Source organism: Corapipo altera, unplaced genomic scaffold (assembly GCF_003945725.1).
Source record: "Corapipo altera isolate COAL_440 unplaced genomic scaffold, ASM394572v1 22b, whole genome shotgun sequence".
Taxonomy (NCBI): domain Eukaryota; kingdom Metazoa; phylum Chordata; class Aves; order Passeriformes; family Pipridae; genus Corapipo; species Corapipo altera.
The window spans coordinates 17,140,389-17,212,477 of record NW_020884876.1 but is presented as its reverse complement, the minus strand read 5'-3'; the positions used below and the strand labels follow the sequence as shown (position 1 = coordinate 17,212,477).

At 38.0% G+C, this 72,089-nt stretch overlaps 2 protein-coding genes across 11 annotated transcripts; one reads left to right on the top strand and one right to left on the bottom strand.

Annotated features, from left to right (window-relative positions):
• Positions 1-34,259: 34,259 nt before the first annotated feature.
• Positions 34,260-54,865, bottom strand: GASK1B (golgi associated kinase 1B). 3 transcript variants are annotated; one of them, XM_027636138.1, is made up of 5 exons: positions 54,770-54,865; positions 49,709-50,993; positions 42,512-42,726; positions 38,520-38,746; positions 34,260-38,229 (listed from the first exon to the last, which is right to left on the bottom strand). In XM_027636138.1, the coding sequence occupies exons 2-5, from the start codon at positions 50,703-50,705 to the stop codon at positions 38,022-38,024; spliced, it is 1,647 nt and encodes a 548-aa protein (XP_027491939.1). In that variant the 5' UTR covers positions 50,706-50,993; positions 54,770-54,865; the 3' UTR covers positions 34,260-38,021. The 3 variants fall into 3 exon arrangements, with proteins under 3 accessions (XP_027491939.1, XP_027491937.1, XP_027491938.1); XM_027636136.1 differs by lacking the exon at positions 54,770-54,865 and adding an exon at positions 51,582-53,164; XM_027636137.1 differs by lacking the exon at positions 54,770-54,865 and having other exon boundaries at positions 49,709-51,282.
• A 994-nt stretch (positions 54,866-55,859) lies between these two features.
• Positions 55,860-71,372, top strand: TMEM144 (transmembrane protein 144). 8 transcript variants are annotated; one of them, XM_027636019.1, is made up of 14 exons: positions 55,860-55,925; positions 58,240-58,325; positions 59,284-59,344; positions 59,433-59,629; positions 60,783-60,905; positions 61,298-61,397; positions 62,165-62,245; positions 63,970-64,051; positions 64,752-64,825; positions 65,712-65,830; positions 67,139-67,258; positions 67,960-68,057; positions 69,958-70,011; positions 71,129-71,372. In XM_027636019.1, the coding sequence occupies exons 4-14, from the start codon at positions 59,491-59,493 to the stop codon at positions 71,210-71,212; spliced, it is 1,074 nt and encodes a 357-aa protein (XP_027491820.1). In that variant the 5' UTR covers positions 55,860-55,925; positions 58,240-58,325; positions 59,284-59,344; positions 59,433-59,490; the 3' UTR covers positions 71,213-71,372. The 8 variants fall into 8 exon arrangements, with proteins under 8 accessions (XP_027491820.1, XP_027491825.1, XP_027491821.1 ...); XM_027636020.1 differs by lacking the exon at positions 55,860-55,925 and adding an exon at positions 55,979-56,084; XM_027636021.1 differs by lacking the exon at positions 55,860-55,925 and adding an exon at positions 56,389-56,407.
• Positions 71,373-72,089: the final 717 nt, after the last annotated feature.

Here is a 72,089-nt window from a genome sequence, read left to right as displayed (position 1 = left end):
ATTATTCAACAATAGAAAAGGACACAAGCTGAGGCTTATGCATTACAAGTTTTTCTGCTCTATTGACTTAATGAAAAGGCAAATTTACATGATTTTTAAATAGTTAATAAAATTTATCATTATTGAAATATTTTAATATTGATAAGAGCATTTTTAAGGAAGCAATTCTGTAGGTGATTCCCATGCTGTCCAGAGTTAACTTTTTCAGTGTGAACAAGGAACACATTCAAAATTAAAGACAAAGCCTTTTTCCTATTTTTTAATGAAAATATTGTTTAGCAAGAATTTTAAAGAGGTATCTCCTTTGGCACTCACTGCTTTCACAACAGCTTTTACAATACACTTGAGAAAATTAATACCAGATGCTCATATTTCTTTTGTGATTTTCAAGATAACTGTCTCTCTAGAGGGGTACTTTCATAAATAGAAGGGGTTTTCTGTTATTAATATTCTTAAATTAATCTTTCTTGGGACATTACTTTTATTATGAAAAGTGTGATTTCTGCTTGAAGACCTTTGTTTTTCTCCTTAATATTATCCAGTAAAAACATGGTTTAAATTCACATGAGCATTTTGACAGTCCATTGTTTTCTTGGGCAACACAGTTTTTAATAAAACAAGCTCCTTTACAGTTCTCCAACTTTCAGTACGCATTATAAAACATCGGTTTAAATTTAGATGTTAAAAATTCTTTTTTCTGACCTAATTCAGATTAGTTCTCAGCAATGAACTTGTTCTTTCTCCCACTTACTGCTATTTGCTCAGTGGGGGGACCACACACACAACAAATTTCCAACTAAATGGGATATACTAATAATATTCCTAACTGCAGTATCCTTCTGCCATCCTGCTGACAACAGGGTATACTTGAGATAAAGCTCAAGGATGAATGAAAGCCTGTATTGGCTCACAGATAACTTCTTTAACGTTTGGTTGCTCATGACACCTCTTCAGTATCATCAGTGTTTTCCAAGACCTGAAACCTTACATCAGAAAGAAAATACAATTTCAAGTGCCATTAGAACTTTAGGTTCATTTATTGGTACCAATGGGGTTTGGAGAATGAAGAGAATAGTTTGGTGAATTGTATATTACAGTTTCCTCCCAGGGCAACTGCAAGAAACCATCCAACAAAGGAGATTCCAACAATGTTTGAGAACTCTTGCAGACTACCTATATATTTGCTACCCCAAGAAAGGCTGATCTGAGAAATGTTTTTGACCATTAAATTCCTATGGATCACATCACATATTCCATTAGAGTTGAACTTCCTTATCTATTCATTCTGTATAGTGAATAGATAATGCAATGCATGATGATAGAAATGTGCACACACAAGTGCAAAACTTAGGCAAGTATTTAACACTTTTTAAATAGGACTTCATACTGGCTATTGGAAAAGATTAAAGCACCAGCAGGAAGTGCCTGTACCTACTCCACTCCAAAATAAGCACGAACAAGAGTATTTTACTGATAAGATGCACTTCAATTTATTTCAATTATGCTATCAATGTCCTTGCACATTTTTCCTATTAACCCACATTTAAATGTAGATATAAGTTAGCCATTCTTTAAAGCTTTGCCAAGAGCAAAACAAGAATAGACAAAAGGTCAAAAAATCCCATGGTTAAAGTTTACATTTTCAGTGCCCTGCTTTATGTGGCATTTAGAGCCTTTGTATGCTCAAGGGAAAAAGTGACACTGGTATCCACTTCCATTGTTAGTACTATTTTGAGCTTAACTCTAGTACAAACTGCAATTATAGCACAGCTTCCTCAGGAGGGATATGAATGATGAACATGGCTTCCTTTTCCTTAAGTTTAATATTCTCCTAAGTATCATGATATTTTTGTATATGTTAAGGACACAATATTTTTTTGCTATTAGAGAATTTCAGCATTTTTCCTCTTTAGCTCACAGACTTAATTCTATGAAAAAAATGGTTCTGTGTCACCACTGGTGACAGGAGTAAGGTCTTTGCTTTCTTAATAATTACTATCTATTGAACAAGGGTTTTGCTTACAATTTTTTGTTTTTATATGGCAAGCTGATTCCAATTCCTGCTCTACTAGATTGACAAATAAAAATTATAATTCAATTCATACTGTTCTAGTTCCAACAGCAGTTTCAAGATTAAGTCCTCAGTGATAATATGTAAAGCAGTTACGACTGCACAAGTTGTCCAAGTGACAACGACTAAAGATATCTTGCAACAGCCATGAGAAAAAACATTTTTCATCCTTTTTAGCAACATTCATGTCAGACCTGAAGCCTGGTTTCTAATAGTCAAATTCATCTAATAAGTATGGATAGTAAAATGATCAAATATGTTAATCCATTTTTCAGAGGAAAAACAAATATGATTTCTGCATCTCCTTCAGCTTCTGTTCCCAGTAAAAAATCCTGGGTAATAGAGCTCATGGAACAGTCATGTTTACTAAGAGATAAGTCTCTTCTTCTGGTAAATTCAAGGTGCAAAATTTTTTATCGAAAATGGCTTTTGTTTAGTTTAAAAAACGAATAAAACCAACCCACCTGAAGTTCTTTTTTTGTGCCAGTAAGCAGAAAATAGGGGAAAAAAATGAAACTGATTGAAAATTCCCTTGCCTTCAGGGGAAATTAATGCAAATTGATGGATTGCCACTGGAAATACAAATTAAACCAGTTTGGATAGAACAATAACTCTATTACAAATCCAGAACATCTCCTCGGATGGCTGTTCAGTGACTATTATCAATTTCTGTACATACATTTATGAAGAGTAAAGAACAGAAGCATTTGTCAAGTTGCTAAATCAATCTAAGAATTACCACAGTTAGTTTGTAAATTGCCTTCAATATGCAAGGGCTTGTGACACTTGTCATTCTGACCACTACTGAGTATAGGTTTTAATTGAAGGCTTAAATTGCCACCACCACACCAGAATACCTTTTTTAGAAGCTGATTCTGTGTTTCCAAGGGTAAGTTATTATTTCCAAATTTGTCTTCCCAGTCATCGTTCACAGTCAATGAATAAGTTCTGTGACAACAGCCATCATTCAGTGACTAAACATAGATGGTATTGGGATCTTGCAAAATTAAATCTGCTCTTCCCTGTGCATGCCTACATGGGCTACATCAGCCCACAGAGCTGAGATCTGAAAGCTGTGCCCTGTATTAAGGTTGTGCCACACCCTGGGAACTGGCTGACAGAAAAGTAGCACACTGTTGGCAGCTGTATAAATTTATGTGTGTCTGGGAAGCAGGGTCATGGATTCAGCTCAACGAGGCACATATGCTGAATGAAAAAAAATCTTTCTTCATCCATTCATTTTTAGCATTTCATTCTTGGTATAGTTTTTCCCAGAGTAGGACTCTGTCAAGATAGTTTTTCCCTTTTTGCGAAGTCATTGCTTTTTTGAATTCCTTGGACAAGAACTTTATCCATCAAAATACAAGCACTCCAAAATCTGGGATTCCCCAGCCTCATGATTTCCCATAACTTCAGGAAAGCAGAACAGCCAGAAAGGCTACAACGGCTAATTGCCCTGGGCAAAGGCTCAGTTTGTTGCTGCAAATACCGTGAGTAGAACCAAAGCAGTGCTCACATAGCACGACAGTTTCCCTATTCCTTCCTCACAGGTGCATTAGCAGGTTTTGAAGAGACCTCTAAAGGCAATTGCAATATAACTAGTAAGTATCAGGAATATCCTACATTTACTAACAACCTGTATGCAAGTTGGACATATGTAAATGCCTACATAATTTGGCCCATTATCCTTTGTTTCTTAGGCAGTGTGCTAACCCTACAAGGCAGTATTATCAAAACTTCATAAACACACTGATGGAACAAAGGTAGTTTTCAAAGGCGGGTATGCTTTTAAGATACAATTCATAAGGAGGGGTTATTTTTGCTTACGAATATTTATTACTTATATGTCAAAATTGGTTAATATTATAGATGCTCGATTCAGTAGTTAGTAGTTCCTGTTCTTTTGCTTTTTTCTTGTCTGGTCAGTCCATCAGCAGTTCTTTCTGTTAGTTAAAAGATGAATTACATCTAATAAGAAAAATGGTTGCTCAGCAACTCAGACTCCTGCTGAGCCTCACAATGGTACATGGAGGAAATTTCTCAAAGGTCTTATGTGGTAGCTGAAGGGAAAAGAACACTTACATTATTTTAAATATTCTTCTCTCGAGTGGCTAAAATGGACAATGAGACTTCTAAACAAAAGACAACTTTTTTTTTCTTCTTCTTCCCAAAACAGGTAAAAACTTAGGCAGCTCTGTTCTGGGGGCGGCAGTGAAGGGGACAGAGGAGTGAATGAAACTAGTTCAATTTCATATTAAATTTCTATATTTGCTTTCACAGGTGTCTGTTTCTATAATCTTAATGGATTTCAGAGTATTTTCTCATTGTCTATTAAATGATCAGTGATCATGGAACAGTAGTAATGAATAGAAAAGCCAGTGTGTGTGCATGTGTGTACTTGGCCCTGTTTTTTGTATGGATGTTAGTACCTGACCACGCTTCCTGTCTCCTCTCCATCTTACCAATCACACACAAGTAGGAAATGCTACTACAGTGCTCATAATCAGTGCAGCAGTTTGCATCTAAGTGGTCCCAATTAATTTACCAGTTGATTGGATATGCCTCAGAAAAAGTCCTTGCAAGATGTAGTTAGTTAGAGATTTCATATCATTATCTTCCTGCTAACTTTCCAAGCAGATCTACTAGTCTAGGACTGACAGAGTTCTGCTCTGCAGTAACACCACTTTGATCAAAGTCCTGATTTAACACAGATCTGATGTTGGCCACTTGCCTAATTTCTGCCAATTTCCAGACATACTGATGAGGAATCTAACCCCACCAATTTCCTATGAAGAGAGATGATAAAGCTCCCTTCTTATCTATTTTGCAGAACATAAATGTGAGATTAATTGCTCTTTTGCTCTAATAATGGAAATCACATGACTTGCCTTTTATTAAAGTTAATAGACATCTCTGTATTCTTATGTTCAAGATCTAGAAACCGTTGTTTCTATCATCACAATGTTAAAAATAAATTGAATCTTTCTAAGTATTAACAGTTTTCTCTGGAATGATTCTTGGTGTAAAAATTTGTAGTGCAAAGAAGTTTACAAATACTCAGTATCTGAATTAAAATTTAGTATAATCATGGTGTGAGCATTCTGCTTCCTTTTGAGCTGGAAAAAATTTCATAATCTATAATATTTTTTGTTCTATTATTTAACATGGGCAATTCAAAATGCAGCACATTAATAGTATGGACAGGTAGTAATTTTAATTTTCCATTCATTTCTAAACTAATTGGTGTCCAAGAGCTTACATTTGAGAATTCAATAAATGTGGTGTAGTTCTTTTCCTAAATTTGTCAAATGTTGTTACTGTACCTTCACTGCTGTCTTTAAAATAATAGAAGTTTCCATTCTCTGTTGTGTAGTCAGAAAGCTGAGAAACATTTTGTTTGACATATATTTGATTAAAGATGCCAACGACCATGAAGTAAAACATCTTTAGCTGCCAATTTTTCTTTCTTCAGCTGAGGGATAAACTAGTGTATTATTGGCATTACATGCATCTCAATCTCAAACTAGATGTATAAGTCATTTATGGAATCTTTGGAAATAAAAACATGTACTTTAAAATTACCTGTAAATTACCTGTTGATAACACCGGTATCCTTTGATTACTTCTTCAGAGGTCACCTTGTCATTTTCTGTATTTTCACATTTATCTAAAAAGAATGCATTAAAAAATTTTAGTTTTGAAGCAGTTGTAAAATGTTCTCCAATATCTACATCTTTTGAATGGTGTGTTGTGTTCACAGTTTACTGTTAGCAATTAGAGAACTTCCTCAGAAGTCAAAGAACTATCAGTAGCAACTAATATTGCTACTGAATGTAAATTCACTCATTTTCTGGAACACATCTCTGTCCTCCAGTCAAAGGCTGTACTTGGACTAGTTGATGACATGTTCAAAGTCCAGGCAGAGCTGATTCTGAGACAACACATCTTTTAAAAACATTTAGTTCAGGATCAAAATATGATTTTAAAAATCATCCTTACCTACCAAAAGATATGAAATATTGAACATAAACTTTACTGCATACTCCATAGGTAGACTGAAGTTATTGCTGTTTCAGTGATGACTTCTGATCTTTTTCAATCATGTCTGTCAAAGTATATTTTCCTTCAACATCCAAGTAAACTACAGAGGTCAAGTACATAGGACTAGTGTTGGAATGAGAAGATAGTTTAGGGAAATATTAAACAGCCTGCAGTAAATAGCTTGGTTTCACTCGCTTAAACACGAGCCTGGAAGAGCCAGGTTCTTGCTTGGTCCTTCTGTGTGCTCTGTGCCCATGTTCTTCAGCCTTTAAATACAGTGCTAACATTGCATGCGGGGGTAGTCTCTACCTCTGAGTGACTGGTTTGGAGTTTCATTGCCGGAAGAATGGGGAAGGGGGATGGGACTTAAATATACTAACTATATTGAATTCCTCCTAATTTCTTCTCCACCATTTTTATAACAGCCTTGTCCTAAGCACCTGTTTTGGTCACCAAGCTCTGAGACTTTCTTTTTACAAATCTCTTGACAGCGCTGATTGCACCAAAAATGTTATTTTTAGGTCCTCTGGGACTGGAGTACTACTCAGTATATGAACTGCTGAACCTGGATAAATGCAACCAGGTAATACCTCTACATTGATCTTACCATGGCTGAAATAAATGTGATTGCTTATAATATTTGAAGCCTACTCTGTGGGTCATATGCACAAAATTGTTATAATAAAACATAGAAATATCTCTATTCGGCCAGAATTTTGGATAATGAACTTTTCCAAATGTTTTCCTGATTGTCCATTGTTTCCTTAACAGAGCTATAGATATAAAGAAAGAGACTGATGTGTTTTTAGAAGCCACTTTAAAGCAAGGAGACACATCCAGGGTTTTTATTTCAGCACTATCTCAGTAAGTCAGTACTATCTCAGGATAAACAGACTGTTACAAGGTAGAGTTGTTTGTGAATTCTACGGCATGTCATGATTTAACCAAAAATTTCAGAGCTTTATGCTTCTGCACAATTATGGGATGCGTGAATGAAACACAGTTCTTTTAGAACTTTCTCTAATGCTAATTGAATGAATTGATGAAAAAGTGGGAAGACGAAATTCTCATTTTTAGATAGGCTTGGTTTCACAAAATGGATTTTGAGAATATTAGCAATGCTGTTTAAGGACACCACTTGTGGAGACCCTGTAGTGCTGACAGTAGTCTGACTAGATACAGAGCCTGATGGCCTGTGAAAACGCCAGACTTTTTTCACAGGCCAGGATACATTCTGCAGAATTGCTCATAGCAAGAGCAAGGGAAGATTTTGTGCGCCCTCCGTGGCCCTCATCAGCGCTTGTTGAATGCCTAACTCTTTCTGTTGACTGGTTTTCAAGATCTTCATGGAACAACTTTGTTTGTACCTAGGATTCATTGCAGAGAATTGATTTAATTATGTTCTGCCTGATCATACTGGTCTCGGTGCCTTAGAAATTGCTGCTACTCAGTATGACAGTGTGCTGCTGCAGCAAAATTTCCCATGTCACCCATATCATCTATGATACTGCTTATAAGCTATAGTAAACCAGAACTAGATTTCAGAAAGAGCTATGTTACCCTCAAAAATTTCAACCTGGCCCAGTAGTTTCTTCTAGCTGCTGGGAAAGATAGCCATAAGAACTGAGATAAGATAAAGAAGGGACCATAAGTAGCCCATGAATTGGAATAAACAGGGAGTTCACAGCTACCTTTAAGTATTTCATGTCAAGATGGTCACAAAAACTCTTCTCTAAGTAGTACACAAGATATGCATTGTAATAACCAAATTTTCAGTCTGTATAATTTCTATAAACTCAAGTATATATCTCAAGTTGTTGGGATATTTGTTTTCCACTTTTTAAAGTAAAAGGTATAAGCAGATGACAGCACATTACCAACATCAGAAAGACTCCCCTGTGTCATTTTTGTCTTATTCTTATCCTCCCCTCTTGTTTAATTTTTTCTACCAACTAACTGAGTACCAGGAGCTAAACAGAGATGTGAAAGCCACAAACACAAGGCACCACTATAGATTTTTGTATGGACCAATGCAGCAATAGAAACACTGAATTTTGAAAACTAACATCGTTCACTGAATGTAAAGAGATTAAATGCTTTTTTTGAGAGATCTGAGAATGTTCATTTTTTTTCCCATCTTCAGTGATTTACAAAACTTGTTATTCATAGCAGATGTGTCCAGCCACATACAGGAGAAGTTTGACTTGTGAAACACATTTGTAATTTGAGCTTTACTTAATGCTCTATACTTTTGCATATGGAATGTGACTTGTGTATGAAGAATTGCTCATATTTTTCTTTTAAATGCAATTCTGATTGGAGTTTTCAACACCACAAGCCATTATACATTTTGGTAGAACACAAGAACACAAAAGGAATTACTGAATTTGAGGCAGGCATTTCAAAGAAAAAAAAGTCTGTTTGGAGAGGGTACTCAGGGGTTACAAGTCACAAGTTTTACATTGTTTTCTGTTCTGCCCTGTTGGCTCTCTGACCTGCTGACCCAGTTGCAGCATTCATCCTTTGACATTTACGAAATGGTTGTAAACTAGCTAAGTATCTAAAAGGCTTCCAATTGGAAATCTTCAGAAGACCACTGATATAAATGATAGAGATACACTTGGGGAACATCACTCAAAGTTGAACTTATTCACCATCTGGAATGCAAAATATGTCAGATCAGGAAACTAATAAAACATTTCTGGTTTCTGTGTGATGTTTGCTCAGGTGAAGAGCTTGAAATTAAGGAATTAGCTAGTTTTGTAACTATAGGCTTGTACCTGCATAAGTCTTCCAACTAATCCATGACAGTGTTGGAATTAAAAAGCTCTGTGCATTTACACATGAGAAATGATCAAGATGAAACTGGCCCAAGGCAGCCCTCTAGCAAGATTATTCAGCACGACTGTAATGACTTTTCAGTCCCAAAACATTACCTGCAATAACAGTGGCGGGGTCAGAGAAGTGCATATATTTTATATGATGTCACCTTTTCAGAGTTATTCAATATACTCAGCCCAGTCTGACCTCAGTATAATTAGCAGCACACATAGCAGTTATTTCCAAATGTTGTAAATTTCTTTTCTCTGTTTTCCTTTAAATCAGCATTTTCAAGCTAGATATATAGAGAGCAAAAAACAGATGCTAGACTTTGACAACTGTTGAAACATAAGTAAAGCTCAAAGGCAAAATCACAAAAGCCTTCATCTTGTGTTAACGATGGCAACACACGGAAGCGACTAGACCAGAGACCCACACTGCATGAGACCTGAAATCCAGGGCATTTAATACATGAAGAAACCCTTCCAGCTATCATAGGGTCCCTGCAATTTTGCATGAATCTAATGATAGTTAGGAAAGAATCTCCCATCCTCAGCTCCTTTCCTGGGTGAGAAGAACAGGAACATTATGGAGCATGAACAAGCTACTGGTGTAGAAGTTGAATACCTAAGATATGATAGAAGCAATAAGAAGAAAGGATGGTACAAGAGCAAAAGTGATTCTACTCAAAAAATTTCATGGTCTTTACTGAACCCGTTTTAATAGAACAATGCACTGTGAACCATAACAGTATGTTCAAGGTACTAGATAGGTTTTTTTCAGCACGCAGTTTAATAATTTCATACTAATTCTAACAGTGAATGTGAATACTGGCCACCACTTTTTATTTTACATGGCATTATACTACCCTATGCCATTTATTCTTTAGACATAGGGTCTTAGATAATCAAATGGAGGGAACAAAAAGTAAAGCAGAGACACACTGTTTTCATGTCTCCTTGACAGAAGTTCTGGAGCATTCATGTGAGTCCAATAAAAATAGACCAGAGTATTTAGAACCTATTCAGACAAATATTAAACTTATAAAATATCAAAACCAATGAGACAATCTGATGGGCACATTCACAAGAAAAACTGAAATGAGAACAGAGTGAACTAATAATGTTTGTCTCTGATCTGTATTTTCAAGATGAACCTTTGATAGATGCTTGAAAAATTTCATTTTCACCAAACACAGGTCTGAAAATTACAACAATTTTATACTGCACAACTTATTTCAGGTGTTTGTTTATTTTTTCTGCATTGGAATCATCCGTTTTATCCTTCTATTGTGGCACATTCTATCATGGAAAATGGCCCATTCCTTAACTTTACCTCTGTCAAGTAGAGGAGTTTTTAACCTTCATGAGGGGACATATCTGCTGACAAATCCTATGCCAAATTGTCCACTCCTACATACCGAGTCTGTGACATTATGAAAATGACATAAGTACAACTAATTCACCAAAATTATTTCTAATTTTTATGAGTCAGAGACAATAATTTGGTGCCTTAATTTTTTCTGTTCCTTTCTTGACTTGATCTATCTTTAATTATGGAAATGCGAGCAAAGTAGTTCTACCTTAGTATGTGACCTGGTTGTCAGAGAAGTCTAGATACTCCTTGTCTTGGTGGAAGTGATCTTCAAAACTGTTATGGTAAATCAAGCAATGTAGCACATGTAGCAAATGAAATGCACAAACAGGGAAATAAAAACAACAAAAAAAGAAAGCTTCATTTAGCCAGTTCTCTGCAGCTGAGTACTGTACTTTGCAAGATGGAGAGAGAGAAGGATGAGAAGTGGTCAGTTCATACTAACCTCCAGGCTCACTTGAACAGGTATAACTCTTAAACTGAATTTCAGTACTCTTACTGAACTCAGTACGGATTTAACAAATACTAGGCAAATTCCTACCCCTGCCTTCATCTTCATTTTCTCATTGGTAGAAGTGATACTCCAAAGTGTGTTTTGTGCACCAGTCATTCCTTTCACATGCTGCAACTAATGCAATGCTTATATAAATATGTGATTTTAGCCTTATAAAGGCTAATGAAGAGCAACACCCAATCACCCTCTGAAAGCCTTACACATTTTTAACTCATACACTGAATTCTCTCTTACTATCAAAATCTAAAAGATTTTTTCAACTTGAAACTGGTACTCTGTAGTTATTCCTCAAAAATGGCATCATTTTGCCATTCTTCCTGCAGATTACCTGGGGGTTACATCAGGGTGATTTGATCATCATAAATGGTCTACTCTGGCCTCCAATAGGGAGGTCTGGAGACACACCATCTATAACACTGCTGATGCTTTTGAGAAGCACACAGGATCACTCTTGAGGAGAAAAGACAACACAGAAAGAATCGTGCCTTGCAGAATATACCACCTAAGGAGTCTTTCTGCTGTGCCTTTTGCAACCAGACATGACCATCTCATTGGTGGCCTTTTTAACCATCAATGCGCTTGCAGCAAACGTGGGTAGAGCCCTTCCCAAATCTTCGTTCGCGAAGCCCAGCCATGATCCTTGCCATGACAATCAGATAACAGAATGTCTAGGTGGTTTTTATAATGCAAGTAAGAAAAATAGGAAGCATGCTGCTCAAGCGGATCTAGATAAGGAACTACTAATAAATGCTTATAAAATCACTTAATTCTCACTTGACCTGCTCTAAAAATATTTGCTAACATTAAAAGGAATTTCCACTTTTGTAAATGGACAACTCAGGGTAATAAAAATAACTTGCTATTCATAGGAGCAGAGCAGGGGAAGTAGCTACTTTGTTGAGCTATATGCAGAACTGAATGGGGGAGGAATGCCTTTTCATAATAAAGGTAAGGGGTACTAAATCCCCTAAGATTTTGGAGAACCCTGTTAGTTCCATTTTCCCCCATCTCTCCAGCCTTTTTTCACTGATGGTTGTAGACACAGGTAAAAAACAAGTGGTTCTTCTCACTTTCTCCTGAGACTTCTCTGCCTAGGGCTGTTCCCACTGTAGCCAGAGCTGTCTGACAGACAAAACCCCACCTCCAGCATCTGCCATCCAATCCCACAGCAGATCTTTCAATTCATCTCACTTTATAACCTTCCTCAATCAAATGCAAGAAGATTTCATAGTTCAATATAGTTAAATTTCCAGAGGTCTTTCCTAGAATATGATAACACTTGGTTAACTTGGAAAGACTACCTTTTGTCCAGTGTTTACAGCAGTAAATTCAAAAATAAGTATTTAGAAAATGGAATTCTTATTTGCAGTTAGCTGATGAATTCAGCAAATACTAGCATTTTCCATGAAGGAATCAAAAGGGAATTGGCATGCTGACCTAATAGGGTCTCATTTCTGTGTGTGACAGAAGACTGCAGCAATCTTTTAGCTAATAGCTTTGAAAAAATACTGCTAAATACAAATGCTTCTATTGTAATACTCTAGCTATTTTAATTACAGCAACTAACAAAGCCGTTGTGTTTACTATGCAACCACTCGGTTCATAGTTTGAGCAGAAGACATTTCAGTTCTGAAAAGTTCACTTGATACCATGATTTTTGAAACTGTTCTGCAGTTGTGAAGATTCCCTATGATTTTTGCATATTTCTAGTATTTTTTAAGAAATTCTATGTCTTCATAGTTGCAAAGGGTTAATAGTATTTGACCTTGCTATCAAAAAATTATAAATCCCTTTCAATATAGTTTCAAATGCTTCTCTGCCATAATTGCTATATAATGTTTTCTTATGGATATGGATATGAAGTTGAGGCAGCTTTCCTCTTTTGTTAGTATTTAATGTCCAGTTATGACTGAAATAACAACTCTACATTTAATAATCTAATTTAATGTCAGATTTTTGAAACATTGAAATAAGTAGAAACTTTTAAATTCAAGTGAACAAATGAAAGAAGGGTCAGTGGGAGCTGTAGAGTGCTTAGAGAAAAGAAGACAGAAGCCATGTAGCTAGATGTTCGAAAAAAATGTAGGAGGCTAATTTAGACTCCTCTATTTTTGCAGTTTACTTTAGGTGCTTGTCATTGTTGCTTTAAACAACTTTTTGTGATACGCTTCCACCAGCCATCTCACTTCTAAGGCAATGGACTTTAAACTTCATAAAGATCCACTGCAGGATGTTATGCAACCTACCTAGTAAGAAGACTGCACTAGCCTGAGGTCTTGTGCATGTAGTAAAATAAATCATCAGCAAATAGATTCCAGCTCTGCTTTACACAGCAATGATTGGGAGTTATTTTACATATGTGGTATTCAGAACTTAGGGACTTATAAATCCAAGTATCTTAAAAATGGTAGTGGTAGAAAAAGCATTGAGAGATCTTTTCTCTATAGAGAATAAAGAAAACCCACATTTCTAACTCTGCAGCTTCCCAATATTCCAAGGGACTTTTTCTTTATTAGCACTGATATTAATTTTCCAGCAGCTGCAGTAGGATAGGCAAAATGCACATTTGCCTTCAAAACCTCATTGCTGCTGTTCTAGTGAAGCATTCTCTGATGGCCACTTTTTCGAACCTCTTGTAAATGATTGGTCATGACAAGAAGCTCTAAAATCAGAAGCAAATTACAACAATGACAACACTCAGCTCTTATGTGTCACTTCTGCCTCTTTCACCTCTTCCCCCAGCTACTAGTATTCCTGTAGTTTTCTTTGGCATACACAACAGGCCCTTCATTATTTTCTGTTCTTAGTTCCCAGCAGACTCTGGGAAAAGTTCTCATTTGCATTGCACGAGTACAAAACATTGTCAGCAGACAGGCAGGTGTCACCAGAAACCACCTACATCTACAGGTTGAAAGCTATACTTTTATATGAATTGTACAAGGTCAAAAGAGTATTCTTATGGAAGTTCTTACCATGAAGAAAAGGTTTGTATTCCAACTTCTCAGAGCAGCTCACAATGAATCCCCCAAAAAATTCTTTCACTAGATAAATTTGAAGTTGCTACAATGTTACATAACACACTTGCTACAAACACCATTTATTCAACATAAATTCATATCAGAGAAAATAAAAAAATATCCATCAGCCATATACAACACACGCAAAATGAGAAACAGATTTCTGAGGTGATGGTATACAGAAATATACGTTTGCCAAATTCAGCCCTATAATGATAATCCCTTAAAAACTTCTTTACAAGGTTGTTACATTTTTCCATCAACTATTCCAAGAAATTAAAGGGAGTTGCTACCATTTCAGAAGTTCTTTAAAATATATTCCCTTTAAAAACTGCCTTACTGCTCCATAAAATAGATCCACTTAATGCAATTCCATAAATTCACTTGCTTGTAGTTGATACTTAGGAGAAAAGATAGAAACCAGTTGTATCTAAAACAATCTTGGTATACCCTTCTGTTTTCCAAATGCCAGTGGTTGACAGGCTTCCTGAGTGAGAGATATCATCCTGAACACAGTTTCCCAAAGAGCCCACCCCGTATAAGTGCTTCTAATCTTTTAGCTGCTTGTGTTGACTAGTTGGGTACAGAAAAGGCAGAGGACGCTGAAAGGGAAGGTGAGTGCAGTAAAGGAGTGCTTCACAGCAAGACAGAGCTGAAGCTGGCAGGAGCTGCTGGAGCATGTCACTGATGTGAGAATTGGGAGCTACACAAAGTCTCATTAGCCTTTAGTCCCTGCCAGTTTGACTTCACAGCTGGTGTATCTCCTGCACATGTGCAGTGTGTGGTAGCCAGAGGGGAGCTATCAAAGGCCACTGAATCAAGGGTTATGCTGCTATAAACACAAAACCAGCAGGATTTAGGGCTCCCTGTTGAGGTGCACACAGGCCAGATGGAAGCATGCAGGAAGTAAAGTCCTAAAGGAATAGGATGCTTGTGCTAGTTAATTACCAAATCCTCGCATTACATTTTATTACCTGATTCTGTTCCATTACTTATCATTTTCAGGGCTGTGGCTTCTTCTACAAGTCTCATTTTCAGCCCCATAAACCTAAAAAAATTGAGACCTTTCCAGTGTCACAAGTAAGTCCAGTCAATGAATAATAGCACTGTTGTATCTGAGTCAACTGATCTAATTATTTCTCATGGCTTAGAAGGGATTACAGACATTCACAGCTGCTTACACAAAGCATCACCTTTTAGAACGAGAAAATACGCTGCTAAAATTTCACATGACTATTTCATCTCAGGTTGAAATGTTGCTGTTTTAAGACTGGTCACATAACTGCAATTTACTTAACTCTTGTGTATTCCTGTCCCCCTCATCCTAATCACTGCTTTTAAAATTTATGTTGTTGTTCTCACTAAGGCTCAAATCACATCTAACTCTATGTTCACTACATCCATCAGATGTCTCTAATTACAACCAGCTTTTCTTTTACTACTTGATGTAATCCTGAAACTTTAAATAATAACAAATATTGATGTGTAAAATCTTCTATGTTTATATTATACAATCATAACAGTTAGAGATTAAATATATACATAGTTCATCTGTTGTCTCTGTGACAGATTTAGATGTGTTTTATGAAAATTTAGGGCTTACTGTTTGCTCACACAATCTACAGCTGTTGCCAGAAATGGTGTCCACAGCTGCAGCAGCCTGTATAGCCCCTCCTGGCTCTGTGCCTGATCATGCCCTTGTGCAGGAAGAAAAATGGTGTCTATTTTCCCTTCCCCTGCTGTACAATCTAGAGGTAAGATCCAATTCTGCAATATGCAATAAGCATCCACCAATTAGGTTGCTGCTCCATATCATCCTCTAATGAAATTTTTGCTCTAAACACAAGTTTCCTGTCTGGGTATCCTGTGCTGGAAGAAGACAGGGGGATGGCATTGATCCTGTGTGCCACAGGGGTGCTGCCTGCCTGCACCTTGGGACCCAAGAGCCAGGTCTGATAGAGTCTGGAAACGTGAATTAGCTTCCAGCCACTGGTTTGGCACTTGGGCAGAAGTCAGTGCTGGCTCATGCCTCAGCTTGGGTTAGGCGGTGGCAGAAACTGGGATGTGGGACTAGTTTCTGTCACATACCAAGTTCATGTGGTAGGTGTGCCATGACGAGAAGCACTGACTTTCACTGTTAGGTATTTTTTTATTTGCTCCACAACCACCATTGGTGCCATCCTGTTCTTCATAGTTACATTCTTACTAGCATATAGGTTCACTGTCCCCCAGAGTTCACAAGCTGAGACCACTTATCTTGTTTTCATTATGGAATAACTAAGGAATGCTGCTCTGGGCTTTTTTTTTTCTTTTTTCTTCCCCTTACTTCACACCCAGGCTCTCTGCTCATTTTGCCGCTTTTTTTCTGAAGCCTTGCAGCTTGTGCCTTCCCTATGATGTAGTGCACTGAATTTAGTGTGATTCTTTAAATTTAGTGGAATTAGATCAACATGAAGAAACACAGATCCCTATCTTGCTTTATCAGCTGGATTTCCGATATAAGCACCTCAGAAAAGAATTGCAACTATATTTTGTAGCGGCTAGTGTTCTGCAAATTCAGTTTGACTTTGGTGCTCTCCCTCAGATTCAGGCTTTTTCCATCAGTTCTCATCAATGTAATTCTTTTCTTGCTATATGTAGAGATAAAATCCTTACAAAACTCCCCTTTCCTCCAGAGATTTAAGATTGATAACTTTTAGAAATACATCAACCTAATTCTTTGCCACATAGTAACATTATTTTCTGCTGATGCTTGTTAGTTTTAGATTCTCTGTTCATTTTCCTTCTCTTCATTGCTGTTTTCATTGCTTCCAATAGTAATTTACATTTTAATTAATTAGTTTTATTTTATATCTTAATTTAGACTACCCATTAAAAATCCATTACATCTGAGAATTAACATTAAATTAATAGAATGGAATAGAAATGTCTGGGAAAAATATAAAGCATATATAAATTATGCCCTAATTTGCCTTACAGTTTTCAAAAGAGAAAAACTGCAGAGAAATTCTCAAAACAAGGACTTTTAAGAGCAGGATTACACTTCACTCTAAATGTATTATCTCTGAATTTGTTCTTGAGATATTTACGATTTGTGAAAAAAAATTCAAAAGGTTAAACAATAGAATTATCACTTTTATCCCATACTCTAATAGTAACTGAGGAGCTGGTTTTTAGGATAGTAACAACACTTACTCTAAACCCATAGGTGAAAAGGAAAGTGAATGTTCCAGATGAGCAGTTAGAATGAGAATAAGATTCAGAAAAAGAGACTTTTGGAGAAGCACTGCTCCATGTAAGTACTGACTGTAGGAAATAAGAAGTTGAGTAGAATAATGGTGGAGATTCAAATATATTTATTGTTTTCCTGACTCAATAGGATGTTCAAAGATGGGGAACTGATTCTGAGATATCCTACCAACTCAACCATTTGCACTACAAAAATTAATCTATGCTGAACTGAACATATTGTGAAAAACTGTAGGTCACTGAAGGTATTTATAAATGCTAACACATTTATTTTAATTAGAAAAAAACTAATAGGTTGCTTATCCCATCGGGATCTATAGAGATGGAAAAGTTAAGAGAACAGATTTGGTCCTGACTGTGTGGGAAAGTTTTTTCAGCATATATATGTCAAAAAATTAAGCCAGGAAAACTATGTGGCTTGTGGCTTTAACTGCTATATTTTGCTTTGGCTAACCCTATGTAATTTCAAGAGCAGTTTTAGTATGCACAGCTGTGCACCTTGGCTCCAGTGGTAATTATGCTAGTATAACTGACAAACTCTCTCTTGCAGGCAAAACCTTGGTTTTCTAGGTCTGACGTGTGGGGAATAGCTATGCCTTCAGGAACATCCTGAAACAGTCACTCCAACAGATCTTGCCTAACAGCACTTTATCTACTGGGACACATTAAACTACCATTTGAATGATGCACTGTGATCATTTCAATCAAACCAACCTAAAGCAATTAAGTGAATAGCATTGATATGGTGGTCTTCCAATTTTATATTTGTACCCTTCTTACCACACCAAAAGATTTGTGCCTGCTTGGATAAGCAATGACAGAGAAAACACTTCTTTTTCATTTTCTCTGGCAAATAAATGCCTCTCTATACTCTCCCTATGCGTTTGATATACATCCTTCAGCTTATCCAGACTTTCCAATGTATTACACATATTTTACTATACCAACCACTGCTCTACTGCTTTCAAAATTTCAGCAAAAAGAAAACATTAATCATCAGTCTTAACTTTCCTGTATTTTTTTCTTCCTGTGAGCCAGTCATTACAGTATGTCTGATTATTAGGAACAAGGAATAAACATTTCCCCTCTGTGGAGAACAGGAAACAATGTTTGGAGAACAATCAAGTCTATTCTCATTGGAAAAAAAATGTAGCAACGGGGGAGAGGCTTGACCTTTTTCCAAACTAAAAAAAAAAAAAAAAAAAAAGAAAAAGAAAAAATCTGCTTTCATCTGAAGAAGAAGAAATTAGCCTATGTATTCACCCAGTCTGACCTCTTTTCTAAAGATGTATTTCATTGTAAAGTACACTTAAATATCAAGTATAACTATGGAAAGATACCAAAACTCTAGGAGTTTTCAGTAAGTACTTTGCTTTTTTGTTTTGTGAAATTCTTGTTTGTACCTGCCTGCCATTGTAAATTATGTTTACAGCGTAATGTGATGAAAGGCACAAGATATGTAGAGGGGCCATTCCCCTACATGAAGCACACATGAACATGCACTGCCACCTGCTCACAGCTGTGGTTTACGTGGGACACTCAGCCTGGGAAATAACATCAGCAAAGGCAAAGCAACCGCTCTGACCACGGTCCAGCTGAGGTCTTGTAAACATCAACATATCTCTTGGAGTTGGACTTTTTCATTTTGTTCTGTACTTTTTCCAATATTTATTAAATATTGGGGGGGGGAAAGAAGACACAAATGTATACGGCGGCAGCAGCAAGTGCAGTGGTACACACATTAATTCCCTTAATCTGAGAGAGTTCAAAGCCACACTTCTACATAAGTCTCCTGCCACCTGTTTCATCCTATCGCATTTTGTACTCCAGGTTTCTGTTGTATTGCACAGTTCTTCTCTTTCTGCTAATAACTACTTCTTCAGCATGGGGCAGTATGTAATTTGTTGCCAGAGCACCTAAGGAGTCACAATATGGTTCCCAGTTTGGCCTAAAGGGAGGAAGTAATAGATGCCAATTTTTAACTGATGAACAATACTTCCCTGTGTGTCAGCTCAGACATGTGGTTTGTGCATCTGGGAGCTAAACACAAGGTTTAAATGTTCCCACTCACACCCCACACAGCAGAAATTTGATGGAAATTTTTCTCCTCACTGTGCAGTATAACAGCTGCACTGACTGTCACAATTTGCTGTTAAAATCCCTGGGGCTGCACTCCCTCTCTGGCCCCACAGGTGCCATGAGAACACTGACATTTCAATATACTACATTTCAGTAGAATAGACAAATTTACCAGTCATATGCACCAAAGCTGTTGCCAAAGCTGCCAGGTTTAGTATTAGTTTTGCCCTTTGGGATTGTATTTCCCAACTTGCTGACCAACAACAGAATCTCAGGCAAGGGAGACACTTTTTTTCCTCTTTCTAAAGCCTATTTCTATACCTTTTGGTTAGGCTGAAAGAAAAGTCTTGAAAACAATGAAACATACATTCGTTGGGGCACAGAAAATGGGGTGCTAAAACAAGGAAACTAAAGTTTATTTGTCATATTTTTGAATTCATTATTTTTCCTCTGAACTCATTTTCACTGACAAAAACATGGGGTTTAGACACCTGAGTTACCAAAACTGCAAATGCTCCTTGCAGTCCCTCTGCACACTTAAAGCTGACACATTTCTATCTCTGAGCTCTCAGCCTTTGCAGTGGCTTGACAAGAACAGCGTAGCTGCTGTGACCTTACCATGCCCAAAGCAAGACTATAAGAAAAGGCAGAAAGAAGATTAGGACTGCTCATTCTAAGGGGAGAAAGGCACGTTGCAAATGAAAATGCTTGTCAGGCACAAATTCCTACTTGGAGCTCACAGGAGACTAAGGAAACATTGTTCTTTAAAAAGCTGCACACTTAAAAATTTTCATGAACTGATCAGCTGTGAAACTCACTGCCATTAGATGCTACGGAGCTTAAACCACATCAAGAAGAAGATTCGTGCATATGAGCAAATTCAAACTGATATGCACAAGGACATGAAGATGCTGGGAGAATTTGATCTGGTGAGCAGGAAATGTATGAAGCAGGACTGGTAGTATGTAAAGATTATGGGTTTTTTTCCCCCAGAAAATGCTCTATTGGTGCTTGTGAAAATACAGCCTCCATCTGACATCAGGCTGAGAGTTTATTGATTAATATGTGTAGGATAACCTTTCTGGTAAATTTCTTTAAAATTACTTTTTGCACTGTTGATGCATTTTAGATTTTACTGCCTCTAGAACCAGATAGTCTGTTAAAGGCATTCGGCAAATATGTTTACTGAATTTCGTGTTGTATTAAAATGCTATTATTCAAAGGAATGTTCTCAATGGTTCATTCAGCTCTGGTCAAGACTCTGCCATAAGGGGTGTTGTTCACTGAATTTGCAAATCCTCCTCCACATGCAGCAAAATACCAAGGCATCACAAGAACAAGTTAACTTTATAAATCTCAGTCACCTTTTCCCTTTGCTTCAAACAATGCTGCTATTTGCTTATTTGTAAAATTCCTCTTTGGATATAATGATCTTTAGTCCCAACATACTACCACAGAGATCTTAACTTTCACAGTTTGTTTGCAAAATTAAGCAATTAATCTTGCAAACTCAAAACATTATTTTTTTTTTTTTGTCTCAGGAATCTGGTGTCTGGGGGCTACTTTAAAATACATAAGGAGCAAATCTGTCAGTAGTTGTCTCAACATTGAGTACAGAGTAAAAGACTGATAACCATATCTTAGAGATTTAGCTGAACATTTATCATAAACTGTGGGTATATTCTAGCAAGTTATAATTAGCATTCATTAATCACAAAAATGCATTAATTTATATTTTCACATTCCATCCAGGATTTAATGCATATTATGGAGTGGATTTCACATACTTTGTGAGCTTTTTATATTTTATATTTTAACTCATTTTTTAAACTGGTTTGAAATACCAAGCCAACGGTTTGTTTTGACCAGCTTGTACAGTTACAGGTAAAAAAAAACCAAAACAGAAGTTGTCAGTTGTACACTCCTTCATATCTTTTTAGTCATAGTAAAGAAATTATGTATTACCCAAAAAGTTAACTTCAGTTTCCACTGGCAATGGACAAACATTTCTAAATGAGCCTTACAGCAAAAAATCACTGTCATTCTGTTACATCCTGTGAAGAATTACTCTTTGGTGTGCAACGCCTTCCAAACAGAACACTGAATACACTAATCCCACCTTCTTTTTTACCACACTGGGCCTTGTTCTTTCTACACCTCCTGCTAAGTGCCAAATATATTTTCCTTTTTGTACAGATCTGTGGACATATATAAAAGGCAATCCTCAGTGAAAACAATAGCACAGTGCTAGTGACACCATTTCTAGTCAGTCAATGAGTAGCTCAGAGCCTGTTGGTTATGGCACCAACACGTGATAGGATTTGCCATAGAGACATGCCACAAAGTTCTTGACAGGAGTGACAATGTCTGCATTTGGTGCATTAGGGAATTGAAAGCTACTAGAAAGGGAGCTACTGTGGTCATGACCTTTGCTAGCTTCATAGAATCATAGAATTATAGAATATCCTGAGTTGGAGGGGACCCACAAGCATCAAGTCCAACTCCTGGCCTTGCACAGGGCACCCCAAGAATGACACCATGTGCCTGAGGGCGTTGTCCAAAAGCTTCTTTGAACTCTGTCAGGCTTGGTGGTGTGACCACTTCCCTGGGGAGCCTGTTACAGTGCCTGACCACCCCTGGGTGCAGAACCTTTTCATAACATCTAAACTAAAGCTCCCCTGACAGAGCTTCATGCTGTTCCCTTGGATCCTATTGCTGGTCATCAGAGAGAAGAAAACAGTGCCTGTCCCTCTGCTTCCCCTTGTGAGAAAGCTGTAGACTGCAATGAGGTTTCCCTGCAGTCTCCTCCAGGCTGAACTAGCCAAGTGACCTCAGTCACTCCTCATATGGCTTCCCCTCTTACCCCATCACCACACCTCTCTTTTGGATGCTTTCTAATAGCTTATGTCTTTCTTATACCATGGTGCTCAAAACTGCACACAATACTCAAGGTGAGGCTGCACCAGTGCAGAGCAGAGAGGGACAGTCCCTTCCCTCGACCAGCTGGCGACGCTTTGCCTGATGTTCCCTAGGACACGGTTGGCCCTCCTGGCTGCCAGGGCACTGCTGACTCATATTCAACTTGCCATCAGTCAGGACACCCAGGTCCCTTTCCATGGTAGTACTCCCTGGGCTTTTGTTCCCCAGTCTGTCTGTACATCCAGAGTTGCTCCATGATGTTATGAATGGCTGCATATGTGGTAACATTTTGGTCACTGCCATATAAGAAAGATATTGAGCTCTTAGAGAGCATCCAAAGGAGGGTAACAACGATGGTGGAGAGCCTTGAGGGGAAGCCATATGAGGAGCAGCTGGGGTCACTTGGCTTGTTCAGCCTGGAGGAGACTGAAAGGAGATCTCATTGCAGTCTACAACTTCCTCATGAGGGGAAGAAGTGGGGCAAGCACTGATGTCCCCTCTGTGGTGACCAGTGACAGCACCCAAGGGAATGGCCTGAAGTTGTGTCAGGGGAGGTTTAGGCTGGATATTAGAAAGACGTTCTTCACCCAGAGGGTTGGACACTGGAACAGGCTCCCCAGGAAAGTGGTCACAGCACCAAGCCTGACAGAGTTCAAGAAGTGTTTGGATGATACTCTCAGGCACACAGTGTGACTCTTTGGGATTGTCCTGTTCAGGGTTAAGAGTTGAACTCAATGATCCTTGTGGGTCCCTTCCAACTTAGCATATTCTGTGATTCTGTGATTCTGTGAACCTTGCAATCAGCAAGCACACTCCAGATACATGGCATGACTCCAGTCTTAACATGAGAGCATGGACAAAACTCTTAGCTGTAGGTGGAAGAAAGGCTGTATCCTGTAGAAACTACGCAGCAGAATTGCAAAGCTGAATTTGATAGCAAAGTTGCAAGTCTGAATGACAAGCTGGCTATTGATGTTGTCCACAGTGACAGGGGAGCTGTCTGTGAGGATCTGAGGAAAAAAAGATTAAAATCTCCATTAAACTTCAGCAGCTGGCAAGAAACACATAAGATGATATGAGGCAGAGGCCAGTCAAAACAAACTGGAGGTTTGGTATTTCAAGCCAGTTTAAAAAAATATAGACAGTGAGGAACTGTTTGAAACAATGGTGAACTTTCAAGTCCTTTTTATAGTTTGTCTTGATTTTTTCCCAAAAGAATACTATCTTGGTGTAAAAAACGGCATGCAAAAGAGAAAAATTCATACATTTTTGCACTTTCAAAGAACATAAAAGAATTCTGAATTCATATACATTTGGTGCAAACTGCCCTCCACTCCTCCTAAGTGATCCTTAGCAGCTGTTCATTTCACTATCATCTCCCAGCAAAAACTTACGTATTTTCATTTTCTATCTTCCTCTGGAGAAAATCTGACCTTGTCTGAGCTATACTGTATTTATGTTATAATGCTATATTGCATATATGTTGTGCCTGCCCTTGCACCTGCTTGTGACTACGTGGACTTTCCTGGTGGTCACCACACTGATGGCTGAACTTGGTTTCACTGGACCAACTCTGTCTCTCCTGGCTAGGGATGGGGGGACAGCACTTGCCCCTGAGGCCACCTCAGCTGCCAGTTTGACTCCACTGCCAGAGGTCCCTGAGATAAATGGCTGAAGACAACCTCATCTTGCAGTGTTCCTCCTCCTTTCTCTTCCCACTCTTAGGAAAGTAATTCTTTTTCTGTGGCAGGTACTGGGAACTTGCCTTTTAACACGAGGCCTTCGGCTGAGTTGTGCTGAGATGCTCTTACTCTTACTCTTATCTTTTCTGCTTCATTCCATTTTTGAACTAACTATATGACAAGCAGCTCAGCTTATAAACAATCCCATACATCATCCTCATCCTAAAAAAGACAATTGTTTCCCAGTTCCTGTGTGGCTAGATGGTTACACAAATAGTGTGAACATCCTTCTGCATGAAGATTTTGGCTCTGGCATTGTTTGTCTCACAACCGAACACATCCTGCCCCATGATGTCTCCTTCAGTCACACTAAATTGTTCAGAGGACTCACAAAGTCTTGGATTCGGTGTCTCCTTCACTTCCCAGGAGAGCAAGAGGCTCAAGAGAAACTTTACTGATCACGTCTACCAAAGTGAGCAAAAGTTTTTAAGGAGATGCTTTATGGTATTCATTCTCCAGGGGTGACTTGACTCGCCATGCTCCATTAAGACAGCTTTGTGTACTAAGCAAGCCTCAGAAATGGAAAATTATGTCTTACAGTAAATTAGACGCCATCCCCCAAAAACCCAAGATTAAATCCTATAGGATATGTTCTGGCACATTTCCAAGCAGCTGGGCTCACACAAAGCAGCCTTTTTTTCTTTAATAGATTCTGGTGATGTTTTGTTCCTCTTTATAAAAATTGCCTGTGTTATCCTTAAAATAGAAGCAATTGAGCTTTGCCTGACCTGATCTGGAGGAAACATAAAAAACTCATTTAGTTATGAAACCTCTATAACTTATGCTCTCAAAGTTCATCACAAAAACTTTGTAAAAAATTATTTGGGAAGGCAAAGAGCGCCTTAAAAATGATGTTAAATTACCATCCATTTTGTGGCTGTCATCCATTCTGATTCCTGGGGAGTTCTCTAGAAGTTTTCTATGTGCAACCATCGCACGGTAGTATCAAACCAGACACAGAATTCCTAATATACTCCAGTTTCATGCTGTAGAACTACTAAAACCAACTATTTGCATGGCTTTCTGGGATGCAACGTTAGGTTTCCAGCATCATCACACTGTTTTTGCAAATGTTAGAACACAAGTAAAGTGGTGCACAAAATAGAGATCCTCATCTGGCATGAAGGTTTTATTCTACATCAAGGATTATCTTTGAAACGCACCCCGTGTGGAGCAGTCAAAAAACATTTAAGGATTTATTTCATTTTAAATTAATGCTTTCATCCTGGTTTTATTTCAGTGAGATTAGCTTAAAAATGTTTATAAAGCAAGCTTGTAAAGCTCAAACAGTGAGTTCTGCATGGCTAAATTACGGAAAAACAAACAAAACTATAATTCTAGTACTGTAACTGTCTAGCTGTCCTTTTGGGTTTTTCTTTTTCTATGGGGTCTTGTTGTTTGGAGTCCTTTTTTCCTTTTTTAAAGCCATCAAAGTGTTCAAAGTATTGCTGTATTTTGGATCTTACCTCTTGCTTTTGAGCAACTGAATTTGAAATATATTTATCAAACATCTGATTTTTAAGGACTTTTTTATTCTCAAAATTACATGTATTTCAACACTCCACCAGCTCTCCCTTTATTTGTTGAAAGTGTGATCAAACCTGGATTAAGGAATTGAGAAGAGGCTAAGGAAACATTCAACTAGAATGTTGAAAGCCACCTGCGTATCTGATGTATGCCTCCCTTTATTGTCCTAGGCATCTTCATTTTTGAGCAATGCAATTTAAAGAAATGGTTATAGTTTTTGAGAAATTATTTTACACACTTGAAAAAAATAGGCAAGTTTTCAGGTGCAGAATCCTAATCAATTGTATTTCAATGATACCCCTGTTTCAATTTTTAATGTGGTTATTATCATGGGTCAGTACATTAGGCAAGAGTCACCATTTTACCATGTGAATCCAAGTGCATATGTATATGAAGTGCAAGAGATCTGACAAGTTATACCTGAACTGAACACCCTTTCCCAATCCTTTGAATTCTTCATGTTAACAAGTGTTTCCAAGATTTGAATAAAAACCATCTGAATGTATGTATTTTTAGAGTGCTCTGGTTTTTTTAGTCCATCATATTTTTCAAATGCTCTTTTATATGCAACTGAAATGTCTTGGATGCGTGAGAAATTTCATCCATTTGAAGTTCTGAACTATATCAAAGCTCCAGGAAATAGGCCCATTTAAGAGGAGATAGATCTGTGTAACCGTAGATAAACTACCTGACAGACAAAATGCCTACAACTCTGATGCTAGGCCCTAACACCTATATTGCTAATTCCTGAAACACACTTTTGTCTCCTCTCAGAGCTACAAGAAAAAAATTATCACTACAAGAAAGCAGCTGCCTGAAGAGATACAGAAGAAACCCACAGAAAAGTAAGAGATGAAAGGGAAATATGTGTTAACAAGAGCCAGTGGAAGCACACAGGGCTTTGTTAACAGCTTTCTGGTCCCTTGGGGGCTTTGCTTCACAAGCCAATATCCCCCGCCTGAAACAACCAGATGGAAAGTGTCACTCCTTCTAGATTGTGGCTCCCAATCAGAATGCCCTAATTAAAAAATAATGCTCTTTGCCAAAATTTAGTAACTGCTTCACATGCTTCAGAGAATTAATAAAAACATTTTCATATTTTTACAAGAAAATTAAAACAGTCTAATTGGATTGCAGGTATTCACCTGGACATCCTCCGATGATAGTTTTAAAGCTGATTTGCAGCTGTATTGTCATGCATGCGGCTATTGTCGTCACCCAGCTGATTGGCTTTCAAAGCTGCTATCAGATCCTAAGTCAGCTGTAACTTATAGCGTTTCAGGAAATATTTTTCAATAATAACATCAGTTTTGTGTGAAATTTTCTAATTAGAGTTTAAAAACTCACAAAGTGAGAACTGAGAGGGAAGTCAACCGTTTCAGTGTGCCATACTTTTATTAGAATATATCTAAGAGGGTAAGTAATGAATGTCCATTTAAGAACTATTTGCACAATTTTGTAACTAATTAATTAATTTGACATGGCATCTAAGACTATGTCTTTAATGAAAGAGAAATCAAACAAACTATATGAATTAGCCCAGAAAAAGGTATTATGAGGAGGCAGCATCAGAATCAATGCACACTTCTGTACTTGGCTATGTTTTTCCCCTGTGGTGTCAGGCAGAAATTACTCCCATTTTGGTATTAAAAAAAGTTCTGCTCTCAGGATTCATTGAGATGCTTGCACATACATTGTCAGCATAGATTTTGTAACAAGCAGGAAGATAGTTTTTCAGATGGCCACTCTGAAAAATGTTAAATGTTCAACGTTTTCCAACATCCCAGGATGTTGTAAGAAAACTCACCCACACAAAACTCAGCTTTCTTTGAGAAAACTGCCTAGTTTCTAAACATGTTTCATCATTCATCTTTTACATTATTATATTTAGACTCAGTTTGCTGCTATATCTTAAACTTCTCTGTTTTTGATTTTGATTGTCTCCTTGGAGCAAACTGCTTAATGATCTTACTCTACTTTGGAAATCATAGACCTAACACACCATTCTGGGAAGCACAGAGTAGCCTGACTTTCAAGTGAACATGTATAATCATTATCAGAAGCCTGAGCCAATGATTACCATATTCCCTGGGACTGCTGCCATTAGGTCGTCAGGGAATGTTCTACCAGATTTTAAATGAGGAATGACCTCTAGATAAAATGGTCATATCCAAACAGTTTAGATATCCTGGCTTAGCTGGAAATGTATTTTGAGCTGAAATTATTTTAAGAGCTTGAGGGTTTTTTATGTAATTCTGATATACTTGATTCATGTTACTTTCCACCTCGAAACTGCAGCATTATGCACAGTTTAGCAGCTTTTGAACTGATTATGAAAACTGAACAGGTAGAGAGCTTTCCTCAGACAAAACCTCATAGTATTACATATTTGTATTAATTCAAAGGTGAATGATTTGCCAGAAAGCACTAATGTCCTTCTTCATGAACCACATTTGCAATTTCTAATTTATCATATCCTTCTACAAAGGAGGCTGCCAAATTTGTTTAAATGAAAAGCAACTCTGAACTGTATTTGCAAAATGTATAGAATGCTTGGATTCAGAGAATCATAGAATGACTTGGGAAGGGACTTTAAAGGTCATGTAGTTCCAAACCTCCTGCTATAAGCAGGGACATCTTGCACTAGACCAAACTGATCAAAGCCCCATCCAACCTAGCTTTGAATAATTCCAGGGATGGGGCATCCACAATTCCTCTGGACAACCCGGTCCAGTGTCTCACCACCCTCACAGTGAAGAATTTCTTCCTAATATCTAATTCAAAACTATTATCTTTCAGGTTAAAGCCCTTTCCCCTTGTTCTATCACTACATGCTTTTGTAAGAAATGTCTCACAGGTGAAAACTTCATCTGCAGATAAGAATGCAAGGTGTTAATTTGCATGTGCTCTTGCAAGACCCTTGGAAAGCATTCACAGGATGTCTCTGAGGGGTAGATTTTCTGTATGGAGTTAATGGAAAGATGTATCACACCATGTCCAATCTAGCAATTCACTGTTATCCACTGTGCTTCTGAGAAGTTAGTACTTATTTTAGCAAGTATAGAATGTATTTTGGGATCATTAAACATGCTGAAGAGCCTTACACTGAAGTTACTGTAAGGAATTCTCTATATAAAAAACCACCAGTATAAATGAGAATCAGAACCACACTAGGAACACATAAAGGACTAATGTGGATAATTCAAATTTTCCATTTTTGTGAAATCATGCTCAGGGGTGTATTTAAACACTGTTAATGTTTAGGGAGGAGCTGGGTAAACTGAGAGAGTACCTAGATATAACCTACCATTACCTAATCTTCCATTAGCTATCTTCTTTCCAAATTATATTATTAGCCCCTTCTTTGCCTGTGATTCATGCTGTGAGAGACATACCACAAAACACAGCACTCTGACTGGGCAACCTCCTAATTTAGCCAGAAGTATACGGTGAAAGCTAGATGTCTACATGCAAACTGGAGTAAATTACCCATTTTCATTGGGAATTAACAGCTGTAAACTTGGCCAAAGTGGTCCTTTTCCAGAGCATCCTAATAGTTAGAGCCCACTTGGGAATTGAAAAGTACCTGGATTGAAATTCTCCGAAGTTAAATAGTATTCAAATGTAGGTAACCCACCTCTCTACTGGGGAAAGAACCATTACAACAGTTTTCTGAAATGGGATTTCTGAATTTCTTTTGTGGAATCCATTCTAACTGGCTCTCAGCACATTCATGTCAGAGTAGATCTCTGACACACAGAGGGATCAAGCTCTGGTCTCCATTATGCTCACCAACCCTAGGAAAAAGACACACCACTTCCACTGGGCTTCAAGCACAACTCAATATGAAGACCAAAGGCTTAGGTCTACAGAAATGTCTGTAAATAGGAAAAGTTTTTTTCCACTGAAAAATATGAAAGTTGTATAATGCATACTTCATTTCAGTCCAGAATGCTTGAACAGATCTTGGTGACATCTGTATGCCAAGCACGAAATGGGAAACAATTGCAAAAGTTTCCCTGAAACTGGAGGTTCAGTTTTGAGCCTTAAAGAATGCAGCCTCTGCTTCCACTAACGCCAGTGAGGACTTCATTATGGACTTGAAACATATGCAAGAGTGGGAAGAAATCTAGCAAAGCTGACCATACACTGGGTTGCAACACAGTCCTATTGTGGCTCCAAGATGAGATTGTAAGAGTGGCCTCCAGGGATTGAGGCTGGAGGAGAGCAGATTGCAAACAGCTACGTGAGAAAATACAGCCTCCTTTTATCTGGATTCCACAGTGAAAGTCACCCAAAGTGCAAGACTTTTCCAGGCTTTAGTCATCAATATAGTGACAGGGAGGGTGGTAGTTTATAAAAAATTTTGGTCAAGGAAATTCTCTTCATTTTCTTTAATGTTCATCCACTCCTTAAAAAGTAGAATAGCCATGATATTGAGCTCCACAAGTTGTTTTTGCAAAACTGAATGAATATCCGACCACATTCTCAGATCTACACTTCTGAAGTACACTTTTCTCTAATCATTTGTAGTCCCTCCTTACCAGACATATTTACATAGGTTTTGGCAGGACTTATCGCCCACCAAAGAGAAAAAATTACTTATTTTTCTTTACTAATTATACTATTACCTATACTTAAAATCAGGGAAAGCAGATAGGCTGAAAATTTGACCCTAACTATATGCGGGAGGCGGGGTGCCAAGAAGTACTGAAACACATGTAAGTTCTGTTTTCTTAGCAGGAAAGACAGCAATTGTGAAAGCCTGAGGATACATATACTGGGTGGTAAAGCTAACAGCAGAAAATCAAAGAAATCTTAGCACTAAGGCAACAGTGTAACAAAAAATAGGAGTCAGCTCTTCATGGCCACGCAGATTATCACTCAGATAAGACTGTGATAAAGGGTAAGAATTCTTTCCCAGTATGGTGTTGACACTGCATAAGCTTTAATCTGTTGTTCTTTGGCTCTCGGATCTCTTGCTTCGCAACACAAACACTAACAAATTGACAAAAGCTGTGTTTCCACATTATAGCTACTTGCAAACTAGCATTTCAAGTTCAGGTTTGAACATACAAGCATGCAAAGCAAAATGAAGTGGAAAGCTGTGATTTTAATGGGGATTTAATCTCTTTTGTTCTTTGACCTTTTGCGGCTCTCAGAATACATCAACGCTTCTGTCGCATGAGTTGCCTTATTGGCTTAGTTCATGCTGATACAGCCAAGCAAGCATTCAAGTGCGACTAGAAGTGCAGGGTTTGATGGTATATTGCACTTTCTAGCAGCAAGTACGACAATACTATCAGCACTACCCAATGGGGTATAAATCCTGTGAATAGCCCAGGCTTCAGCTGCAATCCTAAGCACAGTGACTCCTACAGCTGGACAGAAAGAGTCTCATACCTCAGTTAGAAAGTAACTTTAGAAGCAATGGCTCAGGCAGTGCAGTGGGTCTGGGGGAAGTATCTTCCCTGCCAAAGGTCAGAAAAAGGTAGAACAGCACCGAAACGTAATACATATATGTATATGTATATAACATAACACAACTTTTCCAAGTCTTTTATTAAGATTATTAAGCAAACAGCATACTGCATTTTTAGCGTATGTAAAAGGGTTTTTTATTTCCCCTTCCCTCTTGAGCTACAAAGCCTTCTCAACCAGCAACCCTGTAGTAGAAGTTTCCTAGTTAAAAGTGCAGCAGGACCTGAATAACTACAAAAGGAATCCACACGAGAAAAGGAACCCACAGCAGGAGGAATGAGGACCATAGGAGTGATCAGTCAAGATGGAGCCAGTAGTAATTTGTGGATTACCTATGTGATAACAGATCTCATATTCTTTCGCATCAAACTCTAAAAAAAAAAAAAATTAAAAAGAGCCAACAACTAGGCTTATGAGATTTCTCATAACAGTCTATGTCTCACCTGTGCCCCCTTTACAAAAATTCAGCTGGATATGCTCTAATAATGATACACATGAAATAAACTGGGAGATGCTTTCCAAGCATTTATCTATCCAAGTTGCAACTGCAATCCTGAATAGTAGCAGTGATATCTGCTATAACAGGAATATTATATGGAAGAAAAATATCTGGTAAGAAAAAAAAGATGTTACTTTTTTATTTGAAATCTGAGAAATTATTGGTATTGATGCTTCACATTGTAGGAGATCACTAAGAGAAAAACACACGGGTATTGATCGGCTGCATAAAAGACTTGAATCCTGTAGGGATCAGGCACAAAATAAAAACTGCAGGGGTAGGGTTCAGAGTTTTTCATTTAAGTGGTTCAGCCCCAGAGGGAGAAAAAATTAAACCTATTACATTGAAAGAATCAGCAAGATTTAGGAATATACTGGGTATTGAAACTTACAGAACAGTCAAAAACCTTCCTGGTATAGGCCCTGATGCTGACCTATATGAGCTGTGATGGAAGAATTGTCTGTGTGGTCATGAAAAGAAGTAGCAGAATGAGTGAATGGGAGTTTGGGGAAAGATCTGCTACAACCATGTGGTCCTGAGCATAAGTCAGACAAAGAGCCTCAGATATTTTCCTCACATAATGAAGTTTTTTCAAGTTAGGTCTTGTCATATTTAACAGAATGATTCCTTTCATCTTCCTTTGTGATGATATTTTTATAAGGCAGGTCTAGCTTTTGTTTGGGTATCACCAGTTTACTGCAACTATGCCCCAGCTGTATTTACAGTATGCTTCAGTCACTTTTCACTTTTACTCTTTGATTGCATATTTCTATTTCAGGAGACCTGAGGTAGGAAAAAACCCCAGGTGACCATAAAAGACCCTGTCTTAGGTATGTGATACATCCACATATATCTGAAAATTAAGATGTTTGACCTGCAGTTGTTTCAGAATTCCCAGAGCATAGCAGCACACTGGACTACCAGCTTTTGCCATCTGTCAGACATAATTCTCACACTTCATAAGGCTGGCTTTTACACAGTTAATAAATTCCATCCAAATCTCAAAGTGTTTCACATAGCCAGCTGAAGAATACCTCTGATAAGGTGTGCTTGTACAGCTTAGCAGACCTCTATGGAATGCCATGCCAGTTTTTCCATTGAAGGAAATAGAGATAATATTCTTGAACAGTGAATGCTGAAACCAAATGATTAAATAAGAAGTAAATGTACTGTAAAAGACTAAAAAGGAAATAACTACTGAAACTGAACTAATTTTTAGAGAAAGCTACTTATTTCAGTCAAATAAGTAACAGCATTGGTATACCCAGATAAAATAATGCATCACAGTGGGAAAAAAAGGTTTCTGCATTTTTTGTGCATTTCATTTTTTCCAAAAGAACAAAATCCATGGAACTGCTTTTGGAAAACCACCAGTGGGGCCACCCAGCCAAATAGTACTCTTGGACTGTGCCATTGTGGGGTGAGCACGTGAGCTTGGGGCATTATCTGTGGCCCCTTTCCCCTATATTCCCCAGTATCCAGAATTGTTCTATTAGGAATGTTAGAGGATAAAAGCTTGTCTAATTTTTACAAAGTTCACATATATAAACATGCTGTCCTTGAACTTGTCCCCTTTGAATGTCCTGACACACAGAAATACAGGTGGAACAAGCTGATAGTCTTCAAAGAACACTTGTAGATCCTGCTTGGAGCCCACAGATACTGTTTAGACCACTTACATTCCAGGTTCTATATCCATAGTATATTTCAGGCAACTCTCCTTATTTGTATGGTAGTCTCCTAAGGTCTCCTTTTGACCTTAGGGTTCAGTTCTCCAATCTCTGAGAACATGGATTAACCTAACTGACTTCAATTGTTTTATCTGGAAATGGGATAATTCAGTGAAATTGAAATTAATTCACACAAATGTATCTGATAGAACTTAGCCTGAAGCACACAATAATGTGCAAAAATAAATAATATTTTTAATAAAACAAAGCAAATTATGTTGTGTGGGAAAGAGAATGTTTGAAAATGTTTCAGCATCTTTGTGTTTCCCATTAGCCTGTCTTGGATCATGGCAAATAATGTAAACTTGAGAGGCCAAAGGTTCTTAGGCTCCTTTAACTCTGTGTGAGTCTATTCCACATGGAGTTCAGTATCTCTCTTCTATTCCTGTGTTTGCTCATGGTGTGTTAGAAAGTTTACGAGTCACCGACCAATACTTCTGTTCTGGCATCATAAATGGCCATGGCCTTTTCTGCTCAGTGTTTATGTAAGTAGGTACTGTCAGAATGGCTAAAGAAGGTAGTAAATACCAGTGCTTCAGTAACCAGAAGCTTCACAGATACACTGCATCAGCTTAGTAAGAAAGAGTTGCAAGTCTCATGAGTAAAGAGCTAGAAAATATTTTGACAGAAAGAGCCCTATAATCTGTTTTGGATTGTTTCTGTGAAGAAGCAACTTCAAGGCCATAATTCTTTCTGAACAGTAACTAATGATCCACATATTACAATAATTATTGTGTTATGGTTTTGTTATTGCAACTTAGAGAGCTGAACTGAAAATCTGACAAAGTTATTCTTTTATTTTGTATATTTCTAGACACTATATGAAAATAGCAGTAGAGATTCAAATGATTCATTTCTTGTGAACACGCTTTTACTGGTATTAATTAAAGTAAAAACAAATTGACTTTTAAAATTCACAAATTCCAAAATAAAATGGAAATTCAATATCTAGTACAAAACTTTAAAAAACCTCTGAGCTGATATCACTCCGGCAGTTTAGCTCAGACACAAACATATTGCTGTTTTTCCCTACAAATTAAAAACTTATAAGATTATATAAATGTGTTGGCAAGGGAAGAGTTAATCCTTTGAGAACAAAAGTTTCATCTATAATAATGTTTTGTTTAAACTTCAACTTGTGTATACCCGAAATTTGACTTACACTCACAAATACAATTCTACATGTAAACAGTAAATTACATAAACAGCTCACTCTTTATTAGCCAAATTGACCATTTTATAGGAACAAGCCTAAGTATATAAATATATACATGTATGTTTGTGTTTGCATACACACACATGCACATGAAACTGTTCCCAGAATTGCTAGTGGAACCTTGTCCCTTAATGTATCCTAAATCTGTATTTGCTCATTTGAAACCATGGAATTTATCTTTTTTATTATTATTATTTTAATATAGCATGTTATGGAGTACACACACAAAAAAAGAAGGAAACTGCTCTCACAGTGCTCCACAGAAGTTTTCATGTCCTCAGCTTCTGAAACATTTAAGAGTATTAAGTTGCTGGCAGGCTCCCGAGGAATTTTAAGGCATCTGTGCCTGTGCTACTTATTTTAAGCTCTGTCTCCCAATGTTATGAAATCAGCAGACTCTTTTGACTTTCTTAGTAATTCCATTTCATGTGGTTCTGGCTTTCAGGCAGATTCAAGAATGACATAATCGCCTTTTCCTACCCACAGGTTTTGCACTGTTGCTGTTGGTTACACCCTTCCAAGTAACGTGCAATACCAACCTCTGTGTGATCCCATATGCCCAGAAATGGAAGACAGCCCAGCAAAGATGACTAAAGCACAGACTCTTGGTTTTCTATTGATCACCACAGGTTGAGTAAGACTTCTTTGGGATTTGCCCTGTCAGTTAATATTATTTAGGCCACAGTGCAGTTCCTGTCAGTCCAACATCACGCTGCTTTCAAAGGAAGTGAATTGATTTCCCAATAAACTTTACCCCTGTTACTGAAGGAACAGCAGGTATCTTGAATGCAGTAGCAGAGAATGAACAAACTCAATAAAGTACTTTTTTTGTATTTTTTACTGTAGCTTTTATGCAAATGCACTCAAAAAATACAGAATTCTTCATTATCATAAAACAACCCCCTAGACCTTGGCTTGTATGTACTCACAAGCGCTATTGCAATCATACTTTGCATTATTAACAATACCGGATTCAAATACCAAGCTCCACAGCAACAGGATAAACATTATGGAGAAAAACCACTTTCTGGAGTTTGTTATGAACATTAGAGAATTAGAAGAAATTTACAGTCCAATCCCACTGTCCAATTTCACAAAGCCTCTCCTGACTTACCTGAAGACTTATGAGAGTGTTTGCACACATAAGAAATATGGCATGTTAACACAGCAAAGCCTCCAGCAAGGCATAGTGCAATAATAATGCACCATTGTAAGATGAGAGCAGCATGCAGAATGCCTTGTCCCAGACACAAATTCAGACTTTCAGAGAAAGAAGTATTTCTTTGCCCTTGGAAAGCCTCCAGAAGTTCTGCTTTTTACAGTTATGCTTTTCATGCTTGGTCAAATTTTCAAGTACTGCACAGCATCATGGCTGCTCAGACCTCTTAAACTCATGACAACTGAGAGGCAGTGGTCCAGATCAGCCTCAGGGCAATTTCTAACTAGTAGGCAATTACATTGCTGCTTTAAGAGCTGGCACTGAACTGCCAGGCAAATAAAAGAGCATGTGTCATGCTCAGGGAAACACCAGTCCATATCCAGAAGAAATGGAGAAGAATGCATCGAGTTATGACCATATAAATAAATGACCCAACCTGAAAAATTCTTACTTTCAATTTCCTTCTTTTCTTGGGAAATGACCCAATTCTGGGAAAAAAAAAACAACTGGGCAAAGTGAGGAAGTGACTTGGCATCAGGATGTGCAGTCTAAAAGATAGAAGACAGAGTTCCCATAGGACTTTTTTCATAATCAGGTACATGCATATCTCCACTTGGCCCTCTACTAAGTTTAGTGCAGCTGAGATTCATGCCTTTCTCTCACTCCCAGCAGTGTCTGATAATCCATTTGAACAGATATCTAGCAGGAAGAAAACTGAGATACACTAGAAAATGAGACAAATTGATCATGATGGTCATCAAAGAGTGAAATTCACTGCAACAGGAATTCCATGTGAAATGGATCCTTAGGATTTCTTCTTTCTCTAGACTCTGTTCACAGTGCAAGCCAAATTAACATTTTTGTTTCTGTGAAAAAAATTATCTGGCTGATAGGTTACAACATTTTTAAGAAAGGGCTAAGATGAAAATCCTATAAAATTCTACTTTGGTGCTATTAAAAAGTCCAAGGCACTCTAAAACATGTGCTTTCAAGGCGGTAGTTAAGTTCTAGTGAGTTTTAACAGATTTATCTGTTCTTTGCCGACAAAATAAAATAAAATATTATTTAGCTGGCTAAGCCCTTAAAATTTTACTAGGTATTTTTAAGTCTGTCTATAATGAGATCTATTTCTCCTAGTAATGCAATTATTGTTAATAGGTTTTCTGATACTAAGGAAGAAAACTGGTTTTAGCTGGTTTTAGTGGCATTGTAGTTATTTAAAACATTAAATTCACCTATCCACACTAACAGTGATGAGACATTTTAGTTTCTCATTAATGACATTAAACAAGCACTTTCAACAATATTTTAAAATCTTATACACCATATATTTTTTTACTATACATAAAGACAAGAGTAGCTACAAAAGTATCCAACTTCTACCATTATCTCATGGCAAGTAGATGATAGATATTTCTCTAGAAAGATGATAAAAGTCTTCCTAAACAAACAGGTAGAATCAATTGATATTTTATTTCTGGAGGATAGAAATCTGAAGCTCTTATCCAACTTTCTCTAACAGCCTTACCTTTGGGAACACTTGGGGCAAGTCACTCCATAGTGGTCAATCTTAATGGAAAACCAGAGCCTGAACTGCTGGCTAGAGCTGAGCACACAGAATAAACCCCTGGGTGCTGGGTTTAACAACACTCATGTTGTCTGTAGATGTGTTTTTTGAGAATTCTCAAAAAATATTGTCAAGAATTTTGCAAAGACAAAACATGTAGCAGCAGCATATTCACAAAAAGCTAAAGCCACTTTTAAAAATAATGGGAGAAAAGGACAATTCTGTGAGAAATACCCAGTTAATCAATAGACAGAAAATATCAGATTATCCACCTACTCATCAGAACAACTTGCATTGAAAATAGTACATTGTAATGAGTGACTCATGATGAATTGTACTCCATACTGGACAGGTAAAAACTGTATTTGTCAAAATAATTATTATTGTTAAAGTCATGTTCTCTTTTCTCTGTTTTTAAAATTCTTTCATGTCCAGTGCAAGCACTCCTGTCTTTAAAAGAGCTGAATTTGGTTCTCAGATTTCAAAAGATCAAAATAAAATAAAACAAGCCTTGGAAATTTTGGGATTTTAGTATTCCTAATAAAAAGACAAATTCCTGTATATATGTTTCAGGAAGTAGATGCAATGACAGTTGTCATCAATGTATTAAGCTTATATATCTCTGGTCCCATTTAAACTTGTGAGAAAAACTTATACTGACTGGAATGGGGGAAGTAAGAGTAATCCAGACTAATGTACTGAAAATCCTGTTACTAATTTTAAAACAGTTTAACAGAAGGAGTGTTCATGGTACCTATATATTACTGCATATTATTTATTGCACCATTTGGTTATTTTTCATGCCACTGGTGACATAGAAGAGACTTCACTGTGTTGAGCTGAAGCTGACATTTAAGTATTGCTTTTAAACCATGTAAGATTTCTTATTTAAAAATAACCTTGAAAGTTTGGAGGAAAAAATTAAATAATTCTATGAATTAAATCAATTTTACTGTCAATTTTTGCCCCATACAAAATTTTTTAAAGACTGTCTCTCAGATGGAAACAAGACTGTTTCATTCATTCATGGGCAATACTTTGGCTCCATGTGCATTTATATAAGTAAGAAGAATTTTGGACCTCCTTTCTATTACATCAATAAGCTTTTCAATTCCTTTTCTGCCTCCTTGGCTCTCCCAGTATATTTTGTCAAGGAACAAAGACTGGAGTAACTTCTCACGTAAACGCTGGCTCCTCAGCACTGAAACTGCAGATTCAGGGAACCTGGAAAAGAACAAAGAAATTCATCAGCTTTGCCATTACTCTGAATTGCAATATTTATGTTGTGCTTTAGCAATCAATTCTATGACTGTACCCTGCAACTCAGCAAATGTTCCATGCATGCTTAACCTTATGCATGTTAACTGTATCTTTTACAGCAGTGGGATTACTCATTTTAGGCACATCCTGTCAATGTCTTGACCAATGATATCTATTCCAGTAACTTAAGAGTCTCATACTCAGACTGGGAAGAAATACCAACCTTTTTACAAAATTATTAACTTAAAACTTACTCGTTGATTCCTTGTAGTATTTTGAAGTCAAGATTGTCCTCATTTCTGTCAAAGAAACCCTTATTGTCTACAAAGGCCAGGTGCCTTTGGTCATGCCTTCTCTGAACTATGTGTGTCAGGTCAACAGCATCCTGATCATTACATTTCAGCTTCAGTCCTTGCTGCATGCAGGAATCCTCCTTGAGAGGTTTGAATCCACAGCAGTTTCTGTCTAGTCGATTATAGATCTAAAACAAAGTACAGCAGAGTGTCAAGTGAAAACAATATCAAAGTACTTGGGGCAAAGTGCCACTGTAAGGCATCACTCACTAACAGAGTTGACAGGAAAGCAAGCCCAGGACAAGTATAATTAAAGTCAGCAGTGAAATGGCATTGAAGACCTGGTCCCCATACTTCATGTACTGCTAGAAGCAATGTCTCAGACTGTGTATTTTATCCATTTTATAGCCATGATTTGTTATGTCAGTAGAAATTCTTTGAAAATAATGGAACAATACCACTGTGTAACTGAAATAACAGGATGGTGAATACAATTCTTTTTTTTTCAGAAGGCTGTAGGGTTCTTTTTACATTTTCTCTGTTGGAGAACAATAGAAATAGCACAGTCTGACACACACAGAGGATCTTCATTTTGTGGAATCTCTTAGACTAACAGTACACAAAATAACTGAAAAGACTAGTAAGGGGCACAACAAACCATCCAAAGCTATAAAATGCAAGAGTAGTGAACTTATAATCATAGAGCAGCCTCCCTGAGTTGCACTGTAGAATAAACTTTAATGACATGATGGTCTAGGTTATTTTTTCCCATGCAAACCCTCGATTATTCATCACACAGCTCTTAGCTGGAAGGAATACACACATCTGGTCTAACTTTAGTGGTGTAAATGTTAAACATCTCTTTTGACTTAGTCATTTCTTTTCCCTTTCATAAACAATGAAGGGAATGAGGCACATCCAGAGCAATGGATGCCATTTTTGGATAATCATCTAATACAGGAAGGATAAATCACTCCTTGAAAGTGCTTCTACCCCTGTTGACTAGATGAGAGTAAATACTCAACATTGCCAGGGCCCTGAGTGCACAAATCAACCTGAATTGCCCTGAGAAGTCTCATCTGGGACTTCCACATACCTCACCTCTGCCTCTGGGCGCAGGAACCCCCTTTAAACTCAGGCCTGGCACCTCAGCCCTCTTCTGAGCCCTTTGAAGGGAGGAGTGGTTATCTGCTGCTTGTCCTGCTACCTGATGTTTCTGGGTTGCTACTCAGGGTTCATGCTTGTTGGTCTTCGAATTGCCTTGAAGCCTTGTCTGGGCCTGATGCTCACTGGACTATAAATCAGACCCATGGCTTTCACTATCCATCCTGCTGGGCTGCCTCTCCTGCTGCTGACCCTGCCCTAGAGCTGCCCTTGGCTTCAGCTCATCTTCCCAGAGAGCAGAGTTGTCCCTGCTAACAGGTAGTTAGAGAGTAGAAGTCTGGTCTGGAGGATCTAAGGCTGAATGAGTACATTATCAAAGGTAAAGCAACTTTCTGTCCTTCCTTCTTGTTTACTGCTAAGTCTTTACACTGCTCTAAGCACAAAAGCATTAATGTTCACATAAGCCTTCCAAAATTACAATTTTATTTTTGTGACATCCCAGTGAAATGGACTGTTAGGACTTTTGACCTGATGTAGAAGTAGGTTGCATGTTGAAATGAAAAGGCCTCCTATTTCATCAAATGAAAGTCTGAGAATTTGTTTGGGTTTAATTTTGGTTTGTTGTTTTTTTTATATGTAGTTCTACTGCTAGCAGTATTGCTGAAAGTGTTCGTTTTCAAATGTGAAAATCCTGAGGAAGAGATTTCTCTGCCTCTTTCTCCTTTCATGAGCACCATTCAGCATCTGCAGGTAGTAGAGTCTCTCTTGCTTCCACTGTTTAGGTCATGGGATCTCTTATTCAACTCATCCAAAGGTAAAAAAGTGAAGCAGAGTTGTTCTAGACAGACTCCTTTGATGTATAGACCTAATTCATCTGCACCACACTTCACTATGTGCATTAAATAGACAAGGAGATCATGTTCTACAGACAGCCTTTTCATAATATCTTCCCTCATTTCAGTGCCATTATGATGGGACACTGGAATTGATGATGCAGCCTTAATAGTTTAGCATGGTTTTTGTTATACATTTATGTATATAAGAGGTCTAAACCCCCAAAATTAAAGAATCAACTTTACATTTATGTCCTTATTTTGCTTGAGTTCTTGCAGAAGGCAAGTAAAGGTCAACTATAAGCATTTTTCACCCTGCTCCTATGTTTTATAGCATTTGAAACCAGAGATTAGGAACACCTATTATAGGAATCAAACCCATTCTTCTGAGGGAAGTATGTTTAACAGAAAATACTTTTCACCATTATTCTCTATTTCTAAATGACTCATGAAGCACAGATTTTTTTTTTTAATGCAGAACACCTCTTTACCTTTTTTTTTTTTAGAGTCTTCTTCTACTGACAAAAAATGTTAAAGTTAAGTATGAGAGCATCCAGATAAAATTTTGTTTTTAATTACCATAAGGCCCACTTTCACTCACTATCTGGCATGCATGTTCTTGTCTGGTAGGGAACCAGAGGCATAAATCACTCTGATACCAGCTACTAGTACAACAGCAATTTGTTTCTTGTCATGTAAAGTTCAATCCTCTTGTACCTTATTTTAAGATCCAGCTCCTTCTGGATAATAGGAGCTCTACTATGAATATCACAAACTTTTCTTAGAAGACCCTAAAATCAGAAATCAACACAGAACTCATAAGAATTTTTAAACTGTTAAATGAGAATATAATGGCATGAAAACAATAACTCTGACACAATCTGTGCTATTCCTATAGGACCCTTACTGTTTAGCAGCAGACTAATCCATGTACGACTTTATACCCATTTCTAAGCATTACTTGCTCATAATGGGACTAAAGATGGAGTTATTAGACAAGTGGTAATCTATTTTTGGAGAATAATTGAATGCTCTGTCTAATGTAACAAATATGCAAAAATATAACTAAAAAAATTGGAGACATGAGTTCATTCTCTAACAGGACTAAGAAGAACAGGGATAAGCTATGCATAAGCCAAGCCATGACTGCTAAATTTCAAGAAATTTCGCCCTATTAAAAGCCAAATTATGTGAAAAACCAAACACAGTGCTTAAAATTAGCACTTGATGCAGTTTTAAACACACCAGTAAGTGCTGCAGGAGGCTCAGTCACCTGTACCTATCCGGCAGGTAAGGACAACTTAAAGCAGTGCCATATCTCAGGAAGCCATAAAATCATCTTCCAGATATGAGATTCAGTTCAGGCCTTGTTAATGCAGGTAGTGTATTAATATTCTACTATATAATCGCTGTAAGTGTAGCCACACACTACACCACTGGGCAGTGCCCTCATTTGGTGTTAACTGGAGAGCTAATGCTCATGTGAAGTACTTAATCAAGGAGCAGCAGCTATATCATTCAGCAGTTGCTGCTCTACTCCTTCCTGGCTAAGTCACTGGCTACACTTTTTAAAAAAAGGCAAACTAGCAACTACAGCTATCTTGATCCAGATTGCAGCTCACCAAAACCTCTGGGGGCTGGGGAGGTGCAAGAAGGACCACACAGTAAACAGAGATTTACAGTTGTGAACACAGTCAAGATCTTTTTCTTTTGGAGAAAAAAGGAGTGAAGGAGAAACAGTATGCCTGTCTCAAGGTGAAATAAAACAAGTCAAAAGCCTTTGCTTCCTCTTTAAAAGGAAATTAGTCAGTTATGTTCCTGATCTCTTTCCCTGATTATAAACTGCATTTTGGATATTTTAATCATAAGAAAGAACCAGAAATAAATTCAAACTATGCAGATACATCTCTTTCCCATTAAAAAAAAATGAAATAGACTAAAATTACGTTTTCTAAGAGTCCTATGTTTGCTCACATGATTTTTGAAGCAGATAGTTGTGCTCAGTAAGTGATTTACCTGCAGAAGAAAATCGAAAAGTGCCATCTTGGACCACTCATGATGGTGGATTTCAGTACAGCCCCACTCAGCTTTGGGAACTTTACCATTCTGCCAGCATTTCTGCTTCAACAGCTGCTGATATCGTCCCCATGTTAACCTCACTGAAGAATGGGTACTATTATCCGTTGGACTCAGTGAGGAATCCCAGAGAATAACAGGACAGGCTTGACCACCTGAAAAAAGAAAAAAAACATCATTAGTATAGTGCAATACTGTCAGTCTTATTTGACTTTTCTTTAGACATTTTACAGATCTGGCAGGAAAAACAGCCAGGGACTAATAACTTGACATCCTTTGGTCAATGTGGTCTTATTCTACATCCAACACCAGCCACCACAGGAACAAAAGCATAGGCATAAATGCCTTCAGTGGACAGAAGGTTTTTCCTGTTTGAAGCAAGAGACTAATGTACAAAATCGTGTACTAAACTAAACTATTACAAAGTTTCTAGGTAAATTAAGAGCCTACACTCTGAATCAACAATGTAATTTCCCTCTGATTCCAGTGAACTGCTGATTTTCAAGAGCTGAAAACATGTCAAAGGCATTTCTTTCTGCATAATGGATATAGAAACACTGCAAATTCTATACTCAAAGTGGGTTTATTTTATTATCTTTAGTATTTTAGACCTTAAGTATTTATGCCTTCAGAGCTCTGAAAAGATATATGAGAATACTAGAATGTGTGAGTTTAGCATGAATAAACACCTTGAAAAGTTTGGGGGGTTTACCTAGAGATGAGATCTGTTTTGTATAGCAGATATTTTGGCCAAATTCTTTAGTTCCTCTGGGTAAAGAATATTCTGCTCTTCCCTGAAACAGAGAAAAGGGACTTCTCTTTGGTGAACTCAGGTGTTCAGAATTCTCAGTGAGAAGAAACCTCATCAAAGAATTTAAAATGAGCTTTCTCAGTATAAGAACTGGCAAATATATTTCATGAAATGTCAAGTAACAAATGTATCTATCTTCTTGGGAAAGTGGAACTCTCCTTTTATTATTGATGCAATGCTACTGCTGCGTTAAACTGTCAAGGACCCATGACTGACTGTGGCTTGTACACACATTAAAACAAAGAAATTCTTTACATTTTTGAGTGCGTAGACAAAAGACCAAAATATGTCTTGGTACAGAGAGGAAGAACCATTTATCTGCAAAGCTGCTGTTTACTAAATAACAAGTGCTCAAACGCACATAAAGCTTTAAAAATTATTCATATTCATCTTGAAGGTCAACGAACTTAAAGTCTACACTATTGCACAATTTACTGCATAGTTAAAGGCAGCCTAAACTGTCTCTTTGTCTTCCACATGCCCATGGAGACAGAGACAGATTTGAAAAAAAGCTTTCAGAAACTCACATGGAGGCAAAAGGTCCAAGCTGCTGATGTGAATGTTCCACTTGTAAGCAGCCAGGACTGTGAAAAACTATCTCCATACAGCTGAATCAAAAAGCAACTTGTTCAAAGGATGCTGACTGGTCTAAAACAACAAGTGAGAAACTATCTTTGCCCATACCTAGCACTGAAACATATGTAAAGTTCCATCTTGTGCTCATCAAAAAAGCATGAGCGGCCCTGCATGCAATCAAGCCCAAGAGAAAAACTAATTCCTTTCCAAAACTAAAATGTACTTGATCTTCTCTCTGCCATGGCTTGCACATACAAGGTAGTCCTTCCCAAGCCAAGACAAGCCAACCTAAACCAACATGCAGCTTCAGCACCTCTTTAACTTCCTTCCCAGTTGTCCAACGCTTTCTTAGAACACAGAGTGTGTTCTTCTATTAGGAACATCAATCTCTCTTTCATTATCAGTATTACCTTTATCAGCAGCATGCTCCATACTCTTTCCTCCATTGAAAAAAAATGCTGAGCACTCCTGAAAATCAGGCTTCTCCTCTACTGAGATTCCTGAATAAGTATTTAGGTAACTAATTTGGGAAATCTTACCCATTTCTCCATCGCTCTTGCTCTGGCTCCATTATCTACATTGAAGATGACTTTAGCCAAGTTAGGTCAACTATTGGCTAGGCTTCTTTTCCCAGAGAGTTGGAGAAAGTCTATATAAGCATTGGAAATTGTCACAAAAAAAGGATTCCTTTCTTCAGGACCAAGCTTGATCTATTATTTTTATATCTCCAGTAACAGCTTATGTAACTATTCATGAATTTTTCCACAAACCAAATACATAAACAGTCTTCTAACAAAACAAACATCTCCTGTCTACCCAAAAAGGACATGATAAACAACAGTAATATAAATACTTGAAAAATATTAATAATATCTTGCCAGTTTCCACTAAGATACAAAAACATTTTTAAAAGACTAAGGTTAAATGCAGGAAATGTTTGCATTTCAGAGGAAATGGGGGCAGAAAAGATGAGCCAAAATATAATCTTTCAACTCTGTAATATAAATTGAATTACAGGAATATGAAACAGCAGTTTCAATAAAGAGCTGTGACTCAGATTTTTGACACTTGCAGGAAAAACATGAAGATTCCGAATTAAAGCAGATAAGGGGTCTGATTCACAGCTGCATGAATTGGCATGACCATAATGAAATAAGTGGAGCTCTTCTGATTCAAACCTTGTGAGGATGGGGTTCAAGTCACCTGAATAGTGAAGAGACCTACAGCCAAAACTGAGAAGGTTGAGTACACTTCAGAATAAGTCCAGTGTATTCTGTACATCCTTCTTTCCTAGTCAGCTTTATATATTAACACCAAGGGCTGCTGCTTTTCTTTTGTTGCAGCTGCATTGCACTGAATCTCCCCCAAAGCTCAATGGTTTCATTTTACTTTCATCTGCCACTTTAGATCTGTATATCTACCTAACCATCCAAAGGCAATTTGCAAAATTCTATAGGAAAGATTTTTCAGAACTCATGTTGAAACCAGCTTCCTAGCAAATCATACACATCTTCGAATATCAAAATATTTCTAAAATGTCTTTGCTAAGTTGAATAAGCTAACACAGACGAAACCTCAGGCTGCTGAGACTAGACTACCTCAAGGTACTCAAACTGCTTCACGTGCAGCTAAGTAATGTATCACTGCATGCCTTCTTCAATATAGGCATCATCTTAGATATCCACACTCCATATCACTTCAAAAATAGTCTGCATTCTTCTTCATCACATTTTGCTCTTGCAAATATCACACTCATCTTGTGCTCTAACTTGCAGCTACAGCATTTTTTCTAACTTTCTTAAAAGAAAATAATTTCAAACATGCCCCATAACAGCAACACTAAAATCAGAAAACCATTCCTGAGGTAGCTAAAGCCCTTTCTCAAACTCATCATTGTTCACTATAAGGCAGTACAGCTTACCACTGCCACATTTGCAAGGAGCGGTTTAGCTGCTCATATAGGAGAGGGCAATTTGAAGGAGAGGGTAATTTAGTGCAGAAAATGAGAGGGACTAACATACAGATCATTACTTGATTTTGAGAGTTTAAATTCTGAGGGAAAATATAAGGGACAGAAGCAGAAAGCAGAGAGAATTTAGGCCATTTATTTTTCTTTCTTCCGTGTGCAACTCATTGCAATGTTTTTGTCCTGTGCTCATATAGATGTCAGTATTAAGGAATGCATGAAATGTGCATTAGTTGCTCTCTAGACTATGGACTGCATTGTTGCTTATTCACAAACTTCTCTACCCAACAGAATATTGGAAATATTCTCTTACCCCTCTGAGAGGTACAGCACTGTAGGGAAGTATTTTAGAGTACCCTGCATGCATAAAGCAGTCTTGGGTTGGGGTTTTATTCTTTGCCCTGACATTAGTGATTCATAACATGTTATGCTTTTGCATAACTTTTGATGAGATGGCAAGGACAGTCTGATAACACAGGGTACAACAAGGAAAAGCTTATGGCTCCATTTATCATCACGTAGAGGCCAGTAAAGCAAAATGACAAGTGCAACCAGTGGAGCTATCTATCACATCATTCAGCTATTTGCACTAAATCATGCAAACATGAAAGGTGTTATTCAAAGGAAGAGTCTTGCATGTTTGGGGGTGACAAAAAGAAAGAGGTTCTGGACAAATAGTGGGTTCGATCTTTAGCTAAAAAAAAATTAAGCTGAATTGAGTACACCTGTTTCTGTTCTCTTCAGCACAGAATAAAACATATTTAACCAAACTTAGGTTATCAGAAAGTCAGAGGGGAATAGAGGTAGTCGACAGCATGCAGTAGTTCAGTCCCTCAGCAAGTGGTGCTGAGCAATAATAATATATAGTATTATTACATATAGTGCCAAAATATAATTATATATAGTACCAAAAGCTGAATAAAGAGCTCTGCCTTGTTGCTATGATCCAAGGAACCAGAGTGCTATCCTTACAGCTGTCAGCTGCAACAGAGAAGCAGCCCTGCTCCAGCTCATGTTAGTCCTGTTGTAGCTGAAGCCCTAACAAGCATTGCCATCGTCCTACCCTGAAAATTCGATTGCTGAGCTAGAGGCAACACGTGCAGTCATTTTACTTAGCTTCTGTGCAAAGGTAATTAACATAGGGCTGCAACACCAAGCAACGTCCCTTATGTCTCCTCTGTTCCTCAGATTAGGGTTATGAAATAATAAAGATTTTCATTACTGTGGTATTAATGTGACCATCCCAAAACGCAGACACACAAGATTCAGCCTCCATTGTCTCCAATAGACACAATTTTATGATTATTTCTTGTTGTTTTACAGGTTTGTCCTTCTTTGTTTATAGATGTTTTGGAGCTCTCGACATTTTTCACAACATGTAGGTAGCAATGGGAGGAAAGAATGATTGCTTGCGTATGGCCAAAATCAGGCTCTTTTAGACTGTTACACTAAACTCAAAGGGGCTTTTCCTACCTGTACTTCCCAGGCATGTATGTTCAGAAAATGCATCGCAAAAATATGAGACAGTTATCATACCTGATTTTTCCATCCATGATAGAAAAATTAGACAAATGATAAAAACATTCAGTTAACACTTAAAAGCTCTGACAATTAAGTAGGGTAGGTGAGGGTAGCAGACAGGGGACTTGAGTACAGTGTTCTGATAGACTTTAGACAAAAAATCAGAGGCAGATTTATGAGAATAAGGGAGACAGAACCTGTAGAGGGATTCACTAAGCAGTTCTTTGAAACTGCTTTTGACAAAATGAATGACAGTTTTGAAAAGCCCATTTTTTAAGATTTTAATGCTACATCAAACACGTCTTGTTAGATCACATCACAACTGGGGCAAGCAAAAGGGATGTGTCAGGGAGAGAGATGTGTCAGCCCAGAAATAGTGTACATTCATACACACATGCACAGTCTTTAATCCTGCATTACTTGCTTTCCCATGTGAATAACTATTTTACAAAAGTCACTCTGTAAAAAACTTTACAATGCCCACCTAATCTTAACTGAAATTCATATGCATCATAGAAATGAGCTAATTGTTCATATTATTTTTAAGAATATATTTTTGCTCCTTTGCTCAACACAGATATTCTCAGATTATGCCCAACACAAGCACATCAATAGTAAAGAGCTCAAGTAGTTGTTAGGCATCTGAGCTCCAGCATATTTCCAGGCTAAAGAAATGGTGAGAGACAAGGTACAATCACTGTTCCAAATGCTCTGTTCAGCTTTTAGCTGGAAAAAATGAAGTGAGACCAAAATAATGTTATTTCTCTTCTCATCACCTAGCAACCCTCCTCTTGCAATAGGAACATAGTCAGTTATGAGGAAGAGAAAATTAAAGAGGGCAGAACAACACACTCTGTCACAGACAGCCTAAAACACACCGTAAGGTGACAGACAATGAGCAACACAATGCACAATTAGCCTAACAGCAGTTTTCCAAGCTTTGCAGTCTGTCATCGCCACAGCCACACTATGCAGAGTTCCTCCAACCAAGCTACCTTAATGCCTTAGGACTGCTCTATAGCAATAGATGTTGCTCCTAAAAATAAAATAGGCATAATGTATCTTCCATGCTCTGCAACTACGAATAATATTCAGAAGCCTCTAAGCTGTTGTTCCTAGAGATTCATTCACATTGTTGTACAGGCTGCCAAAGGGAAGGTTTACAAAGCAGGAAGAAACTGGACATCACTGGATTGTCTTCCTGCTGACAGACTTTACAAAGTCATTCTTGATTACTTTTCTTTTTAAGAAATGCAGACTGATATAAAAGTATTTGGTATAAGCTAATTTCAGCAGCAAGAAATGAACAGCAAAAACATAGCTAGCTACTTTTTCAGTGATTCATTAAAATGCAACATAGTCCTTTTGGACTGTGATTTGTGACTGTACAAAAATAGCAGTTATGCTGAAGACATATTTAAGAAGGTAGCAATGTTAAAAGTAGACTTCTAACTCACATTACATGTCTGAAACTTACCTTTAATTTCACTAAAGGTTAGAAATCAAATTTTTAATTGAAAATTCTATGCCAATCATGTAAAACCCATATTGAGATATTTACTGCGCACATTTCTTTGGATAATATATAGATGTGTGTAGTTAACCTCAAAATGTACAGCAAGATCCACTGACATGTAGTTTATTTGGTTTTTAAGTACCAGAAGAGAGGGAAGCACTTTTTAAAAAATTTTCAGTTCCCAAGGGGATTAGTACCATAGAAGTAGATTCAAGCTTCTGCAGGAAAGTTCCCTACCTCTCTGAGTAGATTATCTGCCTAAATACAACCCCTCTTTCCTACCACCTAAGAGATGAATTTTTGTGCCCAGTTTCAATAGTATTTGATTGAAATCAATTCTAAAAGATGAGAAAACTTTTTTAAAAAAACATCAGAAATACCTACTGAATCATTGAGTATTCTGGAACCTCTTTCACCAGTTTCATTTCAGGCAGTTTCTACAATTTCATGCAACCTACGGATTACACTCTTTTTTCTCATTCCAGATTCTCATGTAAGAGAAATTGTTACTGCCCTCAACAACTCAATGGTATTTGACCTAAACTTTGGGGTACTGCATCCTTTGGACAGGATAACAGGATAACTGCACTGCAGAAGTTACACCAGCTTTATTTCCCTCTACCAATAGGGTTAGCTCTTGGGCTCTCGGGAGTTAAAGGTGGTGGCTGCTGCCCCATGGCTAACATGGGAGGGGAAAGGAAACATCTGCGCCCCATCTGCAAGCTGAAAACCATAGGAATGTGTTACCTTGGAAGAACTCTGATCTCCTGCTTACAGAAGGTAAGCTCCTGTTTAGCCCCAAGATCCTATCCAAATGAAAGGCAAACACTTCGCTCATGTCGAGGGGTCTTTTGACAATCCCACAGTGTCCTTGATCACAAGCAGTTCCTGTGGTGCTGGGACCTCCTGCAAACACTACCAGGACTGCTTTGTGTGAAGGTACTTCTTGGATGCTCTCTATCGGAGAATCTGCCAGCATTCGCATGTTTAGGATGTCATTTTTGCTCATCCACGAGGGAGAGCTCTCACTGTAAATCCTGATATTGCTTTCCTCAGGCTGGGGCTGTGCCTTCACAGCTCCAGAAATCGTCCCGGGTCTCCGGTGACCCCTCTCCCCGATTGCCATTCCTCTATGTCTCTGTTCATCCAGCTGGTACTTTCTCGTCTCCAGAGCTACTGCTGCTCCCATTGTGCCCGTGGCATGCATGGCCCTCCCTGGCTGTTGGGCAAAGGCCTCTTCCAGGCCCATAAAAGTGGCTTTTGGAAAATGTTGCCCATAGGACAAAGGTGTTGCATTTTTCTTCCTGCGCTTTGGCTTCACTGTGCCTCTGATATTGGCAGGCTTGCTGCGCTTGGACCGCAGGGTGATATAAACTACATTGGGTGGCAGCAAGGTCCCATTGCTACCCAGCTGGGGTTCCTGGAAATTGGGTGGTGACAGGGTGCCATCCAGTGGGATGCCCAGAAAAGGAGTTTGGGCTGCATCCTGGAGACTTCTGGAACTGATCTTTTGATGTCCTCCTTTGTGCTGGGGTAAAACATGACCAACCTGACTGACGAGGAATCCCAGGTAGATCACACAGGCGGTGCCCACAAGCAGATTTCTCCTTGTCCTTGGGCGCCTGCAAGTCCAGAGCCTCAACACCCGCGAGGGGCACAGGCAGCAAATAAACAAGTTTTTGATTTTACTTTGCTGATCAAAGGTGGTCATTTCTCTGGTGAATCCACATGATGATAACAGCATAAAGTCTTCAGTGCATTACAGCCAGGATGATGATGCATGATTTTCCTTCCCCAATTTCTATTTCTTGTTTTCCAACTAGCTTCCAGCATGGGTGATGGACAGAGGCTACTGATATGCCTGGGAAAGTGGTTAGCACTAAGGATGCTGACACTCCACCTTCTCAAGCTGTTAAATTCTTATCAGCCACCACAGGGAAAGTGATTGGTTTCAGAGAATGAATGGAGCCAGCTGCGTAAGCAAAGTTTACTGACTTGTAGTCTAAAAGATCTGATGTATCTCCTTTACAAACTGCAAAAAGAAAACAGTAATATTTCATTTCATTACTCACATGTGGCATCTGTGGTTCTACATTTTCCAGGGAAAAAAGTTCCAGATGAGACAGTATGCATGTAGAAATTTGTCAAGATACACTTTCTCATTACAGTATAAATTAAACACAAAAATCATTAAATATAGGCTCAATTTGTAATCTCAGCTGGCTGTATTACAGCATTAGAAGAAAAGCTTGTCAAACTCAGATCATTATCTTTTTCTTATGAGATAAAGTTTTCACTAAACCTTAGCTTATGGAAATGTTGTAAATTATCCAAATATTAACACCAGTAACTGTAGTAGTTAAATATGCACATATTCATTAATATAAAAATATATTAGCATTGCCAAATTTCTCTAGTTGACATGAATATAATTCACATAATTCATAAACACACATTAAAAATGAAAGATAGTTAATTCTCCTCACACTTCTGAATCTATAAAAAGTATCTAGCTATAGTTTTAAAATTAAATGACAGTGGCTGATACCTCTTTCCAAAGAAACAAAGATAGAATAAGTGCACATTGTATGTATATTGCTATAAAAATAAAATTTCTTACCTATTCAGCTTGACACATCCTTTGTTCTGGTAAACTCCTTAGGTCAATAAAAGTAACTGAGCTGGCGTCTAGCACATATTTCAGTTTTAAGTATGGTTCACATTTAAGTATTTCATTGCAAGCTAAGTACAATTTGGAAGCTAACTTTACTGAGAGGTGGTTTGCATATGAACTGCTATAAACTTACATGAACCTCACGTTATTAAAAAAAAAAAAACAACAACCCCCACACACAAAACCACAGCAACTTCTATTTTAAATTCTGTAATGAAAAGTTCTGTGAAGTATATGCCTTCCAAAAGTGCATTCCATCCATTTCTAACTCCTGAGGGCCCTCTAGTGCACTGCATGCAAATGTACTGAAGAAATTCTCTCTTCCACGTTTAGGTTCGTTTACTGAACTTTTTAATTTAAAATATTCCCTGCCCTGGATTTTAGAACTTTTGGGAATCATATATTCTTGTGGTGAGCAATTAAAAACAGATAGGGAATTTTTAAATTCTATTTATGTGCTACTAAACAGCTCAGCAGTGTTTCCTATGTGTGCTTTCCAAAGAGTGGCGTAGCCTAATCACTACACAGCTGGGAAAGTTGAGGCAGACAGAATTTAAGAGCCTGCGCCCCCTTTAAGCAGCGAGACACTGGCAAAGCTCTGACTTCTGTCTCCTTGCCTAGTCAAAATATAAAATAATGAAAATTATATGTTCACTGTAATTCAAGCTAATGGAGATATTCTCTTCTCCACAGTTAATAGGAAAGGGGAATAGACAATTAAGGAATTAGTTTATGTTTCATATTGGTCCAATCTGAATTTATAAAACTTTGTGAGTGGATTTTTTCACAAGTCATAACTTTTCTTTACGTTTTTGTCTAAATATGTACTATCAAGTTAAAATTTCAGCATCCATGCCCATTACCAGTGAAAGAGCCTTCATATCATCTCCTTTATCCAAATCTGAGTTTTTGGAGGAATCAGGGTTGTAAGAAATCTCTCCATCCACTTCAGTTCTTCTCCCTTTTTTATTTTTTAGTTCAAATGTGACTGATGGGATATATCCCAAGCAAAAAAAATCAATTCAAAAAGCTCCAGACAAGTTGCTTGAGTCAGAAATGCATCAGACTGTAACAATTGTTTCCAAATGCCCTGTTCTTGCATGTACTCAGCACTGTGGCCTGTCCATTACAACCAAGCAGCGCCAAAACATGGTACATTCCAGTTACTAACAGCTTTCCTATGCTATAACATTTCTCCACAATTGAAATTTTGGAATCTGTAAAATCTTCCTACTGTAATTCTTTAGAGATTATCTGGAAGAAATTATAGATGGATATGGAGAATTGTTCTTCCTTCCTCGTTTCATTTGTAAACTTATCATAACGTGGTGTAACCACTGATGTACAGTATTGACTGCTGAGGGGTTTTTTGAGGCTTTCTCATGCACCAGCACGTTCTTTGGAATAGATGGTGGTAAAAATTCAACAAAATGGAATACAGTATCTTGTTAATTTAGCAGATATTTGCTCTAATTTTAGACATTTAAAAGCTAAAATATCAAGTGACTTTTTTTTGGTTTTTTTCAGCTCTTGTGGTGTACAGCTCCAGTACCCTACTAGATAGATACCATGAAATAATTAAGGCTATAATGACTATGGAGTTGTTTGGAAAACAAACATTTCTTCGTGTTTCAGGAAAAATGAAAAAAAAATGTTCCTTGTTCAGGTGGGTCGTATTCTTCTTTCTGGAATTATTCTAGACCAAAGCTGGAACAAGTCACTAAAGGGCACTACTGAGCTAAAACAGTACTTCCTCTGTGGTCATAAAATATGCAAGACATATTTTTAGATAGAATAGACTGAACATGGTTATTGTCTGACCAAATTCCAGCCTATGTTATTTCACTTTGCCTACCTATATTTAGCCTGTAATGTCCATTAGATTCTGTATTTGTTCTTTGCTCTAAACTGTATCTGAGATACCGTCATTTGCATCCATTAAACTCAGCTTTTTATGTAATTTTTTCATATACCCATATTTCATGGTCAGTGTTATCCCTTCCTAAGGTTAGGAACACAGAAATATAAGAACTAATATAGGAAAATAGCAGTAGATGGAAGAGGGGAATTTAAGAAGTATTTTCTAGTCCTTCACAGTCCTAGGTGTAGTTTGCAAATGTAAATAAATAAAAGAACTGAATATTTGCAATTATTTTCTCCCCCTCCCCCTTTTTTTTTTGTTTTGTTTTTTTGGTTTGGTTTTGGTTTAACCTCAGAAATTCATCCCCACCTATAAATGCATTTGTAGAGGAAACCAGATCAACCTGTACTGATGGGGAGAACTGTGACCCAGGGTGCTGCTGATCATGCTGGACAAGCTACAGACTCTGAAACAGCTGGTGGCCTGCACTGCTGCCAGTCTTCCTAGCCAACAGCCTATGGCCAATCTGCAGGAGACAGGTGGACTGTATCAATGACCACCAGGCACAAGCTCCTGCATCTTGACTTGTCTTTATCCCTGGATACCTGAAATGATGCAGTCACAGACTAGGCTCCTTAATGTGCTCTTGCTTTCTATATGCAGGCAATTCAACATGAAAGATTAATATTGTTCTTAATACTTTTCTTCTAAATAACATAATATAACACATATACTTGCACTGCCTTTAGAATTCCTTTTTTTCCGGGCTACATTTGTTCCTCTTGGATGCACTATAGCTAAACTGTTTCCATAGAGACGTTCTGCAGTTCAGCTCTAAATGACACATGTACAGACATTTATGTTAAAGTGATTGATAAATGGTGCATTCCTAGCTTTACTGGATCCAAGGGGATGAGAGCTTATTCTCCAGAGAAAAACCATAAATTCTTATTATGGAAAATGCAGATTTGATTTGCAAAATATGAAGCATTACTTTAGAAGGCTCATGCAGTCTTTGTAAGGGGATCAATTTGGGCTGCCATCTGGTAGCTGTACTTCAACAGTACAGAGAGAAATGTTTGCTTCATGACTAAACATGCTGACTAATAGTCTGTGCTTTAGCTGGTTTGGATCAAATCCTTACAGGGAAATCTGCAAAAATCTCTTCTTGACAGCATATAAAAGGTTTTTTCCCTACTTGATTTTGGTTGCCAAAAAAACACAGGGGCTTCCAGAGCAACTGGTGGTAATTTTTGTGCTTAAGAGAACAAACCCTGGATGCTCTGACCAGCCTGGGGGCTTGCCTTGCCTTGCTGTGCACTACAGGCTGCTGCATGGCCTTGAAATGTCCCTGCCTTCCCTGACATGCCTGCCCCCCTCAGCAGGTGCCTGTGACCCCCCAGCCCCGTGGAAGCCCCCCAGCAGTCAGGGAGGCCTTAGGAGCAAGAGAGGACCTTTAAGGAGACCACGCTATCCCCTGTGGGAACAGTCCCATCTTTGAACCATGGCTGTGTTGCTGGGCAAGTGCTACCAAAACTTGGGTGCCTTTTCTGGAGCACAGGTCTTAAGTGCAGGAGCTGAAGGAGGAGCTGGGGTTGTTTAGCCTGGAGCGGAGAAGGCTCAGGGGTGAGCTTATGGTTCTCTACAATCACCTGAAAGGATGTTGTAGCCAGGTGGGGGTCACTCACTTCTCCAAGTCAACTAGTGACAGAATGAGAGGACACAGCCTTTAACTGCAACAGAGGAGGTTTAGGTTGGACATTAGAAAGAATTTTTTCACAGAAGGGGTCATTAGACATTGGAATGGACTACCCAGGGAGGTGGTGGAGTCACTGTCCCTGGAGCTGTTTAAGTAAAGACTGGGCGTGTCACTCAGTGACATGGTCCAGTTGGCACAGTGGTGGTGTCATAGGTTGGACTCTACGATCTCAGAGGTCTTTTCCAACCTGACTGATTTTGTGATTCTTTCATGTGCAGTTACAGCACAGCATCGGCCTGTGAAGTACACGGGAGCACTTCACCACGGCGAGAACTGTCTCATCGGCTACCGCTTACGGCCGGGAGGGGCAAGGGCGCTTTTGTCACAACGTCAGTGCCTTAATTTAAGGTTTCTCTCAGTGTTTGTCCCCCCATAGACAGGAAGCCGACGCCCCAGGAAATCCCCTCCGCCACGGCAGCAAGGGAAAGGCGACCGCATGCCACCCCCGGCTCTCTTCAAACTTCCGGCCGGCGGGCAGCTGAGGGCGGGGGGCGGATGGGGGCGGTGGAGGCGGACGGGGGTGGATGGGGGCGGTGGAAGCGGACGGGGGTGGATGGGGGCGGTGGAAGCGGACGGGGGTGGATGGGGGCGGTGGAAGCGGACGGGGGCGGGCCGAGGGGCGGGGCGGTGCTGGCGCGGGTGGGAGCCGCTGGGAGCGGTGGCGAGGCATGTACGCGGCCCTGGCGGTAGCGTGGTGGGGGCGGGCGCGGAGGGGCGCGGGCGGCGGGAGTAGAGGGCCGAGGTTGCACGCAGGGGCCGGGCGAGGAATCAGCCGGTGTGGGCTCGTCCTTCCGGCCGGCAGCGGAGACCTGTAAAACCGGCCGCGGCGGTGAGCCGGGCGCGGGGCGAAGGAAGGCGTCCGGTTGGAGCCGGGCCTCGAGTGTCCCCGCGGCGTGCGGGGCCGAGCAGCCGCGTCCGGCGAGACGGCCGGGCCCGTCCCACCGCTGCCCCGTCAGTGCAGCCACACGGGCCCGTGTGGAGCGCTCAGCTGAGCAATTTCCGTGTTCCGTGACAGCGCTTGCTGAAAACACTGCCGGAAGAACGTCTTTTGAAAGCTTTCGTTTCGGGGACGTGAACACACATTTCCTGGGCAGCTCTAGTCATAAGTTGCGGTGTCACCTGGGGACGTTGCTCTGAGCCACTTTTAGACTGGTAGCAATCTCCTAAATTCGAGGTGAAAGTATCCGTTCTTAATGGCAAGTACATGATAGGAGAAACGGGCAAATAAACAGTCAACGTGGAATTACCCATTCCATTAGCAGCCTCTAAAACTACCCATTCCATTAGCGCAAGCAGTTTATTTGGGATCTTAAGAGCAGCTCGGGTCTCCTTTGGGGTGAAACCTCCCAAAGGTAGGCTTCTTGATTTCATGCCTCTCTGTGGAAACCAGAGCAATGTGTTGCTGTTGCATTAAGTGAGCATCATAATTTGTTGTGTATCTCTGTGAAGGAAGCAAATAGTGGCAAATTTCTGAGAAAACAGTGAAAATAGCACAACATTCCAGTGAGGTGAACCAGTGAAGTTAGTAGGATAAGCGGAATATGTGCCAACAGAAGCACATTATTCTTCTACAGCTTGGGAACCGTGAAGCGCCTTTCAGTAAGGGCTACTTAGGGGGAAAAAAAGCCTTCAATAACAGCAACAATTCCAGTTGTCTCTGCTTGATTTTCAGATGCAACCACTATGCTCTATTATGGCAGCTTCAGCAAGTGATCCTGATTTGGCATTTGGTATCTATAATGGAGGCATATAAGCAAGTCCATGTGGCAGTAACACAGGATTGAAGAGAATAGGCTTTTAGGGAACTCTCTGAAGCTCTGTATGTGCAAAAAGTATAGTCAGCTTAATGCTGTGTGCCAGATCATTATTTGCACTTGACATTGGATCATACAATAGTAGAATTATTTAGCTTGGAAGGAACATCCAGAGATCATCTAGTTCAACTCCCTGCTTAAAGCAGTGCTGCCGTTGAAGTTAGAGAATGTTGCTCGAGGCCTTGTCTTGTTGAGCTTTCTCTTGAAGGATTTAAAATGGAGTTGAAACTGAGTCTGAAATTTAGCCGCAATTGGAACGAAGTGTCACAAACTTTGGAAAGTAACAGTTTTAAGCAGTCTGAATGAAGGACACTTTTCCTTAGTTAAGTAGAGTTGTCTTTCTGGTTTTGGTCTTACAATTCTGGTTCTCCAACTGTGCAACAGTCTTCAATGTGCACAATACAGAGATTTTTGGAAGATACAAAGCAAGCAGAAGAGTGTATTGCCCTGCAGCACACAGATTTTCTCTTAGTAGATACAAAACTGATATATTTTTAAAGTAACAATTTTCTGTACAAAACCAAAAAGACAAATAAACTACTTCAAATTTGAAAGGTTCGTAGTATCTTACCTGCATAATGACTCATTTATTTAAAGGCAAAAGGTGTGATTCTTGCGTTCACAGAGGTGCAGTGTAATCAGCTTTATTTCTGTGTCCTTAACAGCATGGTGTTCTTCATGTGCAAAACCCAGCTCTTGTGTCTTAGTTGTGCACTAAATAAATACATGTATTCACTTAGTGAGTTGAGGTTAATGGAATGAAGGTAGCTGATACCAGCCTTTATCTATATTGATCTTTTCTTGCCATGTCACAGTGTATCCTGTGAAATCGAGTTTTTGAAGAAATCTCAGAATTATTATTTGCACTGATCAGTGTCTACAGGTCCTGGGTAAAACAGACTTTGTAGAAGAGTCTTAAATACAGTGAAAAGTTCCTGGAGAAGCTTATCTGCTAAACAGGAAAGAAAGATGAGGCGGGAGAAAAAAGTTAATATAAATTGAAACAGCCGTGCCATTGTACCTTCATGATGTGTCTTTTAAGTGTTATCTGTGTTTTTCTTAAGTTAGAGCTATACTGATATCTTTTGAGGAGAAAAATTACAGAAATTAAATGGTTATATAGTTGTGGAATTGAGTTTTTCATCTGCTAATGCAAATAATTAATTTCAGCAAGCACTGATGACCCTGTTGAAGCTGCAGATAAAAGCATAACCTCAGGAGATACAGTTCTTGGTGTCCTAAGGACTGTGGAGAAGGTAAGACTGGAGGGTGAAATAATATGAAAGAATGTTCAGCAGCTCAGCTCTTATTTTGTGCAGAGAGTGTAGTCACAACATCTCTTACAAGACTTGGCAAAATTTCCACCATCCTAATTCAGCTTTTTTTCTCCAGGCAGTAAGCTAGTCCACCTACACTGGGGAATGGCAAACTGTGTCGGGATGTCGTTTGATTCAATATAAATAGCATTACTTTGACAAGAGAATTGGATGAATATCGCTATAGCAACATATTAAGTATCCTGTTACCATTTCAAGTTAAATTTCCAAACACTTTTCCTACCTGTAGTCTTTCAAGTGTGGTGGTAAGATTATGTTTGCAAAGTTCACATAATTATGATTGTCCTCAGAGACACTTTTTCTGCCAAAGTTATAATCCATATCATAATCCGTATCAAAAGTATATATGTGGCACATCTGTTGAGTGTAACCTCAAGATGAATCTCCCACTTAAAAAAAAAAAAGGTATTATGGGATTAAAAATATCTTTTCTTTTCTTATTATAGTTATGTGGATTGAATGAAGAAACCTTGTTCCACAGAGAAAAAATGAACCTTTCATGGTTTTTATCAGCTAGAGCAATCCCTTTGGTTGCCTTATTGATCCCACTGTGACATATATAGAATCTCTTTAGCTGTTCACAACTTCTAGAGAGTGGGTCTGCAGCTTGCTATAGCCTCTTCTGCCAATTAAGATTTTGTCTAATCCCAGCTTTTTTATACATCCCAGTATGGCCTGCCCTTTGGCTACAGGAATAAGGAATAGTCTGATAGAACATCTCACAAAAGCATCAGGGCTTCCCATGGATTGAAGTCCTCATAACCTTTGAGTGCACCTCTGCATTTGCTTTTTATGTGTTCAGACGTTTTTTTGTGACGCTGGTTATGAAACAGTAGTGCATCTGTTCTTAAATCACTTTATTCATATTTTATGGCAGCTTCACATCTCATGAGATTCTACAGTATACTTTGCAGTTCATTCCAGCTTTTGAGAGATTGGTAAGTAAGGTCTTTTAAGTTTCAGATTTCTGAACTACACTGGTATTATTTAATACTCCACATATTTAATTCCAGTCTTTTATTTCAGAATCTGTCAGGACCTGCAGCAAAACAACTCCACAAAAAGAGGCACCTACAGAACAAAGATGAATACTGGAAAAGCTTACAGTGCTGCTAACACCAGCAACGGAACAGATCTAGCTATTGGCTTTACTTCTTCTGCAGTAGCTGTCCTTCTGTTTGGGACAAATTTTGTGCCTGTTAAGAAGTTTGATACTGGTGATGGTAAACTTTCTTATTTTGCCTGGTTTTCTGGTTTTGCTAATAAGAATAATATTTACCAGCAAATACAAGAGTTTCTGTGCTAGAGTTGTAAATATCATCACAGTTTTAATCCAATAGAGTATGTTTAATTTTCTTTGCTGTTGTTAGGGTAAAAAGCATTAGTACTGCTTCAGGATGTGACAAATCTTTAGAAGAGCTTTCTTAACTGTTGTTGTGCACTTTAACAGTGATGTTGTACATTTCATGAGCATTTCACAATGGAAAGTGAAATATTCTTTCTTCTATCCTTGTGGGGATTCTCAGATACCTACAATCTTATTTATGAGGTTAAAGTTGTTGGGCTTCAGAGAAGTTGCCTTTCATTTGTGGACCTAACATAAAAACAATAGAAAAATTGAAATTTTAATACGTTTATTTGGTGAGTTGGTAAGAGGAAATGAACCTTCCTATTTCATGCTTGGAATTTCATCACTCTAGTAAGTTTATGTTATATTTCCATCTTTATATTAAATGTAATGAATTACAAGATCCCTAGATGAATAGCTGTTATTGCAATCATGGTATCTGCATTGCAGGCTGGATATAACCTCTCCTCTTCATGCCAAATATGGCCCTAACAAGACAAGGCGAGACTTTAAAGTGAAAGTCTGAGCATAGCTGACATAAAGTTAACCAGTCTGCCTCGTTGACCCTTCTAGAATCTACAGAGGTAGAAGGGATGTGTCACTGACCATCATCAGTGCCGTGGATTAGTGGAAAAGCTTGAGCTTTGAAGGAGTGTTTCCCTGTGCAGTCATCTATGTTAGCAGCTTCTAGGGTTGTGGGAAGAGTTTGCAGCAACTGAATACCCTCTTTGTCAGAAATCTGTCAAAATTTTCATCTGTTTGAGAATCAGGGCTTGTGTAAATTTTGTGCAGCAAAGTATCTTTTGCAGCTGTGTATAAGGAATGCGTGATAAGGAAAAGTTGACAGAATTATAATCCACCTTAAAAAATTATCTTTTGAATATATTGTAACATGGTCCCTGAAATTCCCAAAGGAGGTGGACGCCTTTTTGAATTTTTTCTGAGCTACTGTAAACTTATTATGTTAAGAGATTCACACATCCAGTATTCTACAAGTTTTCTATTGTGTGCACATGATTTTTCCACAGGCATGTTCTTCCAATGGATTCTCTGTGCCTCCATATGGATGGTTTCTTTGGTGGTCAATTTGATCCAGAATTGCCCCCGGTTTTGGCCTCTGGCTATGGTTGGAGGTTTTGTGTGGGCCACAGGTGAGGATAAAGAGATTTCATATCTTGAAACACAAAGTAATTCTCTTGCTTCATAAAAAGATGATAAAAACTTTTCCATATGTAAGGTAGTAGTTATTTAGTAGTTATTTGGTTTTTTAAGGTCTCGGGGTTAATGGAGCTGTACCATTATAGTAAATGTTATTTTATTATGCTTATTTTATAAGAGGCAAATTCACACTAGAAGTAACTTTTAAAATCATATGGAGGCAAAGTCCATGTTCAATGTATTTATTTTTTAAAACACTGTTTCTTACCACCTTGTGGTTTCCTAAATTTCTTTGTCTTCTGAACAGGCACAAAATCTAAAGCAAATGTATACAAGACCACATTCTATTTTTTAACTGATTTCGCTTTCGGTTTTTGTATTTCAGGCAATATTACAGTTGTTCCTATTGTTAAAACTATTGGCTTAGCTCTTGGCCTTTTGATATGGGCTTCTTTTAATTTGCTGACAGGTTGGGCAAGTTCAAGGTAAGTATGCTTAAGTCTTAAGTCATACATAATTAATGTTGGTTAGTAACTGCAGCGAAAGCTATCACCTGTGGAAACATAGAATCATTTAGCCTGGAAAAGATCTTTAAGATCATCAAGTCTAGCCATTAACCTAACACTACCAAGTCTACCACTAAAGAGAGTTTATCACATATATTAAGACTTATCCCCTATTAGTGGAAAGTACTCAGGTTAATTATTTTACCTTTTTATATTTCCTTTGTCTCAGTAACAAGAAGAGTGCCTAATGATGGTCATTATCTTGAGTCAATAGATAATGTATTTGTTAGTGTAAACCTAGCACACTGTATTTTTTCTTTTGCAACATGGTCTGATAAAATAAGTTAACTTCAATTTTAAGTGAATTTTAACAGATTTAAAAAATCAATATACAATAAATTAGTGTAAAGATTATTTTTGTAAAGTTGACATACCTTTTTGCAAGCCAACTGAAGCACTGATATAATGCTGCAAATATATACTTAAACAGAATTCTAAGAAAAGATAAAAAGTCACAGAATATTCTGAGTTGGAAGGGACCCACAAGGATTATTGAGTCCAACTCTTAGGTTAATGGCCTTTGTAAAGATCAAACCTACAACCTTGGCATCATTAGCACCATGCTCTAACCAGCTGAGCTAATCTGAGAGGTTTATTTACATGAGTCAAGATTTCAAAAACTAGATTATAACTTAACTATTCATATAAAGTCAGTGCAACTAAGTGAAACTGGTTGAATGTTCCAGGTTTGGTTGGTTTGGAATTGACCCAGAAGAGGTATCAAGACCAATCTTAAATTATATTGGAGCTGGACTTTCACTGTTAAGGTAACAATTTATTCTTATAATGAATTTCTGTAGTGTAAAATATATATTTAATAATCAACCACAAGGACAATTTAACTAGCGAGTGAACGTATTGAAGTATTTTTTGCAAATCAGTTTAGTGCCAAAATCATGACATATCCATATGTAGCTGGTCATTGTTGTATTTCAGACATGATACCCAGTACAGTGGTGGCATGGTTATCCATAAACACAGAAATATATTTTTATGCTGGTATGCACGTTCAAGGCAAAGCAGGGATTTCCTGATTGCCTCCCTAGCTAGGTTGTTGAAATGTTTCACTTCTGCAAATCCTGTGAGAGAGGACAAATCTGACTAGAAGAATCTTGTTCAGAAAACCTCAGATTTATGATCTGATTTCACTTAGTCAAGCGTAAAAACCACAGAAATGCCACAGAACCCTTTCCCTGATACTTTGGGGTCCATGAAAAGCAAGAGGCTTTGCATGTTTTCCTGTCCGTAATAACTCCCTGTCTTGTAATTCTTAAGCCATACTTTAAATTTCCAAACAGTGTCCTCCTTTGGGATCTTGAGAAGGGCTTTATTCTTTATTTTTTGGTTGGTTATTATTTGCATGAGTGCATATAGTTTGGTCCAAACATGGAGGAAAGAGGATCCTTCTTAAGTAGCAGTGATCTTGCTTTCCACCTGGGTTGCCCTAAATCCTAAGGGCTCTCCACAAGTGTAGTAAGCAGCAGGTGGACATAATGCCTTTCAGAAACGAAGATTATTAAGAACATGGCGATAAGGAAACATTTTTGATTGCTAGGAGAGAGCTACTGCCTTAGATTCATGATTTTTGTTTCCACTTTCCCTCTTTCCTAAGAGTCTGCAGCTTTGTACCCATTACTGTTACGTGGGGCACATGAGTTTGGGAGGTACTGAGAAAATATTAGTCGTACTGCTATTCATTCCTGATGAATTCATGCAGCTCACCACCTGCTTCCTGCCTGTTTCTGATATATCACCGGGGAAAGATCAACAGGGAAAAAGATTGTGACCAGACATGTTTTCCTGGCAAACTGCACAAAGCCTGTGGCAGTTGCTCTGCCGAGTTCCTTTTAGCCTCCTGCGTGGAACCTGTGTATGTTTGTCAAGTCCTTTTGGAGGAAGCTGACATTGTTTTATACTTATTCAGTAAGGCATGAACAGTTCTTCAAATGTAGGCATTCTGTTTACAGTTTGGAGAAAAAATTCCTAAATCATTAAAATGTTTTTCATAAAAATAAAAAACAGATCCTGCCAGTTCTGATTGCATGTATTTACCTCATTTCCTAGAGCTGGGGGTACAAGTAGTAATGTTTCATTTTATTCACTTAGTGCACTGGAGCCCCACTGAGCAATACCTCTTATCCTTCCACATACGCATGAGGCCTGGTAGCAGCAGTATTCAATCCCTCACGTATAATAGAAGACTAAAAACTAACATTTTATTTTACTTACTTAGGTTGTTTGTTAGTTAAGTTAAATTAATAAATTATAATTATTATATTTTATATGTGTGTTATATATGTTTATTATATATGTGTATATATAATCATAAGTTATAACTGTTTAAAGCAATTGCATTTTTTAAATATGTTGAAGTGACTCTAGGGTAATAATTGAAAGCAGTGCCTCCAATTATAACTTTTGTCTCTGAACACTAAATGTTACGTCCTTATGAGCTGACATGATATTTATTGGTGTATTTTTCTCTTCTGAGTGCTGTCATATTTCTTTTTATAAAAACTGAAGTCCAGAGTTCTTCAGCTTCATTAGAAAGCACACCTTTACTGAGAGAAAATGTAAGTCCTCTACAGTTGTTATTTTACAGCACTGAAAGTACAGATCTGTTTAGAAACAAAAACTGTGTTCATTACTCAGGTTTGCTAGGATTTATGGTAGACTACATGAAACAATGTAAATATGTATTGATTGTATCTTAATTTGTGGATCTTGTATATCCAGTTAAATATTAGCAACAGAAGAGTTTCTTCCCAAGTGTTCTTTCTTGATTGTCAGCTTTAAATAGCTTAGAAAGTCCTTTTTCATTATGATGGAGATATAAAAGACACAGTGTATTGCTTTCCTACGTGAGAAGAGGAAGCAATTTCAATTAAATGTTAACCATAAAGCTGTGAGGGTGCTTAGATGAAGGGTCAGATTTTTGCCACATTACAGAGCCAGGAGACTGTCAAGAGTTGCTGATTGTCATCTCATCATCAGCTATGGCACGGGTTGGCGGCTACCAGATTGGCTGTTGCTCCTTTGGGAGCCCAAAGTGTTCAACAACAGCTAGAGAGCAATAGGCTCCTACTACTGTTGTATCTTACTCTTAGAGGTCAGTGCTCAGTTGCCACCTGAACCCCGAGAGTTCTCTAACTATGCTCAATGCACACTAGAGGTTCCAGTCTACCAGACTAAATCATAGAAGACAGTCTTATTACAGATTATAAGAAATCAAACTAAACTAAACTTGCATGAAGAACTCTTGTTATTTTGCAGTCTATTAATGTTTCTGAAGATACCTCTGATGACTCGTGGGTGAACAGACTTTCGCCAGCAAAAAAGAGACTCATGTAGGTTATTAACAGTTCTTTTACTGGTACAGACCAAATAGCCAGAGAAAGTAGTTGAACACAGTGTAAGAGCAGAATTTGTGTCCTGTGGTTTTCCTAGCGAAGTCACACAATAATAAATAACAGGGGTTTGTATACTAGTATAGTGTGCAAATCTATGTATGAATAATCGCACAAATATTTAGATTATTTCTTTGACGCTGTTGAGTGTGCTTAACCTTACCAATTAGGTATTAGGTACTACTACGAAAAAACTGGCAAACTAAATAGCAATATCAACTAATTACAGAGCTGGTTTTTGTCACCTGGTTGATTAGCACTCCAGCATAGAAGAAGCCTGTGCTAATGACGTGCTTCCAGGTGTGGTTTCTGGTTAAATACATCTGGAGAAGGCATGGCAGTATGGTGAGGAGACAGTAGAAGTGCTCCAAAGTGGAAGCAAGCAAGGGGAGACTGCCAAGAGCTCAACGATCTAGAGATGAAGAATGGGACTAAAGAGCACTGAGTCTGGGAATAGTGATAAAAGAATGTACAGACTGCAACAGTGAAGCTGAGGGTGTGAACATTTTTAGTTATATATTTGTTTGGTTTTCCCTAGCTTTGCTTTTAGGAAATTGTAGTTAGTTAATTTTCCATGTCAATAATCTAGACTGCTCGCTCTTGGGGCAGGAATTTTCCATGTTACTTGGCCACAAAGTATAAGGAAACTCAATGAACCATTTCTACACTACACTGAAAATAAAAATGTGCCAAAATGTATTATCTTTATACCTAGCAATTTTCACATGATACACAGTGTTTAAGTGCAATACTGGGTGCATAAGTGTGTTGTCTACTTCGTTAATTTATGCTAGGCTATGTTCTCCAATATTTGCTCTTTTTAAAGAGGCTGTAGCCTGGCTGTAGTAGCTGGAATACTGTACGGTTCCAGTTTTGTACCAGTACTTTACATCAAGGACCATGGAAGAAGAAATGAAACTATATACACAGGAGCAAGTCAGTTTGGTAAAGGCTAATAGATCATTTCTACTTTATTTAATCATTGTGTTTTCCTGCATTTTTAAAGGCATAGGGTGGAATTCTTCATATGCCTGAAAATATACCATGACAATTTATTGGTTCTGCATTATATTATATGTTGTCATAATCATAGTCCTAGCCCTCCCTTTTTCTCAGAGGTGAACTAATCCATCAAAACCAGTGAGAAACATCCCAAAGGCTACCATACTTAACTCATAGCTATGTTCCAGAAGGCATTAAATAGTAGCACTCTCAAAATACGAAGTTCGTATGCGTGGAGGGTGAGGTGAACAAGGGCACAAGCTTGCCAATTGCCAAATTAGTACACCAATCAAGGAAGAGAAGGTTGATAATAAGCTATGAGTGCAGCAGAATATAACAACATAAGTAATTAAAACCATTTAGGTTTTTTAATTGAAACCTTTTAATGTAAACCTAATTGCCAATTTCAAACAACGTTTCCCCGAAAACATTTTCCTTAAGGTTTAGATTATACTCTGTCAGGTAATACCAGCAGCAGCTTACGAGCAAAGTATTGCTGAGAGTGCATAATGTTGCCATTGTCACATGAAATTTCTCTTCAATACTGCAGTTTGTATATTCCCCACCTAGGCAAAACAGATGTTGTCATTAATATAGCTGCCTTTCCTGTTGAGAATTTACAGCTCCAAGGAGACAGGGATCGCCTTGTTACACTCTTCTGCTTTGCCATGTTGGAAATACTCTTTTTAGCATATACAAAGTCCATACTAATTTATTATTGTTAGTGATTATGGTAATCAAAATTTTGATACATCCTTTAAGATTAAAAAGGGGCGAAACTGAGCCATGTTTAGCTTACATAGTATATGCAGTTTTCTTGCCCTTAAAAGTACAGAAAAGAAATAAGGCTATATACAGGAACACATTGTGGATGATCAGGAAAGGATGTAATTATGTAAAATCCCCAGCCAAGTTTCATAACCTTACTTGAGGATTTTTCCAAGGTTTTATTAAATGAATGCAGTAATATATAGTAGAGTTCCAAAAATAACAACTCACAGAAATGCATAGAAACCTGTAAAAAATGCTGGAGTCAACACAGCAGTTGGTTCATGTTTAATATGTGTCATTGACCATATCCATCCACAGTCAGACTGGCAGCTGAATTCATCACATTCAGATTTGAATTTGAGTTATTAAGAGTAGCACCTTATGCATTTTTGTCTATATGAATGCTATCAGTGAAATTAATTTTGTTAAAATTAATAACTGATGTTTTATACTAACATAATTTTGTAATTTCTCTTTCAGATTTAGATTATGTTTTTGCACACTTCAGTGGAATATTTCTTACTAGTACCATCTTCTTTTTGATCTACTGTGCAGTCAGGAAAAATAAACCTAATGTTTATCCCCAAGCCATATTGCCAGGTATGACTGTTTTTTTAAATTAGCAAAGCATTTCAATTACTACTTCTGACCATTTTGCAGTAATTAGTCCAAGTAGTTTGCCTTTCAAATGACTCCATTTGAGTTTTTGTCTCTTTTGAAAGAGCGCTCCTATTAGGTTAATTAATTAACAATGATAGATTTTATTCTAATCTGACGCTAGAACAAAATGACATTGCAGATTTTCAAAAATGGACTGCCAAAATGGAGAGCACATTGCCCCAAGAATTGTGAACTTTAATTAATTTGCTGCTTCAGAGTAGCTGATTTCTGTCCTTTGAGCCAAATCACTCTTTCTGTGAAGAACTTCTTCCTAATATCCAACCTAAACCTCCCCAGCGCAGCTTAAGACTGTGCCCTCTTGTCCTGCTGCTGGTTGCCTGAGAGAAGAGGCCAATGCCCACCTGGCTACAACCTCCTTTCAGGGAGTTGTAGAGAGTGATGAGGTCCTGCCAAGCCTCTTCCTCTCCAGGCTAAAAAACACCCCCAGCTCCCTAAGCTGCTTCTCATAGGACTTCTGCTACTTGTGCTTTGGTTTAGATTACCAGAACCAGCTTGTTAAAGGAGTTAGCGTACTAAAATACATACCTACAATTTCTGTATTATGCTATAAGTATAAATTTTCCACAAATTGCATTCTATACCTTGCTATGCATGTTTTTGATTAGGATTTATTTTTCTAGGGTTTCTTTCTGGTGTGCTTTGGGCAATAGCCAATTGCTGCTGGTTCATAGCCAATCACTATCTCAGTGCTGTCGTCAGCTTTCCAATAATTACTGCAGTAAGTATATAAAAAATAAAATATGTAACTAGAATGAAAAGTGAATTTTTTTTTACCCTTCTCTTTGTGAAATTAAGTTGAAATTATGATGGATCTAGAACATTTTTAATCAAGAGTATATATTGCCTTTCTACTTGTCTGTGCTAGTCTTTGAATTTTTAGGAACATAAATGACTATGACAAGCACTATCCTGGTCAATGCCAAACATAAGAAAAAGCAGAAGAATTAAGAGTGTGAATCTTTAGGTTACATAAAAGCCAAATCTCTGGAACCAGAATTATATCAGCATTAACTATTTAACCAAAGCGATTAAAGGAAGAAGTATTTTATGTTTTCATCCCAGGGAGTACATTTTGGTCTGGATGTTTTAATTTGTGAGTTTTATCCCCTAGCAGTCATTTTACTTAATTAAGTCAGGTATTTTTTCTTTTTACCATTCTTGAACAAACAGAACAGATTATGTACTGCTGAAAATAATGTTCTTATGCAAGTGAAAGGAAAATAGGCTGGCCTGTTCTGCCTGTTTTATTCTTATTTATGACACTGTACCTTTAAAGCATAAATTTTATCACCAGGTAAAAGTAAACTTTGCCTTCACTCTCTTGCCAGTGTGCTAGTTGGTGATGCAAAGGTGGCAAATGAGAGTTAATAAATATCAAAACCAAAGTTTTGCTCAACAACAGTATTTTGGAATCAAACTAATGAAACCTCTCTAATAGGGATTAAACTTTGCCTCAAGATGCAGTAAATCCGAATAAACTTTGCAGTATGCAATGGAAAAAAAAGACTTGGGATCGTTCTAATTAGAAATGGAAGGATTAATGGAAAGCAGCTTTAGTAACTCAGTTATCAGTATGCCTAAAGGGCAAAGATATAAAATCACAAAATGAAAAACATAAGGACAGCAGTGATGAGAAACTGCCTATCTGGACCACAGGTTCAGAACTGCTGCTTTACTTCACCCTGGAGAGAATTGCAAGAGCTATTCATCACAGCTGTTTAACAATTTGTTTCATTTTTAAAAATGCATTCCTCTTGCAGTGTACATGACCTAGGAAGTGAAATAACACCTCAAATTTCACTAGAAAACAGCACCCACCCATACATTCAGCATGAAACACCATTTCCTGCTGGTCTATGTCTGTGTCCCATCAGCTGCACTGAGGATGGAGAGAAGGTCCTTGTCCAAACATCTGTCAAGTGTTCCTCAGAGCAGCTCTAATGGGAAACATTAACAGAGCCAGGTTTTGCTTCATATTCAGATATTTTCTTAACAGACGTGAAAATTCAGATCCTTGCTCCCTCAGGGGAAAAAGTGTGTGGAAAATAGTGTGAAAAAAGAGCGCCTGCAAGTTGCCATTGTGTATCATTGTTTGCTGTTAGCCAGGAAATCTATACAGCATCATTACCAATAATCAGTAGTTTTCCTGACCTGTCTCTGTGGCTGGCTTTGTGAGTGATAAAATCAAACCTTGTCCAAATAGTTAGTCATGCTAATAAAGGAAATGTAAAGAATATCCATGGTAGTTGCCAATAAACCTGAAAAGTCTTCTGAAACAAGATAACGTAGTGAACTCAAGTTTAGCCTAAAGTGAAGCATATTATTTAACCTACTGAAAGAACATGGAACAGCCAGGGCAGACTCCACAGTTTACCTGCTCAAAAAAAAAAAAAAAAAGCAGTCTCTTGCCTCTTTAGTCCTTCCTGAAGATTTTACTGTGTCTTACTTAGTAAAGATTTCAGTGATGTTTATGCTTTACTCATGAGTGCTTTACTTAGATGAAATGGAAAGGCCTAAATGTGTTATTCAGACAAAATTCAACAACCCTGAGAGCAGTAATGAGAAGCCAGTAAATTTCAATGAAGTGCTGTAATGTACAAATGAATCCTATTTTTTAGGGGCCTGGCCTGGTTGCTGCAATGTGGGGAGTCCTTGTATTTAAGGAAATCAAGGTAATGTTATTGAGTCTCTTGCCCAATCTCTCTTGCTTGTCTCTAGCTCTGGAAGTAGCATGACTTGGTATACAGCTGTATCTCAGATTTCTCCTCCTTACAAGTATTGCGCTATGAAGCTGAAAGTCCTATCATGCACTGCTTAAGTTTTCCAAGAAACATGAAAAACTGTGAACAGTTTCTATGGGAATGAAGATTTTAATTCCATAACTGTATGAGCAGCAGTGGATGTATGTGACAACCAGGAGGCAGGATGCCAGGCACAGCCTGAGGACAGTTTTCACTTGAGTCAATTCTTTCAGTGGAGGTGGGCGAATGAGCAGTTGTCCTAATAATCATGTAGACAGGTAGAGTAGACTTTTAGAGTCAAGCTCAACAAAAGACTAAAAAATACAATAGAGGCTAGTTGGTCTTAATAATTACAGTATAACATAAAGATCCTAAACTGATATGGCAGTGATTGCCTAGAACAAGCTGATTTACTCTGCTAGATATTAACATACAGGACAGAAGTTATTTTGCTGATGGAATTTCAAGCACTGAATGCTAGCAGTGTAATATCAAATTCTCTTAGCTAATCTATCCAGGATCCATGGGTACCTAACTTGCTGTTAGAGATCATCTTTCCCAGTGTTTTCGGTGACTGTGTAAAATGAGTTAGGCCTCATTGGATCTACAGCTAGAAGTTCTGTGCCTTCCACTGCAGATTAGTGTTGCACCACATGAGAAAATCATCATGCTCATTATCTAAATCTTTGTAACTCTCTAAATCTTCCATTCTTTTCACACATTTTTGAATAGTCTCTGCATAAGTGCTTACTGTAAATAATCTGAAAAATAGACAAAGGCCTTTAAAAATACCTCCAAAAATTGCTGAATTAATTTTGTGAATGTTTTACTAAGTGTATAGGATCATAGATTGCTTGTAATAAACTTATCAGCAGCAAATGTAACAAATATATGAAATAAAATGGTATAAAATTTACCATGTCATATAGTAGAGTTATTAATCTTGTCATAAAATGAGCATAAAAGTTCTTTATTTTACTTTTTTTTTAAAAGGGTATCAATTATGACAAGATGATATTTTTCTTTTTTTCTCCCTTTTCCTATACAGGGACTGAAAAACTTTGTGTTACTGTCAATATCATTTTGCATCATTTTGGCTGGATCACTTTCCACAGCTTTTTCTAAAGTTTGAAAGGACCTTCTGGACCAGTAGATGGTGCTAATGTTTAACACAGATAGAAAGACAATGTTGGGAGATTGTAATACATAATAATTTTCAACATGTATGTCCAACATTTACCCTAACTTGCTTCAGGCGAGTGAAGATTAAAACCATTTGGTATGAAAGAAAATATGAAAATGTTTATTTCTTCATTTCTTGGAGTAGTAAGAATATCAGAAGATTTTATTAAATAAAGATAAATGATTTTATAATTACAAATTATTGTTTTTTCTGGTACTAAACTTCATGTCATTATAAATTGCAGTTTAATGTTGGGTTGGTGGATGAAGGGAGTTTAATTCATGGTCTGTAATACTCTATGTTTACAAGCTGACTCGTTTTGACATTTTGTCCTACTAACTGAAATATAAAATATGTCTTGAAATATTCTTTATGGAACTCATACACATGAAGCTAACAAAGCTTTTATTTAGAAGCCTTATTCTTTAAAGTCATCAGTTTATGTAAAAGTGTTGTCTTCCAGTCAGTTTAGAATTGTGGAGGAGATAGAAGAGGCTGGAAAATAAATTACTTTTGTTTCACATTTTCCATAACCGCCACTATCATGGAAAACAGTTTATTTTCTTACTTGTGGCAGCTAACTTTTATGTGTGCAAACCATGTTGTCTGAACCTCTCCTTACAGATTCACAGGATCAGACAGGTTGGAAAACACCTCTGAGATCATTGAGTCCAACCTACAACCGAACCCCCTTGTCAACTAGATCATGGCACTAAGTGCTACATCCGGTCTGTTCTTAAACACCTCTAGAGACGGTAACTCCACCACCTCCCTGGGCAGCCCATTCCAATGCCAAATCACTCTTTCTGGAAGAACTTCTTCCTAA

What these genes read in the sequence shown, in the direction of transcription:
- GASK1B (XM_027636138.1), bottom strand. Translation starts at nt 50,705, where the DNA reads ATGCTGTTATCATCATGTGGATTCACCAGAGAAATGACCACCTTTGAT. An exon ending in TTTTCGATTTTCTTCTGCAG is followed by an intron (nt 38,747 to 42,511) that starts GTAAATCACTTA and finishes ACTTTGTTTTAG; the next exon opens with ATCTATAATCGACTAGACAG. An exon ending in ATACTACAAGGAATCAACGA is followed by an intron (nt 38,230 to 38,519) that starts GTAAGTTTTAAG and finishes GTTCTTTTCCAG; the next exon opens with GTTCCCTGAATCTGCAGTTT.
- TMEM144 (XM_027636024.1), top strand. Translation starts at nt 59,491, where the DNA reads ATGAATACTGGAAAAGCTTACAGTGCTGCTAACACCAGCAACGGAACA. An exon ending in GAAGTTTGATACTGGTGATG is followed by an intron (nt 59,630 to 60,782) that starts GTAAACTTTCTT and finishes ATTTTTCCACAG; the next exon opens with GCATGTTCTTCCAATGGATT. An exon ending in CCAGCAAAAAAGAGACTCAT is followed by an intron (nt 64,826 to 65,711) that starts GTAGGTTATTAA and finishes CTCTTTTTAAAG; the next exon opens with AGGCTGTAGCCTGGCTGTAG.